Source organism: Mirounga leonina, unplaced genomic scaffold (assembly GCF_011800145.1).
Source record: "Mirounga leonina isolate KUSES-001 unplaced genomic scaffold, KU_Mleo_1.0 Mir_95, whole genome shotgun sequence".
NCBI lineage: Eukaryota > Metazoa > Chordata > Mammalia > Carnivora > Phocidae > Mirounga > Mirounga leonina.
In genome coordinates this window covers 4,768,369-4,838,820 of record NW_023270865.1, presented here as the reverse complement: position 1 = coordinate 4,838,820, position 70,452 = coordinate 4,768,369, and the positions used below count along the sequence as shown (strand labels likewise).

Sequence of the window (70,452 nt, the reverse complement as noted above, 5' to 3'; positions counted from 1 at the left end):
GTCTCTGTTGCTCCCAGTGCTGTCGTTCTGTCTGCCGGTACCAACATAAGCTCAACACACACCTCCGTTCTAGAGAAGAAGGCTGCCAGGACCCTCCTGCAAAGGTCTTCCAGGAGAAGAAGAAGAGACCTACCAGAATACACTCCCTGTGTCACCGGTGGACACAGTTCTTTTTGTGTAGGATACCTGGTACCATTTCAGCCACCTTGAGACCAGAAGAGAGAGGGACCAGTGCCCTGGGAACCAGGACAAATATGGGAAAGATGGCCCCAAGCCCCAGCAATACTATACAATAGCCCCTTATCCAGACCCCCCCCCTCACCCCCCCCGGCATCTGCAGTGATAACCTCTCCCGAATTGCTTCGTGTTCTGGGCAGGTCACTGTCATTTGCTGCAGAAAGCATCCGGTACTGCAACCCATTCAGAAAGTGCTAACATTCCGTGGAGGGCAGCCTGTAAGGCTCTGTGAGTAATGTCTACCTTGTGGGTAATCTCTGGTCACCAGAAGGCAAATAATATGATGGGGTGCAGCAGGTGGTGCCCTACTGGTTCTGTGTTCATTCGTGAAGAAAGTTTTCTTTCGGAGAGGTAGGTTCCTGCCTGCGAGGTGGATGCTGAGCTCTTTGAAAGTTTCAGGCACCAGTGCCACTCGTTAAAAGAAATCTTGAGAGTGAGTTCTTCTGTAAAACTATCTTCCTTTTATCCTTAATTATGGAAAGTTTCAAACTTGACAACATTGGAGAGACTATATCGAACCCCTTCAATAACTATCAACTCAAGGTCAAACTTGTTCACCAGTGTCCTCACCTGCTTTCTCCTTCTCCAATTATTTTGAAGCAAATCCCTGATAATATGTCCTTTCACCCACAAATAATTCAGTATGCATTAGTAAGTTATAAGTATATGTGTTTTGAAACATAACTACAATGTTTCCACATCAAAGTAGTACTAATAATGTCTTACTTAATATCACCAAATATCTGATCCACAATAAATATCTTTGATTATCTTATAAAATTTTTTATTGGTGGTTTTGTAAAAAAAAAAAAAGTCTATATAGTGATTTGTATCTTCTAGTGCTTTTAATCTGTGATTTCTCTGTCATCTTTTTTTTTGGCGGGGGGCGGGGAATCTATTGTTGAAGAACATGGTTCATTTGTCCCACAGTCTGGATTTTGCCAATTATGTCTCCCTGTGGTATCATTTAACACATTCCCTGTCATCTATATTTTTCTGTAAATTAGCCGTTGAATCTAAGATCTTGATGGAATTCGGGTTCATTCAGTCTTTTATTGGCAAGCGCACTGCCGAGGTGCTGCTGTGTCCCTTTCCCAGCATCTGGTGCTCTCTTTGGTGACGTGAGTGTGACCTCCTTTGATGAGCACTGTCTCCAGCCCTGCTCCAGTGTTTCTGTGGGAGGAATTGTCCCCTTCAAACAGCACAGGATCCCAGGACTGCCCCTCTCACAGAAGTTGAGAAGCAGATGCCATGCAAATGGTCAGGTCAGACTCTTCGCTTTCCAGATGAGGATTCTGAGGCTGGCCCACAGCCAAGGCCCAATAGGGATGACCAAGTTTGGGGCTCAGGAAAGCAAATCCTATGAATTAGACCCCATAAAACATTAACTTTGCTGAGGGTTGCTGGAGTGGGGGGTGGGGTGGGAGGGATGGGGTGGCTGGGTGATAGACATTGGGGAGGGTATGTGCTATGGTGAGCGCTGTGAATTGTGCAAGACTGTTGAATCACAGATCTGTACCTCTGAAACAAATAATGCAATATATGTTAAGAAAAAAAAAAAAGAAGGTAGCAGGAGGGAAGAATGAAGGGAGGGAAAATCAGAGGGGGAGACGAACCATGAGAGACGATGGACTCTGAAAAACAAACTGAGGGTTCTAGAGGGGAGGGGGGTGGGAGGATGGGTTAGCCTGGTGGTGGGTATTAAAGAGGGCACGTATTGAAAGGAGCACTGGGTGTTATACGCAAACAATGAATCGTGGAACACTACATCAAAAACTAATGATGCAATGTATGGTGATTAACATAACAATAAAAAATTTTTTAAAAAGAATATTTTCAAAGAGAAAAAAACCCAAAACATTAACTTTGGTATGTCACACAGAATATGACCTAATGGAACATGGCAGAATTGGGGAAATGGTCTGTAGGGAATCTAGACAGAGAGGGGCCCCCAAATTATGCTTGGATTCTTTTTGTCCAAAGAGGTACTCCCTGACCCTGGTAGGCACACATGGTCCTTCACTAGAAGGTGAGCTCTGTGGGAGGGGGCGGATTTCAAAGGGCCCCACCTAAAAAAAAAGGAGGGGGGTAAACTATGTGAGGAGGTGGATATGTTAACTAGCTTCACCATAGTAATCTGGTTGCTGTGTAAAGGTGTATTAAGTCACCATCTGGTATACCTTAAATATATGCAATTTTTATTAATATAAATGAGATGGAATTTTTTAAAAAATTCTTACAGAACTTACAGCACATTTAAAAATATTGGTTTGAGAAAGCAGAAAATAGATATTTCAAAGTGCTTCAAGTTAATATTAATATTAAAGAGGTATAGAGAATATTAGAAGTATGTGAACACAGAAGATGGAAAGCCTCGGTTCTCTGTGATACCAATTTGTGTGGAATGTCGTGTTTCCTCACAGTGTAAGATTAATGAAGTATCATGCATATTCTCCACTTCAAAAGTCTCAATGACACTCTGGTTTCTCTTCAGATTGTATAAATCTTCCACCTTGTAAACATCTCAATGATAAAAAATAAAGAATAAACTAGTGGTAAATATTAGGAGCCAAGTTAAAAAAAAAAAAGGTCCCACCGAGAAATAGAAGAGACAGCCTTCATTTCTCCCCACAGTGACCTTCCAACTGGCTCCCTTACCTTATCCTCAGAGGAGGGCACCTGGAAATAAAAACCCCCAATCTGGGTTCTGAGCTGGCTCTCCGTTCATGTCCTCATGAGTCGGTTCTTCTAAAGGAACAGAAGACTTCCTAAAAGTGGCTATATTTGTTTCCTGGGGCTGCCCATAACGAATGACCACAAACTGGATGCATTAAAACAATAGAAATTGACTCTCTCACGGTTCTGGAGGCCAGAAGCCCAAGATCAAGTTGTCAGCAGGCCAAGCTGCCCTCCAGAGCCCCCAGGGGAGGGTCCCTCCTGCAGCTCCTGGTGGCTCCTGGTGGCTCCTGGCATCCCTGGGCATGTGGACGCGGTGTTCCACTCAGTGCCTCTTGCCCTCACGTGGCCTTCTCCCCAGGACTCTCTCTGTGCCCTCTCTCTTGTAAGGACCCCAGTCATGGGATTGAGGGCCCACCCCAAATCCAGGATCACTTCATCTCAAGATCCCAAATCAATTATATCTGCAAAGACCTTACTTCTAGATAAGGTCATATTCTGAGGTTCTAGGTGGACATGAATGGGGGGGGCACTATTCAACCTACTACAGGAACTCAAACAAAAGCCAAGTGTTCTTTCCGTCTCATAATAAGGAAGTGGCAGGTAGAGGGCCTTGGCTGTGCTCCAGGAGGCCTGAGCTGGCCCACCTGTGACTCTCCACCCCCGCCCCCAGCACTAGCCCTCATGCCTACAGTCAAGGAAGGAGGGAGGTTGAAGGAGGGTGGTGTTTGCTGCTTGTGACCCTTTCTATCAGAAAAGCAAAACTGTCTAAGAAACCCTCACACCAGACTTCCCCTTGTATCTCCTTGACTAGAACTGGTTATAAGGCTACCCTTACCGGCATGAAAGGCTGGGATATTAAGATACGGAATGATCCAGAATGGCTTAGACCAATCTCAAGATATTGCTTGTGTTGGGCATCTTGCCATGTTGAAAAAGCCTGGGTCTGTTAGCAAAGAGGCAGCAGCTGGTGGGTATGCAGTAGGCCCCATGTCTGCCACCCTGAATCTGTTCTGAATTTGGTCCCCACAACTCTGCTTCTGAGAGCCAGTTTGGACAAAATCTGGTTTCGAGTCAACGTTGACTAGGGTGACCTCATCAAGATAATGTGCCCTCTGATCTCTTGTTAGGGTTAGCAGAGGATTCCTCCTCTGACATGACCCTAGAGCAGGGCTTCTCATGTGGGGCCCATTTTGTTTCCTGGGGGACATTTGGCAATGTCCGGAGACATTTTTTATTGTCCTCACTGAGGGGTAGTTGTTGAGGCCCTGCTGTGTGTCAGCGACACAGTCAACCAACAGAGTCCCTGTGCCAAGTGTCCTCCTGCAGAAACACAGTGACCTGCGTGGTGTGCAGGTTCCTGGGGGGACACGGACGGGGTGTTGCCAGACTGATCCCACAAGATGCGGAGGAGTTAAGCCAACAGAGGGAAGTAGAGAGCGGAGAGATGGAAGGAGATTCCAGGAGGAGTGTGGAGAGAGAAACAGCCCAGAGGACAGAAGGGCCCAGAGCTCCTGTGGCCAGGCCCTGTGGGGGTTCACTGGTTGTGAAAAGGGCGTGCGGTTCCCCAGCAGCAAAGAAATGGCAAGTACCGATGTCGAAGAACACAGTCCGGGCGGAGACGCTCTTCTCTGCCCTTGTCCACTCACCGATGTCCTTGAATTGCAGGAGTGTTTTCATTCCAGCCTCACCTCCCGGGAACCGGAGCCCTTGGCCCGCCCCAGCCCCGAGGCCCGCCGGCGGGAGGCGCTCTGCGCCCGTGGGTGACTCACTCAGAGAGCTAACCTGAGGCGGGCGCTGTAGACAAAAGCAGGCCTGGGAAGACCACCTGGCACATTAGAGCCCCTCAAAGGCTGCATTTGGAGGCATCATTGTCAGGTGAGCACCAAGGAGAGACTCGTGCTTTCGGAGGCTCACTCTGCCTTAGCAGCTGGGATTGTGATTGAGAGCCTGGCTGAGGCGGGGCAGCAGTGGGGAGGGCATGGAGAGAGGCAGAAAGGCAGTGACGGGTACAGCCTCAGCTCTGGAAGGCTCACCTAGGAGAAGAGAGATGAGTCAAGTAGCTGTCGTTGCTGTAGGAAGCCACCTCAAACCTCAGTGCGTGGAGGAGTCCGAGTTTATTTCTTATTCACACCCTAGCCCAGTGTGGGTCTGCGAGGGGGCCTGGCTGGGGCAGGGAGGGTCCACGCCATGTAGTCATTCAGGGACCCAGCCTCCCTCCGTCCATTCCCCTGGGGCTGGCTGTCCTCTGCAGAGTGCCGGCCCGAGAGGGGTCAGAGAGGATGGGAGATCCTGCGGGAGGTTGGGGGCCAGGCCTGCGGTGGCCACACGGGGCTCCTGCCCACGTCCCAGCTGTCAGAACTTGGGCCTGTGGTCCCAGCGCATATGAGGGAGTCTCCAAAGTGTAGTTGAGCTGAGCCCAGAGCAGAAAGGAAACGGGTCTGGCCAACAGACAATACTGACTCTGCCACAGAATGTTTCAGAGGTAGAATCATCATCGGGCCCGTAATTGATCCCATATGGAGGAGGGGAGAGCTTCCGGGTTCCCACCAAGGAGCTTGGGGTGGATGCTTTAGTGCGGCCCACAGAGGCCACTGCCTCAGCAAGTGACACAGTGGGTCTATTCTAAAGGCACCTCGGGACACTTCACACGCTGCACGTGTCTCACTGTGGGACCTGCGTTCCATTTATAGGACCAGTGCTTCCTTGTGTATGTATATGTATATACGTACGTATATATAAATGGATATGAAACTGGGGTATAAGAAGACAACCGGAATGTGAAACAGGAATGTTCCCATTTCTGTGTATCATTCCTACCTCCTGCAGGCCCCTCCACTTCCTGATTCGCCTTGCTCCCTGGCTATAACCTTTACAACAAGAAGCACTTCCTGTGTCTGTTATACTCCAGATCCTTGCCTCCTCCATCCCGGACACCTGCAGCTGAGTCGCCCCTCGGCTGCCGTGCCCCCCTCTGGCTGAGGTCAGGGCCAGTCTTGTCCGAAACTTACTGCCATGGCCAGAAGCGGTGGCTCTGTAAGGGGCAGCCATTCTGGGTACATGAGTCCTACAGTCTAGCCTATGGAATTTGCTGAAATTTCCCTGTTTTAGGACTTGAAGCAGGGCGTACAGCCCACTCCCAAACTCAGATCTGTTTCTTTGGTTAGGAACAGGGACTGTGGAGCCAGTTTTCTTTGCAACGGCTTTGCCATTTCCTGACTGTGCGGTCTCCGGCAAGCTGATTAACCTCAGTGGCCTCAATTTGCTCACCTGCAGAATGGGGACGAGAGCTGTAACTTAGGCTTCAGACTGTGTGAAGATTAAAAGGATCAGCACACGTGAAATGCTTGCCAGAGCGACCTGTATGTTGGACCTGCCCGATGTGTGCTCATGATGTCATCCCTCTGAGGTTCTTAGAGAAGCCGGAATTTCCTTTGCAATTTTGTCTCTTGGGGCTCCGTTCTCTAATGAGGGGACGATGCGGCCTAGGGACACTGCTCCCTGCTGTCTGCTCGTAGGCAGGCTCCAACTTCCCTGTTGATGGAAGGCAACCGCTCACTGCCCCCCACTCTAATGACCTCATTAATTTTTCGGTTTCTCTGACCGTTCTCCATTCCCAGCCGAACTTTGGGGTGAGTGTGTTGTGTGAACTTGGGGGTGGGTTGGCTGGAGGCATCTCTCTTTGCAATCGTTGCTAAAGCATCACTGGTGTCAGGAGCTTCTGTACCTGACATTAAGCAACCAGAGATAGGATCCGCCTCAGGACACATGGGTATGTGACTCAACTGTCACAGGCCAGGGGGAGAGGTAGAGACCTGCAGGGCTCCGAGGCGAGCTATCGAAATAGGATGTACGTTCTCTAACAGATCAGTCTGTGTTTATGTGAAGAGGTACCTAGGCTGGGGGGCCAGTCGACGCACTGGTTCCATGGGAAGAGACAGAGTGAGACCAGGCTGGTGGGGGTAGAGGGGACCCAGAGGCAGATTCATCATAGAGTCTGAAAGTAGCATAATCAAGGTCAGTGGGGAGTGAGGCAAAGGGAAGGGCAAAGGGCAGGTCCCAGTTTGGTGGCAGGAGCCATTGACCAAGTCCTCTCCCCAGAGGAGCACCTTGGGGGAAGCAGGAAGCATTCCCTTTTGGAAAGGTCAGGTCTGAGAGGATGTCCAGGAAGCCGTGGGACACACAAGTCCTGCATCTAGTAGAGAAGCTGGTCTGGAAAGGCGTGCCTGGGCACGAACTTGGCACTGCTGAGGAATCAGCGGTGCGCCGGGACAGGAGCAGAGGAGGGGAGCGGGGCCAGCCGGAGAGAGCAGCGCAAAGACGCCTGTCACTTGTCTTCCTGAGTTAGCTGCATGGCATTTTAAACCTCTTCGAATTTCCTAGTGGAGTTAAGATGTGTGTTGTTATTTTACAAGGCCCTATTCAAAAAAATATCTGGGTAATTACTACACTCAGGAAACTGGCTCAAATCCACCAAGACCTAAAAATAGCGAGTTTCGGGACCGGTGGATTCTTTTCTCATGACAGCGAGGCCTCCAGGGCCCAGCCAGGCGGGGGGGCGGGGGGGGGCGCGGGCCCCCTTTACAAGCACAGTGGGAGGGTGGACCCGGAGACCTGTTGGCAGAGAGCTTTCCAGCGAATTCCGTGCCGCCAGAAAAACAGATGGAGGTGATGCCTGGGCTGTCTCCAGCCCACCAATGGGCTGTGTGTTGAGAAAAAGTGCTCATCGGAATGCCTCCTTCCTTCTGAATGTGAGGCACAGCAGGACGGTGGCCAGAGCGCCCCCCCGCCCCCCGCCAAGCCTCCGCAAAGGGGGCGGGGCACAGCAGGCCGAAGGTGGCGGTGCGGTGCGAAGGCCGGGGTGGGCGGGGGCGGAGGCAGGGAATGGCCGCAGTCCGCAAAACCCCGGGCGGCGCCCTGAGGATGTGCCTGTGATCAGGGGCATCCATTTCTTTTCTTTTTTTTTTTTTTTTTTTAAAGATTTTATTTATTTATTTGAGACAGAGAGAATGAGAGAGACAGAGAGCACATGAGACGGGGGAGGGTCGGAGGGAGAAGCAGGCTCCCCGCAGAGCAGGGAGCCCGATGCGGGACTCGATCCCGGGACTCCAGGATCATGACCTGAGCCCAAGGCAGTCGCTTAACCAGCTGAGCCACCCAGGCGCCCCAAGGGCATCCATTTCTTTTCTTTTTTTTTTTTTTTAAGATTTTATTTATTTATTTGAGACAGAGAATGAGAGACAGAGAGCATGAGAGGGAGGAGGGTCAGAGGGAGAAGCAGACCCCCCGCCGAGCAGGGAGCCCGATGTGGGACTCGATCCCAGGACTCCAGGATCATGACCTGAGCCCAAGGCAGTCGCTCAACCAGCTGAGCCACCCAGGCGCCCCAAGGGCATCCATTTCTGAGGCTGCGAATCCGTCAAAGATGCTACAATCCTCCTCCGAAAACTGATCACTGGTTGTGAAAAGGGCGTGCGGTTCCCCAGCAGCGAAGAAATGGCAAGTACCGAGGTCGAAGAACACGGTCCGGCCGGAGACGCTCTCCTCTGCCCTTGTCCACTCACCGATGTCCTTGAATTGCGGGAGTGTTTTCAGTCCAGCCCCACCTCCCGGGAACCGGAGCCCTTGGCCCGCCGGCGGGAGGCGCTCTGCGCCCGTGGGTGACTCACTCAGAGCCGCCCGCACCCTCCGCGCTGGCCTGTGACTCACCGAGGGACAGGGGGCGTCCTGGACCCCCGCTCCGCGCCGGCCCGCGGCGATTGCGCGTCGGTCTTTGAAAAGAACCAGGAAAATCCCGCATTGTGCACTTGCCAGTGCCCCGGACCGAGGGCAGGACGGAGAAGTCTGGGGACAGAACCGCACTGGAACCTGTAAACATTTCAGGAGTCTCCCCTCCACGCCCCGGGGTGCCTGCCGACCTCCGAGCCGGCCACTGTCCGGGAGACCCCAAGTAAGGGGATGAGACACAGGTTTTGACACTGGTCTGGAAGTAGAAGCACTTCCTAAGGCTGAGGCGCGTTGCTGAGTTCCTCAAGTGATATTTAGGAACTCAACACAATTGCTGACCCCTTGGATTATCTGGGTGCTTCGACTTGCAAAGAAAATGCCACTTATGGTAAAAGGAAATATGCAATTTATTTTGTCTTCCTCTCTGGCTCCATCAAATAGTATTTCTAAAATTCGCTTCCACTCTTTTTGTAATGGAAGGTGTGCTTTATTAATTGGAACACTGCATTTTATCATAGAGTTGGAGTCGGCTAAGCTTTTTCCCCAGAGAAGCTGGCTCTTCTTAGGACAATGCACTCAGCCGATTTTAGAGACAGAGAACATAGTTCATGTTCTCCACAAGACACAGCTGTTGGAGAGGGATGGGAGGAACTTTCGTCGTGTTCTTTTACCACTGATTTCTAAGAGTGAGTTAGTGAAATTTGAAGTGTCATAGGAAATAATCGCTGTGATTATGTTGGAGGTTAATAAAGGCTTGATTGGTGATGGACAGATGAATCCATTTCATGTCTAAACAATGAAATGACAAACCAGTTTGGTGACCATTGAGCAAGTCAAGAGTGTTTGCAAATTATTTTGGGAGAGATAGAAAGTGGTGTTCCCAAAGTATCTTATTTGCAGAATGCCCAAAGCAAACAAAACATGCCAGCCAGGCAAAGGCGTTTCCAGAATCCGAGATTTGAAGCTAGCTGTGAACTATTATTGCCAACACCGGTGCATTCTTTACGGTCTACTGGTTAGTTTTTAAAAGGTAGAAAAGTTAAAATTCAAATTGGGACAGCCTAGGACCCAGTCTCCTGATGTCTAAAACGTGACACATAATTTCATGGGAGAAAAAATATTTATGGTAAATTTAAGCTCAGCACTGGAAAATATTTTCTACTTCTGTGAGGTTTGGTTTGGTTTGTTTGTTTTTTTTTATGCGAGAATTATTTGAGAGAAAAACATATATACTATTTTCAACTAGTGGGTCATGAAACATAAAATGACAGTTTGATGGGTTAGTATAATATTTTAAGAATGATGATTGAGGGCATAGGGCTGGCTCAGTCTACGGAGCATGCGACTTTTGATATCAGGGTCATGAGTTCGAGCCCCATGTTGGGTGTAGAAATTCCTTAAAAATAAATAAATAAATATAGAATAAAATATAGCCCAAACTTTAAGAATAATGATCAACCAAAGCAAAGAGAAGAGCTATTTATAGGATGCTTTTTTTGAGAGTCATGCTTAGCATTTCCTCCCCCAGTCAAATACATATATTTCCACCATCTGCCTTTATATCCTACATTTAAAACTTTAGTGCATTTTGAATTGATTTTCCTATAAAATGTGAGATAGGAAATCTACTTTTTTCAGACAATCATTCAGTCCAATTACTATTTCTCTGATTATTGAGATTATGACATACTAAATTCTTACAAACACTTGTGTGTTTCTAAAGGTTTTTTATGCTCTGATCATTAATGGTCTATCCATTCCGTGACCAGAAAAATACCATTTTAATTATTAGATTGTAAATTGATCTGTTTAACATCTGGTAAGGGGGGCTGGTTTCCCTCCTCCAAAAGCAAATGTTATTTTACAAGAAACAAATTATCGTTGTATTCCAGTAAATGTGTTGTTCTAGGTAAATCTTAGAATAATTTTTCAAGGTTAAAAAATAGAATTCTATAGATTCAAATGTATTAACTATTACATTTTTAGATTCTATGAATTAGTTCTACTAAATTATATTAAATATATATAAAAATTAATACGTCTTCCTACCCAGAAGGATATTTGTCAACTTCACTTATTCAGAAATTTGTGTCTCTGAATAAAATGTTATTAGTGACTTTACAGAGACTCCGCATATTCTCTTTAAGTTTATTACTGGAATTTTTTTTTTACTAAAAATATAGAGATGATTTTTTAAACTTTCCTTGTTATTGCTACTATATCAGAAAGATACTGATTTCTGGGGGCACCTGGGTGGCTCAGTTGGTTAAGCAACTGCCTTCGGCTCAGGTCGTGATCCTGGAGTCCCGGGATCGAGTCCCACGTCGGGCTCCCTGCTTAGCGGGAAGTCTTCTTCTCCCTCTGACCTCTCCCCTCTCATGCTCTCTCTCATTCTCTCTCTCTCTCAAATAAAATAAATAAAATCTTTAAAAAAAAAAAAAAGAAAGAAAGAAAGATACTGATTTCTGTATGTTGGATTGTTAACCGGCCACTCCATCTGAGTTTGTTATTAATTAAAGCAGTTTTAAGAAGTTGATTCCCTTGGGCTCTTCAGGTAAACAATCAAATTGTCTGTAAAGACAGATAATGCTGCTTACTACTTTGCAATATGAAGCTTCATGTTTTTCTCATCTTATCTCATTGTCTAAAATTTCAAATCAATGATGAACCATACCAGTGACTGAAGGTTTTTTGTATTCTTGATTTTAAGGGGAGTGCCCATATTTTTAAAATGCTAAATATACTTTAATTGATGGTTTCAAATAGGTTATTAGATTACAAGAAAATTGCATTATATTCCTAGTTCTAGAAGTTTTTTAAAATTCAGAAATGAATATTATCAAATATTTTATGTATTTATATTAAATATATATTATATTTTATATTTATCAAGAATGCTATAGCCTTTTCCCCTTGACCTAGTTATTCATTCAAGAATTATAAAATGACTTCGTTTATGTTAAATTATTTTTACATTCCAGCAATAAGATATACACTTAGACTGGGGGGATTATTACTGGGATAGACTACTAGACAATATGCATTAATATTTTATTAAAGTTTTTGCATCTGTGAGTCTTATGTAGTTTAAATATTGGCATTTGTTCCCTAAAGATTTCATGATAATGATTTGTAAAATTATCTGAACACAGCAACATTACCGAAGACAGATTTTTTATAACTTCTAAAATTTCAAGAGCTCTTTCCTGGTTTCCTATTTATCAAGTCCTCTTGAGTTATTTGCATCTTTCTAGCAAAACATCAGTGTTTTCAAGTTGATATAGCATGAAGCCATGTTTCTAGCAATTTCTTTTTTGTATTTCTGAATAGTTTTGCCTTTTGTTTTTAAATATTGTTGTTTGGTAATTGAAGATTCATTAAAGTTATGTAACCTTTCTGAACTGTACAATCTAACAGTATAAAATGGCCACCTGTCTCTAGTCAATCCTCTTTGTCTTGTACGGAAGTCAGCATTCTATCAGAAAAACAGAGCCGCTGTTAGTACTATGAGAATAGGAGAATAAGGGACTTATCCTAGGAATTAGGGCTTACAGGTGTGGGAGGAGCTCATCGAATGAAGGTCTAGAAAGGGAAGGGGAGGATCAGAGAAGCTATTCACCAGCTCACTGAAGCCCCAGAGCTAGTGGACATAAGGTAGCTTGCAGGTCTAGCCTCCATAGTGGGACCACAAAGGGCAGTGCCCGTGGCAAAATCTAGGAAAACTTCTGCCTCAAGGGAGATATACTGCCTCTGAGTAACTGCCACCTGTCTTATAGGTGCCTGGTGGTGGCCTGGGGACATGGTTGGTTAGCAGGGCCAGCAGTCAGGAGGATGAGTTGGGCCCAGAGCAGGGGAACGTAAAGACAGCTAGGGTCTACCAGTTGTCTTTGCACTTGCCTGTCACTATAGCTGACCATGACAGCCTTCTATGATTAGTGACTTCTGCTGCTAAGGCTGAGCATTCCCACCTTCCAAGTTTTGTGCATTTCTCCTTTCAACTCTAAACAGAACCATACAGAAAAGGGGGTTCTGGGATATGTAGTTTTATTAGTCTTCACCCAGTTTATATAATACAAACCAACATACACTGAGTTATAGTTTATCTGGCATTAATTTATAATTGCTATTTTCATTTTGATATATTTTCTGAATATGCTCTGAAGCATACTTTGATACTTGTTTAAATAGATTTTTTTCCTGATTTTAAAATAAAAAGTTCTCTAGGTAACCACTATAAGAATATTGCAAGAATGTATAACCGATATTAATGTGGGGAAAATAAAATGATGCAAATATTGATTAATTCATAAGAAGTCATGAAAAGAGAAAAAAGGAACATAAAGCAGAGGGATGGAATAAAAGGCAAACAGTGAAATGGTAGATACAAACACAACTCTATCAGTAATTACATTAAGTGTAAACAGCCTAGATATTCCATGAAAAAAGATGAAGACTGTGACTCATAGCTTTTAAAACCCAACTATACACCATTTACAAAAAACAGACTTTAAACATCAAGACACAGGATGGTTGAATGTAAAAGGATGGAAAATGATATGCTAGGTAACCAAACCAAAAGAAGTTGATATACCTACACTGATGGGAGACAAAGTCAACGTTAAGGCAAAAGTGTTACCAGATATAAACATCTGAACATGATAAAGGGGTCAATTCACTAAGAAGATATCACAAATCTTAATCTATGCATCTGATAACAGAGCTTTAAAATATATGTAAAGCAAAATTGACAAGACGTAGAGGATAGATGAATTCACGATTATAATGGTAGATTTTAACACATTTCAAATGTGTTACAAAATGATTAAAAGCAGGGCGCCTGGGTGGCTCAGTCGTTAAGTGTCTGCCTTCGGCTCAGGTCATGATCCCAGGGTCCTGGGATCGAGTCCCACATCGGGCTCCCTGCTTGGTGGGAAGCCTGCCTCTCCCTCTCCCACTCTCCCTGCTTGTGTTCCTGCTCTCGCTGTCTCTCTCTCTGTCAAATAAATAAATAAAATCTTTAAAAAAAAATGATTAAAAGCAAAAAAAGTTGAATAATACAATTAGCAAATGACTTAATTGACATATATAGAGTACTGCCCTCTAAGCCCACAGTATGGACATTGTTTTGAATCATACATGAAGCATTTACCAAAACTGATCATGGCTGGGCAATAAAGCCAGTCTCCAAAAACTTTTCAAAGTTAAAATAATAAAGAGAATATTCTTCCCACAGTGGAAGTAAAGTCGGGGGGGGGGGAATCTAGAAAATCCCCCAACTGTTTGAAAATTAAACTGTACAAATCTAAATAATCCATGGGTAAAAGAAGAAATCAGAAAATACATTAGAGAATATCTGAAAGTAAGGGATAATGAAGATATGACCTATTAAAACCTGTGCTGGAAAGCTAAAGCTGAGTGTGAGAGAAAAATTCAAAGCCTGAAATTATTTACAAAGAAGACATGCTGAAAGTCAGCCTCTCAAGAAACTGGGAAAAGAATAACAAATCTAAAATGTAGAAGAAAGAATGAATAAAAACAAGGGCAGAGATCCACGAAATAGAAAACAAATTTACAATAGAGAAAAAGCAAAAGGCTCTTTCTTTGAAGACCTCAATAAAATTGATCAAGAAAAAGGAAAAAGACTATCCCAAAATTAATAATACAGTATATGTTAACTAACTTGAATTTAAATAAAACCAAAAAATGTTAACTAAAAAAAGGAAAAAGAAAGAAAAAAGAAAGACTATATGTATAACCAATATTATAAATGGAAAAAGGGAAATGACTACATGTCACATAGCCATCCATTTTACACACTCTTTCAAAGAATGAAAAAGAAGAGATGACTTCCCACTCAGATTTGAGGCCAGCATTAACATTATTACCAAAACCCATCAAGGACGTCACAGAAAGGAAAATGGTAGGCCAGTCTTTCTTTCGAATGCAGATGCAAAAATCCTAGATAAAACATAAGTGAAATTTAACAACATATGAAAATAATAATACATCAGGTCAAATTTGGGTTTATTACAATGTAAGATTGATTTAACACTTAAAATTCTATCTAATTTGCCACATTAACATCAAGAGTATAAAAACCATATCATCTAGATAGATGCAGAAAAGTAAAACATTTTATGAAATTTAATGCATTTTAAAAAACACCAAAACACTTGAAAACCTGGAATAGAATGTCCCATCTTTGATCTAATACAAAACATAAACAAATCTTTAAGTAAACCTCTTAATGATGGAATATTGAAGCTTTCCCCATAGATCAGGAATGAGTCGATGATATCACACAATTCACCATTATATTGTATGTGTGTGACAAGCCAAAGGGAAAAAAGGCAGAAGAATTACAAAGAAAGATATAAAACTCATTATTTGCCGAGGACATGATTGTGTACCTGGATAAACCAATGAGATCTAAATAAAGTATTCACATTAGTAAATTTAGAGAGGTTACTGAATATAAAACCAAAACACCAAAAAATCCATTGTATTTCTAAATGCCAGCAATAAACAAGGAGAGCAAGAAATTTCAAAAATGCATCATTTACAATAGTGTAAAAATCAAATACCTAGAAATAGATACATCAAAATATGTGCAAGACCTTTACATGAAAGCTACAAAGCATCTTTGGGAGAAAAAAGCGCTCTGTGAGTGGAGGGCTTTTCATCTCCATAGATTGCCAGCATTGTAAGGATGCCAATTTTCTCAGATTGATCTGTGGGTTGAACCCAATCCTAAGCAAAATTCCAGCATCCTGAAGCTTGGCAAGCTGATTCCAAAAGTGGAAATGCAAAATGCTAAAATAGCCAAGAGAATCTTGAATTAGAACAAAGTTGGCTTCCTTCTGCTCTAAGACACTTCCTTCAACGTCTAACCTAAGCACATCAGCTTTTTGTAGGCACGACTCATAAAGAGCACATGCTTGTATTTTGTTTTAAGGAACTTTCTGAAAGTTTTCTTTCTCACTCTGGGGTATTACATCATTTATATTTTTTTATTCTGGTTGCTACATTTCTGCTTACTTCTCTTATCTTGTTCTTTGGATTTATCTTCCACTTCTTTGTTGTTTCTTAATTTTAGTTTTTTAAATTTAATTTACTTTAACTTAATTTTTTGGCTGGTATGGAGGAGGTGCTTTATAATATTCTCTGGTCTTTGAAAGTTACATATCCTATTTTTTAGTTCTAGCAATGATTACACTGATTATTTTTAATACAAGCTTATGTGCTAGGCTTTTCTAATTCTCAGGATGAAGGTTTGAATGTCACTTTTTTTTTTAAAGATTTTATTTATTTATTTGAGAAAAATAGAGCACAATCAGGGGAGGGGCAGAGAGAGAAGAAACAAACACCCCACTAAGCATGGAGCCCCAACAGCTCGGCTCTATCCCAGGACCCTGAGATCATGACCTGAGCCAAAGTCAGATGCTTAACCGACTGAACCACCCAGGCGCCCCTACATGTTACTTTTTGATTTATCATCTATTGTCGCATCTCACCCAAGCCTCCAAGTACACACACTCACATACACACACCCCACAGTGATTGCAGTACTATCTTCTATCCGCTTTTCCACATTTTAAATATAATCTGGCATCTTATATCCACTCATTTAATTTCACTGTTTTTTACATTCTAAATCCTCTTTTCTTATGAATACATGCATTATTTACATTCTAAGAGTCCTGTGCTCACTATCAGCCATGTGGTAACTTTTCTTTTCAGGCCCAGCTTTTGCCTTACATCTTAGCTGGGAGGAACACATCTTCACCTAATGCACTCCAGGGTTTTGAGCTAGGAAAACTTGAGTCCTTACTATCCTTTGACGAAGTGTATTATGGGTTGTTTTGGCCACTTCCATTGACTAAAAGTTCAAGTGGGATAAAGTAAAAATGACATGAAATAATAGGAAGAAAATGTCTGAAAGCATTAACATTTTTTAAAAGAGAAACATTTTGAAAGAAAAACAATTGGAGGAAACTTGTCCTCCCAGATATCAAACAATAATGTAAGAGTATAGTGTTCACACATATATAGTATATTGAATAGTATAATATATTCCAACAATATAGTATCTTGTGTCTAATAAATTAATAAGCAAAATAGCGAACACCAAAACAGACCCAGGTAGATGTAGAGTCTAGTGAATGAAAAGATGTGGTATTTCAAATGCCTGAGGAAAAGACGAAGCATTGGCTTTTCCTAGGGAAAAAAAAGATAAAAATGTGGCTTTGAAGCAGAGAGTTCTCAGATTTCAGAAACATCAACGCAGGCGGCTGTGTGTTTGGTCCCTGAGAAGCAGGTGCGTTTGAGTCACAGTTGACACTTATCTGAGCCTGTGGTGGTGTGGGCGCATGTGCAAGACTGTGCGTGTGTCTGTGGTGGCGGGAATATGTGTGTGAGGGAACGTGGGGTGTGTGTGCGGTGTGTGAGTATGTGTGTGTGAGCGAATGTGTGTGAGTGTGTGGTGTGTGAGTGAATGTGTGTGTGAGTGAATGTGTGTGAGCAAATGTGTGTGAGCGAATATGTGTGGGTGTGTGAGCGAATGTGTGTGAGTGTGTGAGTGGATGTGTGTGGTGTGTGAGCAAATGTGTGTGTGTGAATGTGTGTGAGCGAATATGTGTGTGTGAGTGTGTGTGTGTGTGGTGCGTGAGCGAATATGTGTGTGAGCGAGTGTGAGTATGTGAATGTGTGTGAGCGAATATGTGTGGGTGTGAGCGAATGTGTGTGTGTGAATGTGTGTGAGCGAATATGTGTTTGTGAGTGAATGTGTGTAAGCGAATGTGTGAGTGAGTGTGTGTGAGTGAGTGAATGTGTGAGTGTGTGAATGTGTGTGAGCGAATGTGTGTGAATGTGTGTGGTGTGTGAGCGAATGTGTGTGTGAGCGAGTGTTTGTGAGTGAGTGAATGTGTGTGAGTGTGTGGTGTGAGTGTGTGAATGTGTGTGAGCGAGTGTGTGTGAATGTGTGTGAGCGAGTGTAAGTGTGTGAATGTGTGTGAGCGAGTGTGAGTGTGTGAGTGAATGTATTTGAATGAATGTGTGGGGTGTGTGTGTGGTGTGTAAGTGTGTGTGTGTGTGTATTGGGGGATGCAGTTGTCTGTGGAGCGTAGGAAACCGCCTTTTGAGAAGCATTTTATTTTTAGAAAGTGGGAACAGAAGTGGCGAAGGGAAATCAGATGCCGCAGGGGCCGATCTGCAAAGGCCTTTACATGCAGCGCCCCTCGTCACCTCTAACTCCATGATGGGAACGTCCCCATTTCACAGGTCAGAAAGTGAGGTTCAGGGTTTAAATATCCTTCCCAAGATTCCAGTCTTGGGCGGTCTGAGCCCAAAGCCTACTCCTTGCCCCCTGTGGCGTGGCCTCCACGTGGGCTGTGTGTTTCCCGCGCCGGGGGCCCCGGCCACCCTGCCCCAGGCGCGGCCCTTGCTCGCTGTGCGCTGTTCAGCTGTGCTGAGTGTGTGGATGAATGCCACAGAGGATGGCACTTAAAAGGGAAGGTCACACTTTCATCCGTTCCCTGCACTTTAGTCGTTAGTCTGTGTGGTCTGGTCTCAAGTGTAGGCACATGTAATAGCAATTCTCTTGAATTTGGTTTTTCTGACCCCGTCCTACTGAATGCTTTGTAGAGTCTGTCATGCAGTTTTATCGGGTGGCCTTTCCCGGTCACAGACCCAGCCTCATTGCCCATGTGTCAGAGCACCTCGCTGGACACTTGAGACAGTTCTGCTTTCAGAATGGCTGTGTGGGAACAGCACGGGACAACTTCCAGCTTATAATTTGAGACTCCCAGGGGGAAAAAAAATGTCTAGTATCCTAGAAGAAATCTGGCCATCTGTTGGTATACAGTGTTGGTTGACCTTGGCCCTTCTCCTTATACACACCAGGGCTTGAGCAGGGCAGCTGGGGACAAGACAGCCCAGGAAGGAGGTTTGCATGTGGTCCTGGCCCTTTATACAAACATCTTAATGTCCATCGGGATTCTAACACATACTTCCTGTCAGGAACCCCTGAGCCCTCATAGCCGCCTTCCCCCCTCCATCAGGACACAGGCGTGATATACCCCCTGGGCTGCCCGCTCAGCGAGAACTGCCAGAAAGACAGAGTGAGGCCTTTGCAAATCGGAAATTTAATTTGGTGGAAATAGTTGGGCCAAGTAGTTGAATGCACTTGTCAGGCTGATCTGGCCTTGGGGGTGATGGAGGAAGGGGCATAGAAGCTGACCCTGAGGACAGAAAGGAATTCCTATCCAAACTAGACCAAGAAAACATTCCAGGTCTCCAGCTCTGACAACTAGCTACCAGGAAGGTAAAGACAACTTGCAGGTTAAAATTATACCAGAGTGTCTCTACATTTCTATCAAGCCCAAGCCCTTCCTGGGTCCTGCAGGTCTAGCCTGGGTCCCTCTCCAGCCCATCCAGCCCCTCTGACTCCACTCTACCCAACTGCAGCCACTTTGGCCTCCTGGCCATGCTTGGAGTGCCTGGCCAGGTCCTGCATCTGGAAGCTCCCCCTCCCCCACCATGGCTGACTCCCCACCTGTCCCGCCTTCACAATATCACCTCCTTGGAGAGATGGTGGTGGATATCCCCCCATTTCCCCACCATCTAAAGAAGTGCTGTGGGATGAATGGTGTCCCTCTAGATTCCTACATTGAACCCTAATCCCAGAACCTCAGAATGTGACTATATTTGGAAGTAGGGCCTTGAAAGAGGGGATTCAGCTAAAATGAGGCCATTGGAGTGGCCCTAGTCCAACAGGACTGGTGTCCTTATAAGAGATTAGGACACACATGGCATGTCGCCACAGAGAAAAGACCATGGGTGGCCACAGTGCAAAGGGGCTCTGTGCAGACCACGGACAGAGGCCTCAGGAGAAACTGAACCTGCCCACATCTTGATCTTGGACTTCAAGTCTCCAGAACTGGGAGATATAAACAAGGAGGAGAACAAAAGCCGGAGAAATGTAACCAAAATGGAACCATCTTACGTGTGGCCCACTGATGCACATCTGAGACATACAGATGTGGCATTGCTAAAGGGTCTCATGACTAATGTTTTACTAGGTAATGAAGGGTAACCTATCTTGACAAGAGCTAACCGTCTCAGGCCCTACAAGCCTCACTTTCAACAGACACAAATTCCTTAGAGACTTCGCTATCCCTGACGCCCACTAACTACAAAGTACAGAATCAGCCACTCCTCTCAATCCCATTGCAGCTCTTCCTACCCACGCTCCAGCCCCTGTGCCTAAATAAAGGCACTTTTTGCACCGAAAATGTCTCCAGAATTCTTTCTTGACCATTCGCTCACTACCCCACATCATATTTTGGCTTCCAATGTTGGGCCTATCTTCTCATCTGGACCCCGAGCCACGGTTTAAACTTGGTCAGTGACTCCCTCTCCTTTACTCTCATTCCAGGGGCTCTTCAAGGAGTGCGGTCTTAGTGGAACACGTTCACGTGGATTGCTCAGGCTGCAGTCCTCTAGCCCGGGCTACTCTACAAGGAGGAACAAGAGCCTACCGTTTGGCTGGAAATTAGTGCCCTGGCCAGAATGGTAATGAGACCCAGAAACTTGATGCCCTCTCTTTATTTCCATCCTTATTACAAAGTTGTCCATCTAAGGGCAAGAGACAGTCACCTAAGTCACCAGGACGGCTGCCAATCTTAAGACTCCCGGATGAGGTTTCCTCCTCATTGGTCTAATGTGATCCCCTTCACATCCCTGGTCTAGCCTCTTCTGGCCATGGGACCTCCGCATGGAGCCAGCCAAAACCAATATCCGATTGAATTAAAACCCAAGCAGGAACCTGCTTCCAAGGGAAGCTGGCTGTGAAAGACCACATGTGTTGGAATATCGCTTAGATCATGATGGATTTCTATCTTTACTGCTTTCCGTCAATGTCCTCTACTAGCTGCTTACAGCATTGGGTAATTTCCCCTTGTAAAACCTTTCTAGTGTTTTCCTGGGTTAAAAACAGTGCGTTCTTCTCAGCACAGCACCTCATTTAGGTCCATTCACTGGCCCCCGTTTGTAGTGTAGGACATAATGGAGAAGTGGAGGGATCCTGGCACAGAAAGGCTGTGTTCATAGCAATTTCGTTGGAGGATGTCTCCAGTTGCTTTGACACTGGGAACCTCTGACGTATCCTGCATGGGACTCCCCCCAGAAGCCGGGAGGGGGGATTTCCTTGGTAATGGACCTTCTCTACTTTTCTAGGAACATGGGTTCTTCTTCAGTCCCCAAGGATTCTCTCTTGGGATGCTTTTTAACCCACCAGAATCAATTCAGATGGCAAGATTTAAGAAAGAAAAGCCTGATCTTCTGTAACACTGCATCACCTTGGTACCCCCTAGGAGATGAGGAAAAATGGCCCATTAATGGGACATTAAACTTGAATATGATCTATCAGTTAGATCTCTTCTGTAGGAAACAGGGCAAGTGGATAGAGGTATCTTCATGGCCCTAAATCAGGATCCCAACCTAAGGGCCTCTTGCAGAATGTGTTTGGCCACTAACCAGGCTAATAAACCCCCTCCTGATATATTGGATGATGATTATCTAAATAGGGCCATTCCTCCTAATAAACCTAGGCTAACAGAGGAATCGCAAGCCTCTCCGCATAAAGAGGATATTGCTGCTGTCACTAGCCCTCCTCCTTACAAGCCTCAAGACCCCTCTGCTCCCAGCCCAGCTGGACATACCAGGAGCGGAACTCCCTGTCTCCTGGGAGCTCCCCCTAAATATCCCCTTAGGGAGGTTGCTAATGGAGAAATAGGCACTATCAGAGTCCATGTCCCGTTCTCCATAAAACAACTCTTAGGTCAATATTCTGAGAACCTTTCTCAATTTATTGAGAGTTTTCAACAAGTAGCCATTGTGTTTGATTTGACCTGACAAGATAATATATACACACACATATATATGTGTATATATATATATACACACACACACATATATATGTATATATGGATGATATTATATATATCATGCTATCTTTGTTGCACCCTGGAGGAATGGAACCATATCTGGACAGGGGCTCCAGAGTTTGCTGTCCAACTGGCCACGAGAGATAGAGAACGTTATCTGGTAGGGGGCACTGCTGTCCCAATGACTGAGCCACACTGAAACTATCAGGAAAATGGAGCAAGAGAGAGACGGGATCCTATGATCACTTGCCTGATAGAAGGAATGAAAAAAGGATCTTTCAAACCTGTAAATTTGAACAAAATTCAGAAAGTCCCTCAAATTGCTGATGACAACCCGGCTCTGTTTCAGGGTGGCTTAATAGAAGCTATTTGTAAATACACAAACCTGGACCTAAGACACAGGAGGGAATAACTATTTTAAACATGCACTTTATAAATCAGTCGGCATCTGACATCTGCTGAAATTTAGTTTTTCTGGTCCTTCCGTCTTGTTCCACTCCATTCCTTGGATGAGACTTAATATATAAACTAGGGAGTAGGTTTGCTCTTACTAAAGAAGAGTATAGGTTGTCCTCTTTAGCACCTGGAGAACCAGACCCTTACCCTGATATCCCTTTTAATATCTGGAAGGTAGTAAACCCACAGGTCTGGGATTGCGATGTCCCAGGATTGACTCTTAAAGCCCAACCAGTTAAAGTGACCTTAAAACACCCAATCACAAAACCTCGTAAGAGACATTATCCCTTAAAACCAGAGGCAAAATAAAAGCTGGGTTACAACCACTTATAGACAAGTCTCTCAAACATGGTATTTTAGGGCCTTGTCAATTTCCTTATAACACTTCAATTTTACCAGTAAAGAGGCCAAATGGGAAATATCAAAAGGCATAAGATTTAAGAGCTATAAATGAGGCAGTGGTCCCTATTCATCCCAAGGTACCAAATCCATATAGTTTTCTCACCCAGGTTCCTGGGGATGACAAGTGGTTTAGAGTACGTGATTTATTTTTTTTATTTAAATCCAATTAGCCAACATACATCATTAGCTTTTGATGTAGTGTTCAGTGATTCATTAGTTGAGTATAACACTACTTGATTTAAAAGACGCCTTCCTTTGCATCCCTCTGAGTGAGGAAACACAGCCACTGTTTGCTTTTAAATGGGCCTCACCTTCAAGCCCACAGGCTGCCAAATAACTTGGACAGTCTTGCCATAGGGTTTTAGAGACCATCCTCACTTATTTGGGGCTGACCTTAGTAAAGACCTCCATGAGGGATTCTTGCCTCAAGGGACTATAATTCAATATGTGGATGATATTTTAATGCGTAGTCCCACAGAGGAAATGTCTGATAGCAATTCTGTAACCTCACTTAATTTCTCGGCAGACAGAGGTTATCACATCTCCCCTAAAAAGGCACAAATATCTAAACAGAAAGTATAATATTTGGGGTACGAACTAACATCCGGTCATGGAACTCTATCTACTGTTAGAAAAAAGATTTTATTCGATCTTGAGCCCCCAACTGCAAAAAACTCCACACTTTCCTAGGCATGGCAGGCTTTTGCCGCCTGTGGATTCTTGGACTTGGGCTCTTAGCCAAGCGATTGTATGATTCAATTAAAGGCAAGAGCCTTTACTCTGGACTAAAGCCCAGCAGACACCTTCAAAGCATTAGAAGCTAAGCCTTTATCAGCCCCAGCTTTGGCTCAACCTAACTTAGAAAAAACTCTTTTGCTTTACGTATGGCAAAAAAACAGGGTCAAGTTTTGGGAGTTCTGACCCAAAAATGAGGAAATGAAATGAGACTGCTGGGCTATTTTTCAAAGTCACTTGACAATGTAGCACAAGGGTGGCCGGCTTGTCTTCGAGTGGTGGCTGGGATTGCCCTCCTGGGAAAGTCTCCTGTGATGACATAACATCAGGTCCACGTGTTTTAGAAACTAAAGGCCACCGATGGATGATGGGGGTGCCGACTTACTAAGTACCAGGCCAGGCTTTTAGACATACCTGAAGAGGTCCTTGAGACCTGCCAGACTTCAAACCCAGCTGCCCTTATGCCCGGACGTGACCATCGTACTCCTATAGAACATAATTGTTCAGAAGTTATTGATCTTGCTTATTCTAGCAGATCAGACTCAGAAGATTCTCCTATTGGTAATGCAGATGGTGAAGGGTGCGCTATGGCCCATCTAACGCAGACTATCGAGGTCAGAGCCCTCCCAGCAAATACATCTGCCCAGAAAGCGGAGCTAATAGTGCTCCTTTGTGCTTTACAATTGGCAACAGGTCTCAGGATAAATATCTATACTGACTCTAAATATGCTTTCCTAGTCCTACACGCACGGGGCAATTTGGAAAGAGAGAGGGTTATTAACAAGTCATAACTCTCCCATTAAATATGGACCTGAAATAACAGCCCTTTTAGAGGTTGCACACAAGCCTAAGATGGAGGCTGTAATTCACCGCAGGGGACGTCAGAAGGACACGTCTAGGGACACTAATGAGAATGACCTGGCGGAGCGTGCTGCCAAGCAAGCTGCGCAGAGCCTGCAGGTCCTGTACGTGTTGACACCAGTAACAAACAGAGCCCCGGTCTACTCAGACCAAGACATCCAGGTAGCCCCAGAATGGGGGTTTTCCAAAAATGCACAAGACTGGTTTATAAATGATAGAGGAAAAGTCTTTATACCCAAAGGCAACCAATGAAACTAACGCAGGGTATACATCAGGCTACTCATTTGGGTAAAAAGGCCCTGGAACAGATGATTATGAACACTTTTGATGGGATTAACTTAACCATTACCAATCTTGTGCTGTTTGCACCCAAGTAAATGCAGAGGGCACAATTATCGCCCCCTTTAAAACCAGTCCAAAGTGGGGGGACATATCCTGGGGAGGACTGGCAACTCCATAAGATGGATTTTACAAATGTCATCTTATAAAGGATATAAATACTTACTGGTCTATGTAGACACCTTTCCTGGATGGATAAAAGCCTTCCCTTGTGAAACAGAAAAGGTCACTGAAGTGACAAAAAGTTTATTAAGGGAAATTACCCCTAGAACTGGATTCCCTCGGTCCACACAAAGTGACATTGGACCATCTTTTATTGTACAAATAACTGAGCAAATAGCTCTGGACTTAAAAATTAACTACTATTTGCATTCGGCCTGGCATCCACAATGTTCCAGGAAGGTGGAAAAGGCCAACCACACCTTAAAACGACATCTTGCCAAAAGTAAGCATTGCCACTCAAGAAAACTGGGTTACTCATTTAGCAGTAGGACTTCTCAGAATGAGAATTGCCCCAGAGCAACGAATAGGGGTAAGCCCCTTTGAATTACTATCTGGATGCTTGTTCTCACTGTAGACCTGTCAAGAGATGGAGACTATAATGCTTTGTTGAATTATTCACTTGAGGCTGGGTTAATCCATAAATCTCTACACCAATATGCAGACCATATCCTCCCTAAACCTGATCTGACATTTACTAATAACCCACCTCATATAGACCCAGGAGATGTGGTTTATGTAAAGGATTGCAAGTCTAATACAGCCGGGGATTGACTCCAAAACGGAAGGGCCCTTACAGGTCATATCATGTATCACCGCCACAATTAGAAGGCCATTCCTCGTGGATTCATATATTAAGAATTCAAACTGTATCTTCCTCACAGGACCCCAGGGTGCCAGCTTACATGCTTTCTTACTTCCGTGATCATGTAGAAAACCTTAGGCTTCCTTCAAATGACAGCGAACATTGTACCTCTCTTTCTCATTCTCTTTTTTCCAATTTATACTGATAATTCCTTCTTAACATGGGCACAGCATTATGCTGAACTTCAAAATCAAACAGCGTGCTGGATACATGGGATTCTGCCTGTATTCGGCACATCTGGTCTGCCTTGGTGGATCTCCCTATCATGGGGCATTCCTCATGTATTTATGTCTCAGATATGACCTGGGACCCAAGTACTACTATATTACATGATAGCTCTATCGCAGAGCAAATATGGCCTCTGGCCTATGATCAGTGCCACCTGGAATCATCCAGGCCATAATCAGATCCCAAACCAGTAAAGTTCTAACTGAATCTACTCGTCCACAAATAAATACACACCAGAGAATGCCTAAACGATAAACCCCACCTTATCGGTATACACAGGATGGAATATATCAGATCTGGGACGGATATGTATGGCTCACCCCCACAATAGGATGGCTGAGTCAGAAAACAATTCTATGCTGGGAACAGAGAAACCATACTTATGATACATGGGCAACGTCACAGGGCAGTTAAGATGCCTGTCATCAGCAACAGGTTCACAAATCATTGTTCTTCAGGCCACCGAGTAGTCTGCTACTGATTAGACAGGGAGGCCCAGAACTAGGCAGCCGGCTCCTAATGGGACCCAGTGGCTACTCGGCTCTAACCTACGGCCATGGCTTCCCCCAGGCTGGCTAGGTCAGCTAGCCACTGTACTCTGGGTTTTGCCTGGATGCACCAACGCGCTATGAAAACATTACTAACGTGGCCAACCTTCCAAATTCAAAACAACCGTGGACATGTCCCATGTTTCATTGGTATGACCACCTAAGGTCCACCTTTGTTCCCTCTTTAGGACTGGAGGATGTCACTTGGCACATGGAAGCCCTTAATAAGTACACGGTCAAAACCCTAAATGACTCCCCAAATAGCATTGCCCTGTTAGATACTGAAGTGACACAGACGCATAAAGCCGTCCTACAAAATAGAATGGCATTCGATGTTTTGACAGTGGCAAAGGGGGTACCTGGGCCATTATCAAAATGGAACGTTGTGTATATATTCCGGATTGTCACAAAAATGTAACAGGGTTGCTAAAAGATATGAATACTCAAATTGGCGTTTCAAAGGATCCCTCCCACTCCTTTCATAATTACACTCCTGGACTGGAGGGGGATTCTGGTCATCAAAGGACTCTTATTGGGACTTCTTTTGCATGATAATTGTAATCATGTTTTGCTGTTTTTTCGGACATCCCTCCACCTGGTGCCTAGACTCCTTCATTGCCATAACTTCAAGTGGATGGATGATCCTTTCTACTCAAGGAGATTCATATATGCTGTCTACCTTGGATTCAGCTGCCTCTTTCTTTCAAAATTCCTACATATAAATTCCCAACTGACCAACACTGACCCATAAGAAAGGATGTCTCTACCCTCCTCATTCAGCAAGAAGAGGTTAGAGAAGATGAAACCTTGCACCCTCAGCAACTCTAAAGGTTTAAGGGTCAAAATTGTTCAGGGGGAAATGAGAACAAAGGCAAGAGAAACGTAACCAAAAAAAGAAAAAGAAAAAATGTTACATGTGGGTCACTGATGCACATCTAAGACATACAGATGTGGCATTGCTAAAGGGTCTCATGGCTAAAGTTTTACTACGAAGGGTAACCTACCTTGACAAGAGTTAGCCCTCTCAGGTCCTACAAGCCTCACTTTCAACAGACACAAATTCCTTAGAGACTTCGCTATCCCTGACGCCTACTAACTACAAAGTACAGAATCAGCCACTCCTCTCAATCCCATTGCAGCTCTTCCTACCCACGCTCCAGCCCCCAGGCTAGAATAAAGGCAGTTTTTTGCACCAAAACTGTCTCAAGCAGTCTTTCTTGACCGTTTGCTCACCAGCCCCGCATCCATAAGTGCCCGTGAGTCCCGCCTGGGGCACACTGTTCCTGGGGCCAAGCTCACAGGCAGTCACCCTTGCTCTTCCTGCCCCTGAGCCCCTGACTTTCATTAACGTATAAATCAGACTTCTAAGCACACATTTGGTTCTGTGCTCACTTTCCCCTCCAAAAACTCCACTGAATAGGGGCCACTGCTGCGAAGAAGTCCCTCAATAAATCCCTGTTGCGTATTAACGAGTCATTAATTCTCCAGCAAGCAGAAAGGCTCAAACCGTAAAGGGACACTCAGATGTCCCCATGGGTTTGTTAGTTCTCTGGTTCCTGAACTGTCCAGATTGATTTTTCAAAGGCACTCAGATCATTTAGGTGCCCCCAAACCGGCGTTACGCCTATAATGGATCGTCAACCTTTTTGGAAACGTTCAAGGCCATTGTTGCTTGTTTGGTTTTCGGTCACTTTCCCCCACTTTGCTCTGGTTTAAGCTGCCTTATACACTGCATATAAATGAGCTTAAGCTGTTTTGAAGAGATTTGTATGAAATTCCCGGGGATAACTTCTGATAAGCCCAATTCAGACATACAGGAATGGGAGAAGAGTACGCAGTGGGAATACGGAATTTGTGACACTCGGCTTGGACCATTTATATAATTCATATCATAGAGAAAGTTGTAAGTCTCTCTCAAGACATTGCCCTTTCATTTTGATCCTAACAAACGGGCTCAGGTTGTTTGGGTTTCAATCTTTACAAAATTGCTACAGGATTTTCAAGACCGCTCAGGGTCACCTCTTCCAAGAATCCTTCCCTGACTTTCTCAAGATGTAGAAACGTCCCTCCTACCTCCCCCCAACCTCGAGGTCCCATGACAGCCCCACGGTGAACCTATCCCCTCCACAGTCAGCCTGGCAGCCTCCCCCTTCTGACTGGGTTGTGGCTTCCTGGTCCTGCAGGACCAGCGGGCCCTCGATCACTATGGAGGTTGGAACAATTCCCCTGTGAAAGGCAGGGCAACACTGGCAGGGGTTTTGAGGGCAAGAGCCTGCCATCCTGGCTCCCCTGGGATCTGACCCCAAGCACATGGCAGTAGGTGGGAGCCCAGGAAAGCCTGTATGCTTGACGGCAGCCTGGGGGCTCTGGGGTGAACACAGCAGAGCAGGCCTGCGCCTTCTACACTTTCCTCTGCGTGAGGAACTGTGCCTGCCTCCCCAGGCAGCCTCCAACAGCCCGAGGCCTTAACCTGCCCCAGAGTGTTATCAGCTCTTCTAGTGGATCCCTCTTGAGTAAAACTTAGTAATTTTTTTTTTTCTTTTGCATGCATGGTGATATTTTCAAGGGTGGAATTTCCTGAAAAGAGTTGACCACTTGCCTGTAAAGGGTACAGGGATGGTTGGCTTTATGGATTAACCTGGCTAAGCCATGGTGCCCAGAGGTTTGGGCAAACACTAATGCTGGTGTTCCTGTGAAAATATTTTGTATATATCACGAACGTTTATCGTCAATTGACTTTAAGTCAAAGAGAGGACGCTTGATAATGTGGGTGGGCCTCATCTAATCAGATGAAGGCTTTCAGAGCAAACACTAATGTTTCCTAGAGAACAAGGAATTCTGCCTCAAGGTGGCAGGATCAACTCCTGCCTAAGTCTCCAGACTTCTAGCTGATTGTGTCAAGGGGTCTGGCCTACAGATTGTAGACTTGCCAGCCTCACAACCATGTGTGCTAATTACTTAAAATATATCTTTTTATATCTATCGTTGATCCATCCATCCATCTATGCATCCTATTGGTCCTATTTCTCTGGAAAACTCTGACCGACAAGGTACATATTTAAAACGTGATGCTGGTATCAAAACAAGCTGTACCTGTATAAGGACAGGTGTTGTTGTGTTAATGCAGGCAAGTTGACCCGAGCTCCTGTTCACTGAAGAAGGCGGAATGAATGCAGGACGCAGACCTTGAGCCGGGCCAAGAGCAAGCCTTGCCTGGGGGCCCCATCTTGGGGGCTTGAACACGGTCTCATTTAATCAGAGCAACACCTCTGCAAGGGAACAATTGTTCCCACCTTGCAGGTAAGGAAACTGAGGCTTGGAGCAGTAAGGGACAGGAGGAGTCACACAGCCGGTGAGGGGTGGTTGGGAGTCCGTCCAGAGCTCTAGCTCTTTCTGCAGCATAACAAAGACCCCCAGGGGAGGGCAGGGGAATGAGCCGGGGTTATGACCGGGCCTGGAGCACAGATGCTCTAACTAGTGGCCGCCCCTCCCCAGGAGAGGGGTCTGTGGCCCACCGCATGGCCTGCAGCAGCACCCAGGGCCAGATCCAGGACGGGGAGTGGCCTGTGGCCCTTTGGTGCGTGGCCCCACACACGGAGGGGGAGGAAGAGTGAACCCACACGCAGACGTGCACACAAGCACACACAACTCCAGGGCCAAGCACGCCCAGTTCCACTGGTTGGTCCTCTCCTTTCACTATTTTAAAACAAATTAGCTATAATATCTCATCAGGTTAACAATGTTCCCCCACCACTTATCACCTTCATTGGAAATTCCAGTTTCTAGATCCAACACAGTAAATTCAACAAGGGATATAAATATTTAAAAGAAATTCAAAAGCAATTTCTTTTGGAAAGCACAGAATTACCTATTCCTTGAGAACAATCACTGTTTAATTTACTGTGAGCATCCTGCATACTAATTTACCTTATAATAAAATATATCTTCCGTGTCTTTTAAAGTCCTTTTAGAAATGAAAAGTAAATTGAAGTTTTCCTTTTAAGTGCAGGTATGAAATAATTCATAGCAAATAAATGCCTCAGGCAGATTATTAAATCCCAAAGGGGTTTTCAATATTCTCTGAGCGGTTATGGAGGGTCTGTGATGGCCAGTGAGTCAACTTATTCATCATTAATTTCACAGTCTGTCTACCACAGATTGGGGGTCAAAAACTTTGGCCCTTGTCAGTTCTAGCCCTCTCTCTTTATAAATAAAGTTTTATTGGGACACGTCCATGTCTATTTGGTCCATACTGTTTGTGGCTGCTTTTGTGCTATCACGTCAGAGGTGGGTCATCGTGACTGAGACCCTATGGCCCACAAAGCGGGAAATATCTACTCTCCTGCTAGAAAAAGCTTGCCAAACCCTGCCGTGGGTGGTCAGATGGAGTTTTCCTCTTTTCCCTCCATTTCATCTTCTTTCATCATAATTACTCCAAACCTCTCTTTATATTTAATTTTCAGGGAAAGCTCTCACTATTATCATGAATTACTCATCCTAAGATAGTCTTAATATTATGCATAGTATTTTAATATTTAATTATCACGTCTAAAAGGCAGTGTTCTCAGTTACATAAATATTGCTGAGGTTTGAAGAAAAAGAAGAGAAGAAAGTTTATTTAAGGCTCAGTTCTGGTGGGTTTCTAGGTTTGAAATACAGAGGCACACTGTTCAAGACTGAGCTCATGCAGACCTCCAAGCATAGTGCATACACCAGATAGTGTATAAAACACAGGACAAACAGGAGGGCAAAAACCTAGAACCCTGCTTCTTTCTGGTGACTTCTTGATTGTGCTTAAACAAGAAACATTGTAGTTAAAATGGACTGGTTGTTTGGTCAGTGATATTCTTACATTCACTGAATAGGCAACATATTTGCAGGAATCTGCATTTTACTCCTGGGGGACTTAAACTGTTTTTCACTCTCAATAGAAACATGTATTGCATGAACCTTTGTACTTTTTCTGAATTACTCTTCCTGGGCGGGGGCGTGGTGAGGTTGTTTTTCACTGCTTTCTATTCATTGAAGACGTTGATTTGTTCTTTTCAAAAAGTGGAAACAAAATAACAAAAAACTTCATTATTTACTTTTATGCTTAAAAGTGTTTGTCTTTAGTGATCATTGACAAATGAAACACCATCTGACCTTCAAAACTAAATCCTTACTTTCACAGGTCCTGCGCTGAGCGGTAGGAACCCACCTGGAGTGTTGGTGAAGGTAGCTGCAGAGCTGAGCCAGGGCGGCCAGCGTGGTAGCCCTGCTCTGAGCCAACTGGAAACCACCTCCAGTTGGCTCTTCCATGTTGCGCAAGACCATCCATAAAGCACACATGAGGGCTTTTCTCCCCCAGTCAACGAGACACGAAGAACTCCCTACAAGGAAAAACACGTGCTGTCCTGGCTCCTCAGCACCTGTCACCCATCTCCTGTCTGCCAGCAGTTTTCCCCTGGGATGTTCTACACACCACATGGAGCCCCTGGGATTGTCATAAGATGGAAGCTTCCGAGATTTGTGGTCCCTGACTTCAGTGACACCTTGTGCCCTCCCAGCCCTGTCTGTGGACACCGCTGGGGTAATGGGTGTGCTGGAGCTGGCGTGGAGGGTAGATGTCTGTCGCCCCACTCTTGCTACCTGTCTGTGCTGCCCTCCTGACCCCCCTACCATCTCACACGCAGGGAATTTTCACATATGTGGACATACACATACAGAGTCGATCCTCCTTACTCAGGGACTCCATATTCCTGATTCACCTGCTTGCTAAAATTTATATCTCTCTCCGCCCCCCCCCTCCCCCAATCAGCACTTGTAACACTGCCATGGTCAATCAAGGGCACGTGTAGAGTGAGGGAAAGAATGTCACCCAATGTGCTCATTTCCAGCTGAGAGAGAACAAAGCCAGACTCTGCCTTCTTGTTTCAACACCCCCTACGCAAACAAGTGTCCTTTATGCAAGTCTACATAGTACCATGTTTTCCTCACTTGGGGGCCTTTTGTCGATTTCCCGATTTCAAGTGGCTCAAACAGTGCCCACGTGCTGTCTAGTGATCCTGAGGGCAAGAAGGCTATGATGTCCCCTACAGAGAAGGTGCGGGTTCAGGCATACGCTGTAGTGCTATTGACAGTGAATCCAATGTTAACTGATCAATTATATACATTAAATAAGGTGTCTTCAATAATTCATTAACAATAAAACAGAATTATATATCGATTGGTTGATGAAAATGTTATGACGAGAGACTCAGAGGAAACTAACCCTGCATCTTCTTTAGGAGCCATGGTTCAGGATTCGCTAATTTGGTGCGTGGTGCAGCTTTGTAGACATAATGTGAATAGTGAGTTCGGGCTGCATCTGACGTCACAGAAATCCGACATGTATCGTGTCCTCGATATAGTCGGGCGTGGTGGCCCTGTTCCAGTGATCATGAAGGACATTGCACAGCATCCTCTGCTCACCTGAATTCCCAACCTCAATCTCTGGAGCCCAAAATGAAGAGACTTACACATTTCTCCTTTCATCTCTGATTTTTTGTTTGTCCCGATTTGTTGGGAAGTGCAGGAACATGGCAGGTCTCTAACACTTGTTTTGTTCAATTTTGTTTTTATAATTTACAAGTGTCCCAAGGCTGACGTTAAGCCCAAGGACATGCACTGTTTGGGCTGTGCAGTGTTTATGAGACTTCTAAATTGGTTACATTTGGAAATCCAAAGATTTCACATAAAATGCTGAGAGGACCGTGCATGTACCTCTCCCTCCCACCTCCTTGTTACCGATCTCCCAGTCCAGCACCTTGTAAGTCGCTGAGCAACCGCAAAAATCAGTAGCTGCCCCCCATCACTGAGTGTAGATCTGTCCTCGTCATTCTCAGTCCCGACAGAGTGGAAGAGCTAATGAACTGCTTGGCCCTCTGGCTTTGGGGGAGTTCTCCCTCCAGTATGGTCTTCCTGGAACTTTCCTGATGGGGTTGATATGCTGCAGTAAACCACCCCCAGTTGGCTCTTCTGTGTTGTGCAAGACCATCCATAAAGCACACAAGGGTTTTCTCCCCCAGTCAACGAGACACGAAGAACTCCCCACAAGGAAAAAGAGGCAACATAGCCAGCACACGTGTCAGCCTCTGAACCATGTGCTTGTGCAACTCGCTTGTGCGTTCTGTACCTGCTGGGGGCCAGAGATACAGAAGCAACCCCACCTGATGATGAAGCAGATACACTCATCCCAACTTGCTGGGTCAGGTAGCACCATGTCCATAATGGAAAGTTTGGGTTCTAGGCATTAGAATACTGAATCTTGAGCGTCTCTCAACTGGAAATAGCCTCTTTTTTTTTTTTTTTTTTTTTTTGGCTGGAGATAACCTCTTTTCCCTACTTGTTTCGCTGTTCTCCACCTCCAGGCATACCCATGCCTCAGCTCCAAGGATGAATCTTGGCTGAACAGAAAAAGATGGATGAAGCGACAGCTCAATCTCTGAGACTGAGTATCAAGTCACCCTTGACATCCATTTGAGTCAGGACCCATCCACGTTCATGTGCATCTGGTATCCGAGTCTGAGCCGTTGACAGAATGTCTGTGTGGATGGCTGGGGGTTCCATTTGCCTCCTCTGCCTGCCTTACTTATCTTACCAGCTGTCCCACCCCCACCACCTCTTGCCAGAGGCCCTTTTGACAGAACTCCTGAATTCCTGCTTAGCTGTTCAATCTGATGCCATGTCCTGCAATGTATTTTTTAATTCTTTGTCATAGGTTTAGATGATCATAGAAAAGTTGCAAAATTGTGAAGAGTTCCCATATGCCCTTCATGCAATTGTCAAACCAGGAAATCAACACTAAACTATAGATCTTGTGAAATTATACCAGTTTTTCCTCAAACGTCCTTTTACAGTCCAGGATCCCATATTGTGTTTAATTTGTTGTGTCCTTCGTCTCCTCCAGCTTATGACAGATCCTCAGTCTTGTCTTTCATGACCTCCAACCCAGGCCCCCTCCGGTGAACACGCTTCAGCCTCTGTCCTCACTATAGCTGAATACCCTGTTTCCTTCCCCTTATCTACCATGTGAACTCCTAATCAGTACTCCAGATAATATTATTTAGGCACGTAATGCTAAGCCTCAGTGCCTCAACATAATAGCAATTTACTCTCACTTACTCGAGTCCTGTGTGGATGTTCCCGGTTGGGTGGCTCTCCTGAGCTCTCCTCCACGTGGTAGGGACATCTTAGGACACTGCTGTCCCCACCTCGTGGCCTCTAAGATCAGCACAGAAAAGAAGAAAGAGGAGAAGTATGTGTGGAAGCTTCCGTTGTTTCTTTAAATAGCACAAGCCACACAGGCTCGCATCATTGCTGCCCATGTTACATTGGTCAGAGCGAATCCAGATGCAGGAGAGAGGGAAATGCCGTTTCCTGTATCCCAGGAGGGAAATGAGGCAGGGTATTCAAGTTAGACGATTGTCTCCGCTGCTGGCCACCCTTTTGGTCATCAAACAGCCTTCTTTTTCTTCCCACATGCTACAGCTTGCTCACACTCTTCCCGAGAGAGAACGTGCACACCCGTTCAGTAACAGTAGCCAACTCCAGGCCCAGGATCTCTGAATGGATCTGGCCTCTCCATGAAGAACAGGGGCAGCGCTTTTGGTCTGGTCTCCTGTGACCTGAGGGATACTTGATTTGTCATTGGTTTCCCTGATATCCAATCAATAGTGGTGGATCGGGGCCGGGGAACTGCATGGACCCCTCCCTCTTGGAAAAAGGAAGTAGGGAAGTCTCATACCCATCACTAGCCCATAGATGTACTTTAGTCCTGCAGGACGGGTGTGGTGATTTTCTCTGCTCTGGATGCTGAGACCCCACAGTGACAGACCTCACCTTCTGGGGGCTCCTCCTTGCTCCTTATTTTGCAAGGCCACGTAAGAATGGGCTTCGGGGAGTGCATTCTCCTGTTGGCAACACAACTTTGGGAGCTCACTTCCTGTTTAGCAAAGACTGGGGCCTCAAAGTTTATTAAGTCCCAAACAACTGAAGGATTTTTTGGGTCCCGACTCATGGTATTCTTGGCAGTGCAGTCGTCTCAAAAACATAGTGACTTCTGATCTATTTGTACCAGTAACCATACCCCTTTCTTGGATGTCATTCTGGAACCTACTTCATTTCCCTGCCTCCTCACTGCTGTGAATCTGTCTCTCAACTTAACAGCAGCTGTCTGAGGCCACCGGGGTGAGTGGGAGGTCCGTGCGCTTACTCACACGTTGGCCCTGGGTCACTTTATGGACTTAGAAAGTTCACCAGCACTTAACGAGTTCAAATTATTTTTTATTCCCATACTTACTGGTTGGGGACTAGAAGGTTACCTTTTGCAACCCTACAAGGCCCTGAATTTCTGGACCCTATTACCTTTCATTTTCTGCTCAAAACAGCCAATTACTTCCTGAGCTCATCTCTTTCTTATATTGCCTTTCCAAACAGATCCACTTCCAATTAAAACACCTTTCTAATATTCCATTTTCCAAGGACTCCTCCTATGAGCCTGCAGTGATGGGGTCTGCCTTCCAAGTCCCCGCAGACAGCCATCTTGCCATGTTTTGTCAATACATAGCATCGATGTTCGGCCACCAGCGAGCCATGTGTCTTCCTCGCCTCCTGCCCAACTGCTAAGAAAATGGCCACATAGTTGTTATAGTAGCAACTTCCTGCAAGATACCACTTTCCATAGCATTCAATAAATCATGCTAGTTGTTGCAAACAACCCCCAATTCCAGTGGCTCCACAAAATAAATTCATTTCCCACCTTCCCCATACCCACTGAGGATTTTCCAGGTAGGGCACCCACCTTCAGACAATGACTCAGTGATCCAGAGCCTTCCGTCTTGGGATGCTGCTGTTTCCAGTATGGGGCTCCAACTTCTCACAGGAGAAGAGAGGAAAGGATCAGGTGTCCAAGATATTTTATGGGCCAGCCTGGATGTGTCATACATCACATCTGCCGGCGTTCCGTCAGTTGGAATTAGTTTTATGGCCTCAGGTACAAAGGGATGGTTAAGGTCATCCACCTGGGTGTCCAGGAAGATAATTAAATGGTTGAAAATAATTAGAATTATTTCTGGCACAAAGACTGGTCCGAAATGTCACCTGATATCTCTGCAGAATCAGGCATTTCCCTTCCACTGACACTGTGTCTTGTACATAATTTGCACCTGCCACTTTGATTAAAAATTATTTTATTGTCTGTAGACCCGCCAGGTAAGGAGTGCCTTGAGGTTAAGAACTGTCCCGTAGTGCTCGCTTCGGCAGCGCATGTACTAAAACAGGAATGACACAGAGAAGATGAGCGAGGCCCCATGCAAGGATGACATGCAAATTCATGAAGCGTTCCGTGTTAAAAAGAAAGAAAGAAAGAAAGAAAGAAAGGAAGGAAGGAAGGAAAGAAATGTCCTGTATACATCTCCGTAGCACCTGAGCCTGGCACACGAAGGTGTTGAGTGCTTGTCAAGAGAACGAGGTGACCAGAGGGAGGCCAGGCTAGGAGAAAATGTTGAGAGGCTGTTCCTCCTTGTAGAGCAGGATGGGGTTTCTCTAGTAGAAAGGGAAAAATTGGAGGCTATCATAAGACATATTTTCTAATAAAAATGAATGTAATGGGAAAAATTGGAGGCTATTATAAGACATATTTTCTAATAAAAATGAATGTAATATCATGTTCTTTTTTATTTATTTAAGTGGGCAACTTGTTTCCCCTTCTCTTTCTTGGCATTCACTTGGTAATTTTGCATTTCCCAACGGATTAGTCTCAACACAATGAAAGCTCCCAGTAGAGGCTATTATTTATATTTCTTTGAATAGTATCTCTTGTCCTGAACTAAATTGTTACTTATAATATGGAAAAAAAAAAAAAAGCCCATAAGATAGCTACTGGACGTTCTCAGGATTCAAGTTGCCACTCAGTATTGGAGGGGAGTCTGTCCCCTGGAGATTTAGGACTGTGCCCCAAGACTTCTCTATTTAAGGAGCTCAAGGTAGAAAACCTTCCTAGTCAGGCAGAACGGAGTCCAATTAACTGATTGAAATACACAGAAATACGGAAGAATAGCCCATTTGTTTGCTTTAATCTAAGAAACAAAGGGCCCCTGATGAGGCTGCACAAAGGGATTCTGACCATCATCTCAAATGTCTCTTGCTCCTAAGCTGGGGTGTGTGAATGAGGAGAAGGAAACTTCTCAGGGTCCTGGTCTGTCATCCAGGGAGCCCATCACCAGGAAGAATGTGCCAGGAGCTGATGGGTGGTGGCTGTGTTGGGGCATCACATTTAGGGGACGCCCTCAGAGGTGTGAAGAGTACAGTCTAGTATTTCTCTAAACAGTCTTCTAGCAGGTGCAAGTGTCTTGTTCTGAAACAATCAGCACGTTGTGACAATTTTCTGACAGGTAGATGTGAAGTGTCTTGAAGACGGGCCCCTTTTTCTAACTTGCCCCAAAGTGCCACCTGAGCTAGCTGCGGCCACGTGGGACGTCCCACCTCCCCTTAACTCTCCCTCCACAGTGTCTGGTTTGCAGAAGGGACTAGCTGTGCAAATGGGTGGCACACTTGTCCTGGAATCGACTCCTGGGAAGCTGGCCCCTGGTTGGAGTTCACACACCTGCCTTTGAGAAGTCTGTCCAGCACGAGGGCTCTCTGAAGAGCTCACGGAGTCACCTGGCTGCTTTCCTGGCCGCCTTTAACAGAAGGGCACTGGAACACAGCCCCATGAAAATCAGAGCATCAGAAATTGAGTGGACAGTAGGGTTCCCATCTACTTTTCTCTCCCCGGACATGGTTTCCCTAATATTAACATCTTCCGTTAGCATGCTGCATTTGTAATAATTGGAGATTTTAATAATACAGTAATAATTCAAATAGAGTGAAATGTAAATAGCATTTAAATTGAATAAAATAGATTAATATTTAAATGACAAAAAGAAATGATTATAATGAAATAATATTATAATAATACATTATTCTTTTTTTTTTTTAAGATTTTATTTATTTATTTGACAGAGAGAGAGACACAGCGAGAGAAGGAACACAAGCAGGGGGAGTGGGAGTGAGAGAAGCAGGCTTCCTGCGGAGCAGGTAGCCCAATGCGGGGCTCGATCCCAGGACCCTGGGATCATGACCTGAGCCGAAGGAAGATGCTTAACCACTGAGCCACCCAGGTGCCCCAATAATATATTATTCTTAACTGAAGTCCATGGTTTACATTAGTGGTCACTCTTGGTGTTGTACCCTGTATGGGTTTGACAAATGCATAATGATGTATCCATCATTCTAGTACCATACAGAGTAGTTTCCCTGTCCTAAAAATCCTTTGTGCTCCACCTGTTCATCCCTTCCCCTGACCCCCTTGGCAACCTCTGATCTTTTTACTGTCTTCATAGTTCTGCCGCATCCAGAATGTCATGTAGTTGGAATCATATAGCATGTGGCCTTTTCGGATTGGCTCCTTTCACTGAGCGATATGCCTTCAAGTTTCTTCCTGGTCTGTTTGCGGCTTCATAGCTCATTTCTTTTTAGCTCGGAATAATACCACACTGTCTGGATGGGCCACGGTTTCTTTATCCGCTCGCCTATTGGAAGACATCTTGGTTGCGTCTAAGTTTTGGCAATTGTAAGTAAAGCTGCTATGGACATTCGTGTGCAGGCTTTCGTGTGGACATAAATAAATGTTCAACTCATTTCAATCAGGTGAGTGCACATGTTGGATCGTTTGGTTAAAAGTGAGTTTAATTCTGTAAGAAACTGTCACGCTGCCTCCCAAAGTGATCACGTTGCCTTCCCCCCAGCGATGGACGAGGGCTCCTTCTGCTCCACATCCTTGCCAGCATTTGGAGTCGTCAGTGTTCTGGACTTGACTACTCTAATAGGGGTGTAGTGGCATCTCGTGGTGGTTTTAATTGGCGATTCCCTGATGACATATGATACGGAGCATTTTTTCATATGCCTGTTACCAGGTGTTTTTTCCTTCATGGGCCTAATGCAGACATTTCTTCCTCCAAGCAGAAAGAACTGGTTTATTGTTATGAGGGAAATACGTTTCTAGACTGGCTGGGCTAAACATTCCCTTAACACATCTTTCGAAAGTGATGGAGAAGGATACTAGTACCAAGTATCATTTCCTTTTTTAGATGCTTTCAAATTGGACAATCAGCGCTAAAATAGGGAATAATTGGGGCCCTCCTTAGGGGGTCCTGGTTGGGGATGGAGCTTTCTCAGCCACATGGATCCTTGGGGAACAGATTTTGCTGCTTTGCAATGGAAGGAAAGTAACCAATCCAGACTATTGAATACTTGGCAAAGAGTAAGATACTAATAGATTTGAGATGTTTCTACATTCCTGCCTCCCACATACGTAATTTAGGCCAGGCCAGCTGGATTTTAAGAGAGAAAGAAAAGCATTATCTCTCTGACAGAACCAGCTTGCTTTTAATTCTATCAAACAGAAGAAGTTTAGTGTCTGAGCTTGCTCCCGCATATTCTCCATAGGCCGCTACTTCCTAGGACAGCAACACTGAAGACCACCCTATCAGCTACAGTGAGGGACGCACAGAGGGGTGGCCCTGTCCCCACCGTCATGGGGGATGGTAATAACATGCAGACATCAGCAGGGATGGCGAACGTCTACAGATAAGAACGTGACAGCCGGGAGTATTGGTGTCCAGCTTGACTATGACACTTGGCTGGTGCAATCTCTAGTTGGACATTGGTCGTTGACACTGTGTGCTCTCAGGTGCACCCCCCGACGTGGGACAGCCTGACAGCTGAGTGGCTGTTGGTCCACCATCCTTAATGGGATCCCACAACAGTCCGTGTGCAGGCAGCAATGGTCCTAGAGACTTCGATTATTTTCCTCCTCAAGCACTGGGAATTAATGAACCCTTAGCTTTCTGAAATTTCTCTTTAACTCATTATGCCCAGGAATCCAGGCCCGACTCTTCCTAGTGCACTTGGACTTGTGCAGCTTGAACCATGAGCTTCTTGCTCCTCAGCCCCATCCTGGCCGAGCTCTGATGAGCATCGCTCTGAGAAGCAAGATGGGGAAGTGACACGTCTTTTCACGTCGTCTGGGGTTCATGTCTGACCCAAGGACCCTTCACTGATGGTGCTTTTCAATCAGCTCTGAGCATCACACAAAGTTTTCCCAAATATTCTCTTCAGAGCATAGAGTTTCAACAATCTCAGCCATTCTTTCTTCACCAGCTCTTTTGTAGATACTGAAGAAGCCATTCTTCCAGTGTGATCCATAAAGCAACCTGGTTTCCAGCATCCTCCTAAACGAAATGTCAAGTTAGAGAGGTACTCTGGCAAAGGGTTGACCAACGGCAGGACTCTTCTCCTACTGGGAGGTCTGCATCAGGCTTTGGAGGATGTGGGTTCCACCTTCCCCTTCTGCCACTCGGGGCAGAAACAATGCTCATCACAGGACTAGTGCATGGATGGTGTGGACGTCTGGTCTCCCTGAGACCCTTCCTCAAGCATCTATGCTCCAGGCCAGGTGGGCAGTCTCGTCTCCTCCCTCGTGGGAGAAGGAGGCCCACCATCCTTCCAGAATGCAGGTGAAAGGTGTCTAAGCCTTCATGCTCTGCCCCACAGACGGATACCTGTCTTTTTGCCCGCAGATGTCTAGACACACCCCTGCGGAGGGATTTTGTACTGCTCCATTAGGTATCTGTTCATTTTATAGAAAAACTGACTGCTTTAGCAGAACCAGGCATTGAAGAAATAATATAATATTTTGTTTATATATTTGACTGTGTTGAGGCTTTTATAAATGAAAGGTGAACACTGAAATAGTATCCTTGAATTCCTTTAGTCAGCAGGGATAAAAATATGACTTTCCAGCCCCATTTTCTTCAAGGAAAAGGGGAGAATGTCATTAAAAAAAAAAAAAAGCCCCAGGAAAGCGGTCTACTTCCAGCAATGTCTCTGCTGGAGCAGTTGACTGACGGTGTTCATTAGATCCTAGCACCCCGTGGTGAGGCCCCGGGAGTCCAGGGAAGCGGTTCTGCTGACTTAGCATTCTGTTTTATCTTCTTCTGACACACTGGGTGTTGAAATGACCCAAAACAAAGGGGCGCCTGGGTGGCTCAATCGGTTAAGCATCTGCCTTTTCAGCTCAGGTCATGATTCCGGGGTCCTGGGATCGAGCCCCACGTTGGGCTCCCTGCTCAGCCGGAAGCCTGCTTCTCCCTCTCCTGCTTCCCCTGCTTGTGTTCTCTCTCTCGCTGTGTCTCTCTCTGTCAAATAAATAAATTAAATCTTAAAAAAAAAAAAAAGAGATGACCCAGGACAGCTAGAGCAGGGTGACCAGGGCATTCTACCCTCGGTGGGGTTAGGACAGAGAGACAGACCAAAGGGCATCTTCTGATAGGAAAGGTCTGGTTCCTTGCCAGGTAAAACTGACATCCCGACACACGTATTTGTCTTAGCCATTTTGAGTTTCCCGTCCCCGGTCAATTGTGGTTTCTGAAAAAAGCGAACCGTCATATGCTTTACAATCGCATTAGGTGTCTGTTGCTGCCTCGTGGTGGGACCACAAACGCAGAGGTGGAAAAACCATGCACGTTTGTGACCTCAGGGCTTCTGGGGCCCAGGAGTCTGGGCACAGCTGAGCAGGGGCCCCTGCACGGGTCTCTCCAGGCTGCAGACAAGGTGTCAGTGGGGCTGGGGTCCCATCGGAGGTTCCACTGGGAAGGATCTGCTTCTAAGCTCATGTTGTTGGCAGCGTTCAGTACTGGTGGGCGTGGGACTGGGGGTTTCCATTCGTGGCTTGGAAGAAGCCAGCTGGGAAGCACCAGCTGGGTGAGTGTTGCAATCCTGCATATCAGAAAAGCAAAAACAATCACAACCTTCCTGCAACCTTTGCCTGGAGATGTCATGGTTAATTCCCTGTGGTAACTGGACTAGGATATGGAGTACCCAGATATCTGGTTAAACATGATTCTGGGCATGTCTATGAGGGTGTGTCTGGGTGAGACAGTATTTGAACGAAGGACGGAGCAAAGCAGACTGTCCTCCCCAGTGCAGGTGGGCCTCATCCAATCAGGCAGAGGTCAGAGCAGAACAAAAGGCAGAGTAAGGAAGTCTTTCTCTCTGCCGTTTTCAAGCTGGGACGTGGGTCTTCTCCTGCCCTTGGACAGGCTCTCCTGCTATTGGCTTGCCTGGCTCTCAGGCCTTTGGACTCAAACTCTTTGGAACTACACCTCTGACTTTCTGAGTCCCAGTTTGGCAGAGGCTGGTCGTGGGACTTCTCAGCCTTCATAACTGCATAAGCCAATTCCATGTAATAAATTATATACCTATGATCCTATGAGACTGTGAACCCCAGGAAGGAGGGACCACGGGGACCCCTGTAGATGCATTCTGCCACAATAATACATCTTCTGAAGTTATTAAATATTGTACTTCTGTATAGAAAATTGTCACTTTCAGAGCACAAGACAAGGGGGTGACGGTGCTCATGGATTTAAGGAATGTAGTTAAGACCATGGGGCAGCAGAGCATCTTTCTCATAAATGGGTGATTTCAATAGGATTTGGGTGCAGAGCTGAAGGCACCATATTGATACCTTCCAATAAAGCCAACATTATTTTTTAATATTTTTAAATACATCCATGTGCCCGACAGTGTCTGAGAGCTTTCCAAATGTTATTTCACTTCATGCTCACACTTGCGTTGGGTGCCCAATGCTATTATCATCCTTGTTTTGCAAATGAGGAAGTGGAGGCACAAAATTTGGGTGACTTGTTCAAGGTCACAGGGGTAGGAAACTGTGGAGCCAGGAATCAGCCCAGTGATTTCTACCGCTCTGTGTGTCCTCCACTAAGTTGGAGCTGGGGCCTGGCCTGGGGAGAGGTGTCCTCTAGTGATCAGCTCATTCATGCCCCCTGAGATTCATGCTCACCCGGCAGGTCAGACCATGGTGGAAGTCGAGGCAGGGATCCGGGGGAAGGGGAGGGCTGACATCAGGGCAGGGAGAGAGGCAGCTGAGCCCAAGTGAGGAACGGCAGAAAGAGGTACGACCCGTGTTAGAAGCTCTTATGAATTCTCCATCTCTTTGCATCATATTGCATGTCTTTTTTCCCTCCAATTGTTCTAAAATATAATTGGAATTCAAACCATGGATTTGAATCTGAATTGTATAAAAATGTGACTCAATTGAGTCTTTTAGAGCTAAAAGTGCTTTTCCCGACTTCTGGCAGTGACTGCAAGTCTGAGCACAGGTTGCAAGTGTGCCCGGGAGGTGGGCTCCATCCACTGGGCTGCGTCCCCTCCAGGCTCCCAGGGGAGGGTGAGGCTTCCCTATAGGAGCTGAGCCCCTCCTGCATTTCTCTTCTCTGTGCTGTCATGTAGGGTCCTGATTCCCAGATGGAATCAGTGTGGCAGAGTCATCCAAACTGCAGTGCCTTGGAACCCAGAGCAGAAAACGTCCCTGGAGCCAGTAGAGATGGAAGGTGCTGGGGGGTTTTAAAAAGGACTGCACCGGGACGAAGCTTGTGCTCGCTGTGGCAGGACACAGGGAAGGGTGTCCCCAGGAGGGCAACAGCGGGAGGGGGCTGGAGCACGCTGATCGGGGTTTGGCCACGGCGATGGCCCGGGATGGAGGCTCAGCCACCCCGAGGGTCCTAATCCCTTCACATGGCCTTGTGTGTATTTTTGTCACTGTTATTTTAGTTACTTACCTGTTTCCTGCCTTTCTTGGCACCTGGGCGGGGACTGGTTCAGCTGCAGCTGAAGCGCCTCTGACCGTGCTTGGCGCCGTCTGTGCTCGTTTAACAGTGTGGAAGGCACGCCTGACCCTGCGAAACGTCCTTTGAGGAGGGTACGAGAAGGTCTCTGCCTCGGTGCATTTCCGATTTGAGCAAGATGGCCAGGGGGTATATAGTCTTCCCACAGGTGGCGGCCACCGAGCATTCCCAGCTCGTGTGTGATGCAGGCTGTGCCTGGCGGCCTTGCTGAGGGAGAAGCTGGGACACAGATGGTTTAGGAAAAAAGCAGGTAAAAGGTGGGAGGGAAGTCCCTGCCAGGAAGAGTGCCAGACGCCACGAAGTCAAGTGCGGAGAAGCTTCAGAAGTGAGCCCTAGGGATGTCGGAGGGGATTCTGAGTCAGTGGAGGAGAGGCTACAGGGCCAGATGGGAAAACTGGGCAAAAGCCCAGCTGGAAGAGGCAGGCTCCCGTGGTGGTTGTTTAGACAGCGGAATGCCCCCTGACTTCAACCCCTTCCTGCCAGGCCAGCCCCTCCCTCTGCCCTGCAGCCTGGGTGTCATCCAAATCCCAAGGCTGAGGTCGGAGACAGGCCGGGCTGCAGGGGACAAACATGGGAGCCCGCCTCTTCCAACGCTGGGGACACTGAAGTGGCGAAGGAGGGGCTCTCAAACCCTGGCTCCGAGTGGGGCGAGGGGCACACGAGCCAGGAGAGCACTGTAGGAAAGGGCTTTGCCTCTGCCCCCAGCCCAGGGGCAGCCACAACTGGGCAATTTGGGCCGAGGGAGGCCGTGGTGGGGATGCAGGAGCTCACAAGGGCCTCCAGACTCGAAGGGGTGGCTCTGAAGGGAGCAGAGCAGTGAGCAGGGTGCCTGGATGTGCCTGTTTCCCCGAGGATCCCCAACAACAAGAGAGGGCTGCGGCCGGGCGGAGAGGGCCAGGGGTCACCACCCTGACCATTTAAGGCTGGAACACAGGTTCCCCGAAGAGAAGCCGCGGCCCCAGCAGCAGAGCTGTTTCCCTGCAGAGCAGCCTCCTGCCCGGCGGGCACTGGTGGACAGGGCCGGGGTCCCACACTGAATCCTAGCTAAGAGCTGCTCACAGTGGAGTGGGGGACGCATGTTCACACACGGGAAAAAACAAAGGCAGTGGGCCCTCCCCATGGGCGTAGAAAGAGGCTGGAGGGACCAGCAACCACTGACTCATACTTAACTACAGGTTCTAAAGTCACGATTTGTTTGGCAATCTTGGACTCCATGATAGCCTGAGGATTCCCCAAATCTCAGCCTCACTGAAGCTAGTCAGGGTTGAGCCAGAGCTTTGAGAATGGGGTCAAGTAACAGCCCAGAGGCAGATGTAGGGGCTCACACTGGCCTAGGGAGGGGCTGTAGCTTCTGGGAGTTGCTTCTGCCCCGAGACGGCCACTGCCCACAGGTACCACTAACTTGCTACCAAGGAGACAGGGTTCCAAGACTGTGACGCGTTTGAAAACACACCGGCTAGTGGTGTTGGCAGCAGACTGGAGGGCCTCTAGCCAGAGGTGCTCCAGACCCTCCTCCTGAAAGCCACCACCCCCTGCACGACGTTTCCTTCGGGATCCAGACCCTCGGGCTTTGGGGCCCTGTCCCGGCTTCCACCGAAGCACGGGCCTGTTCTACCTTGGCCTTCTCCCTCCACTGAGAAGCAAAGTGGAAGTCGTTTTCTGTATTTAACAAGTGTTTCATGCGCCCTGCCCATTATTCCAGGCTCCCTGCTAAGTCTTCAGGTGGCCTGCGGTGGACAGTGGGATGAAGTGTGAACCACCAAGGTCATGTGGCGCTCAGCTCGGATCCTTGGCGCCCAGCTCCTGGGCGCTGACCAACCCTCTTGAACGGAACCCTCTGGGGCGTCTGCCATTCAGGACAGCCGCTAGCAATAGCTCGGGGAAATGGCGATGTTTTAGATAAATAATTAGCAGAGAACCATTCAACATCTGAACAACTGAACATGTTAACAATCAACCGCCTGCTTGTGTTGAGTATGCGTCTGATAGTCTCGCACGGTGTCGTCCCTGTAACGTGTCCCAAGACGTGGTGCTGGTGTGTCAGAGTGATGGTGTGAGGAATCCTGAGGCAGGCCGTAGGAAATAAAAGAGGAAGTCACGTCTCTCACTGTGGTCGAGCAAAGGTGCATCTTTATAGGATGAGGCCACTTTTGCACTAGTTTTTTTTTTTTTAATGAAAAAAATTGGGTTAAAATTTTGTGAATAAAAATGGTATTTTTAGTTAATAATATTCGCTTTTTTTTGGTCCAACCAGTTCGCACTGTACCTGGAGAACCTCCACTTTGAGCAAACCTGTAGTTCTTAAATGTTGGATGTAAATGTGACAATATTTAATGAAGTACTGTAACTTAGAATCACATGAATAACTACAGTATATATACATAGTATAGAAGTACAACTTAGAGTATACAGAGTATGTATATGCCATATACATAGTATAGTAATACAATTTCATGAATTTTGAGCATTACTGGGCAATGTTCATATTTTGGTGACTACCGTATTTTGAATGAAATTTTATAGGTTTCAACTTTTCACATCAAAGATCTTTGTGCAAAGCTGGCTGATGTAGGAGCCTGTGATCTCTTGGGTTATGAATCATTAAATGTCTTCATGGCTTGACATCTCTAGAAAGAGCCAAGTGGGACAACAGTGTAGGAATTGTTCTCATGTGTGCATTCTGTTCTTTGCAGGGCCAAGCCTTTGAAAATGAAATCATTATTTCATGAATGAAGTTATTATGTTTTCATAAATGAAATTTATGAATGAAAATATTCATATTTTCAATACATTTCAAAAATATTTTCAAATATATCTCAAAAATATTACTCATAAATATAATATTTGTAAAATATTATATTATGAATGAAAATACTTATTCATTAATGAAATTATTATTATTTATTCAAATTGAATTTTACTTTCTTTTTAAATACAGAACTCTTAAGCCTGAATTATGTTTTGCCTGCCAACTTGAACTGGAATTTCTTACGGTATTACAGTCTATACTTAGTGTGTGATAAACTGTCTCCAAATCCTCCAATAACACACTTGTAATTCAGTCCATGGGATAAATACTTCTGAGTTTTGACAATAAAGCAAAGCTTTCAGTAATTTTAAGTCCAGGGATGATGAGTATCTGAAATGTAATTCCTAAAATTTGCAATGGTGCACTTACTAAATTCACATTGAATGTTCTTCAAAGAACATGCAAAAAAATTTTTTTAAATGCAATGATTGTTTTTGGCTAAAACTTCCTAAGTTTCAAGAGAAATTCAGCTAAACTTTGAAGCTCACAATTAAAAGATTAAGAAAATGTTATGTTCTTGGGTGTAGGTAGATGACCCTTTGGAGACCAACAGCGTTTGCGGTTCATGATCAAGTGATGGTAAAACTGTAAGACCATGAATTACTGGGGCTTTGATTAGGATTAAATACCTGACAATGAAAAAAAAAAAGTGAAAGGGAGGGAGAGAGAAAGAATGAGAGAAGGAAAGGAAGGGAAAGAGAAAAAGAGAGAGAGAAGAAAAAAGAAGGAAGTTGGAATTTGGAGATTTCCCCAAGTGGCCTCACTGCTTCACCCCCCCCCCAAACCCCCACCCCAGCAAAGCAGGGTGACAGTTCCTGGTGCTGGATGTCCTTGCCTGCACTTAGTACAGTCAGGCCTTTTAATTTCAGCCATTCTATCACCTGTGTGGTGTATGTTACGGTTTTAATTTTCATTTCCCTTGTCACTAAAAATGTTAAACATTTTTCCAAGTGCTTATCTTCACAGGCGTATCTTCTTTAGTGACGGGTCTGTTCAAATCTTAGGCTTGTTGAAAAATACAGCCTTCCACTTTCACTCCCAAATGCGGTTCATATTCACCTCCTCCAATACTTCATTAGTTCTGGTCCTTATTTCCTCTTCTCTGGACTCACTGCCTGTCTCGCAGCTGCCCTCCGCCGCCCCCCGCATTACTTCTCCACATTGCTACCCCAGAGTGACGGGGTCTTTCTGTCATCCTTCAGCTGCCACGTGGGCACCTTCTTGCTCTGCTCCTCACCTGTCTGTTTCATCCTGGTCTCACCCCCACCACGCCCCCTTCTCACTTTATTTTCACCAACATGGGACTAAATGTTGAGCCTCCTTGCTCTTCCACACTTCTGGCCCCTACAGGTATGACTTGTGCCCAGAGTGTTTCTCCCCGAATCATACAGAAATACTCTCTCCTCCCTGAGCAGACGTGGGAGCGCTCTGTCCTTTTAATTTTCCATAATGCAAACATCAGGTTGTATTTTCATGGTACATCTGTCTCCACACCGGCCCACAGATCTCCTGAGGACCAAACTGTATTTTGCCTTTGATCCACTGTGTCTCCTGGAGAGACTGAGCACAGTGGGCCACAGGCTGTTCTGGAGACGCACTGACAGAGTGACCTGCCCCTGCAGTTCTCCGTTGGGCCCCAGGTCTCAGGGGCTGTATATTTATCCCGTGAAACTCGCCCCAACCCACCCCTCGCCAGGCTGCAGAGGGGTTCAAGAACTCCTTGTGCTGCCTTGGGCCCCGAATCACAACAACTAAGACAACAGAGACATGTTGAAGACTCTCTGTCCTAGGAATACAGGGGCAGGCCACAGGTGCGTGTGGGGGGCTCTCCAGGGTCCCGCCTGCCTTGTTGCCTCATGTCTCCCTTCCGAGTTACATATTCTGGCTTCACTCTCCTCCGTCTAGGCTCCATAGTCCCTCTCTACATTCTTTCTTTTTTTAAGTTAAGAAATAAACAATACATAAAACTGCAAAGTAGAACATAACCGTCTAGTGTAGTCATATCTGAAAAAACAGATTTGATATATTTGCTTCAGATTTCTCAAACCAGCAGGAAGAAATGCCCATCACAGAACACTGACATCACCTAGACTCCCTCCTCCGTCCCCCTTGTCTTCAAAGATAGCCACAGTCTTGGGCTTAATGTGTCTCCAGTCCACATTTTCATTCTTTTACTACACATGTGCTCTCCACAGATAGTAAATATTGTTTTGTGCTTCCTCTCAAATTGCAAACACTGTATTATTTTCCCGTGAATCACTCTGCCCCTTGCCGCCTTCCTTCACCGGAAAGGTAACCAGGTCTGGCGGTTCTAGTGAGCCCACTTTGTCTCACGGGTCACCGTGAAGCAAACCCCTGATCAGCTTTTGTGGAGAAAGTGTCCAAAATCATCCCCATCACACACGTATGGAGAATGGTTTTCTGTAACACCCACAGGTCAGACGTTGGACCTCTTAATTGATCTTGTGTCTCTTGGCTCTTGGCCTTTTGTTATATTTTCTAGGATCAACTTCATTTTACCCTCTACCTTTTCTACCACATTTTTGTTTTCTAATTTCCTAGACTCACTGTTCTCAGATCATTTTGTTTTCATTGCGCCCTGTTGTTGTATGGGTATAATAAACTTATGTCTTCAAAACATTGAGGCGTAACAGACATTCAATGAACTGCATATATTTACAGTATAATTTGATGCATACAGATGGGAAACCATCACACAAACAAGATAATGAGCATCAACCCCAAATGTTTCCTCTTGCCTTTCTGTAAGCCTCCCTGCCCACCCCGCTCCCATCCACAGGCAAATACTTACCTTACACAATACAGTCTGTGCTCTTTTTTTGTCTCGCTTCTTTCAGTCAGCATGGTGATTCTGAGATACCATCATTTTGTTGTTGCTGTTGAGTGTATTCCTCTCTTATGGTGCAGTAGTATTCCACTGTATGGACATAACCACCAGATGGTCAGTCATTCACCTGCTGATGGACAACTGGATTGTTTCCAGTTTTTGGCTGTTGCAAATAAAGCTGCTTCATACATTCATGTAAAAGTCTTTGATTAGATATATGCTTTCACTTCTCTTGGGTAATTACCTAGGAGAGAAATATTTGCATCATATAGCAAGTGCATGTTTAACTTTTCAAGAAACTGCCAGAATGCTTTACCATTGCATGTTCCCACTAGCAATGTGTGTGAGTTTCAGAACCTCTGCCTCCTTGCCAAGCCTCTGTTGGTCATTTTCTTCAATTCTAGTTATTCTGAGAGATAGGTAGTGGTGTCTCATTGTGGTTTGATTGGCGTTTCCCTCATGACCAAAGATGGTAAACATCTTTGCATGTGTTTACTTGCCATTTGCATGTATTCTGTGGTGAAGGGTCTGTTCACATCTTTTGCCCATTAAAAAGATTGTTTTAAAATTTTTACTGTTGGAATTTGAGAGTTCTTTATGTATTTGGATGCAGAATTCTTATCGGGTAAGCAATTTATCAATCACACCAGTGGTCCATTCCTGGACATTGCTGGGTCATATTGTGGGCCCCATGACCCTCTGTCCACGCACCTGCTGATGCCTAATCTCCCCGATGTTATATTTTTTTTTCTAAAACATTTCCCTTTTGCTTCTGGAGTGATGTTTCTCCAGAGGCGTTTGCTTTTCTTTCATGATGTAGACTTCACTAAGTATCTGGTGATCCTTGGTCATCAGTGAATATTGCTGCAAAGGCTCCAGAAAAGCTGAGTGGGAGCCTGTACCTGAGGAGACCACACCTGCCTGGGCTCTCGTGGGACACAAGGCAGAACCTGACCAGCTACTACACTGGTGGATCCCTAAGAACCAAAATGTGGGCAATGTTTTTCTCTGGGATGTCAACAGCTAGTTACTCTGCTTCTCCCCAAATAGCTAATTTTTATTTATGAAAGGACCCCCCCTCCCTTGCTCCTTCCCTGACCCCACTCCCACTGTGTTTTTCCCAGAAATGGGTCTATATATAGCTTCTGGGTTTTATTGCTGTTTGTGAGGTGCAGGAAGGGAGGGGTTACTATTGTCTGCTCTGAGTATAAAGTTCAGTTGGCTTTCATTTCGAGGTGCGGGTTTCACCTCTCCCTTCTGTCAGCCGTGGCATTACGACCTGCTATTTCCCCAGGGCACACTGTGGGCTCTCCATTGCCATAGCCCCCTGCCCTGCCTTATCAGTCCAGCCCTGTGCCCTTCAGTTCCCTTGCAGTGATTATAGCAGGTCAGGATCCGGAGGGGGAGTAAAAGCATGTGTTCAGTACATCATATTGAATTGGGAACTTTTAAGTGTACTTCTAAAAAACATAAAAACCATTCCTCATGTTGCCTTTTTTTTTTAATTAAAGACCTTTCTAAATCACTATAGAAAATGTAAAAAAAAGGAAGTTGCAAACAATAAAAACAGAAAACATGATAAAAAGCATCTTAGTATAGCAGTTAGTGGGAGAATTTGAGCCAACATATTCAATGGCAAAGTCTGCTCATCATGTTGTTAGAGATAACCAAACAAATGACATTTGAAGGCTTGGAAAGGCCAGGAAATGCTGGATGAATTTGCCAATAAAAGCAGCAGAATGATAATTCTTTCATGAAAGCCAGATCCCAGGGGAGCAGCTCCAGCAGGAAGATCACCTTAACAGGGATAGACAGAAAGTTTAGCAGAATGCCAGCATCAAAACACAAAGCACTGGGTGTTAGATGCAACCGATGAGTTATTGAACAATGCACCTGAAACTAATGATGTACTGTATGTTGGCTAACTGAATTTATATTAAAAAAAAAACACAAAGCAAAACCTCTTAGAAGTACAAGGAAAATTTGACACGGAAGAAAAATACGGTTGCAAAGAATTTTAACAATATGATCAATATCCCTGAATTAACAAGCTACAGAGCAAATAGCATCAACTATAGAGAATGGCCTTGTTATTGTTATAAAAGGCTCGAGGCTGCAAAAGAAAAAGTCAAAATCCGCAAAGGAGAGACTGTTTCACAGCAAACAATCCACACGTGTGAAAAAGAACAAAAGCCTTTCCGCGAAAGCTCCCAAATCGTTGAAAAGAAAAAAGCATCATGTCCAATAAAAATTAATTTCCTAGAAATACTGAGATCAAAGCAAACCTAAGAAGTACAGCTGGAGACCATTTAGGATCATAATTCTAGGAAAATGTCAACAGTGTCACTTTGCAGAAACACACAGGCTTAAAAGCTGAAAATACACCTGCTGAGAAAGCAGCTGAATGAGGCACTCCTCCTAAGCAGTCCTGAACACAAGGAAAAGATCTTCCCTCAATTACAACAGTGAAAATAAGATAAAAGCAGATATGAAGTTAGGAGTTACAGGGGAAATCACCATAACAAAAGTTAGTTTAGAGTAAAACAAGATAAACTGAGAATATCTGATGAAGAAAGCAACCTACCAGATCAGAGCGTCCGCGTGGGCGTGTTCTCAGGTCCTGCCCCCTCGCACCTGCTGGCTAATCCTCCTCCTCACTTCTGATCTGTACAGAGTATCTGTGAAAATCTCAAGAGAAATACCACAGATTTTTTTTTTTTAAAAGCAAAGAAATGATCCCATTGGCTAAAGCAGAAAACAGACCAATAAGTGTGCAAGAAAATAAAATAATGCTCCAAACAGCAATCTCAAAGAAAGGCATTCCCGTTAAAATCACACAAGAGTCCTGACAATCACCTCTTCTATTCAGGATTGTCTTCACATTTCTTGCTACTCTAAGAAGCAAACAACAACAAAAGTAAACAGCTTCAAATACCGCCACACAAGAATGCGACACGTTTGCAAGTGACACGACTGCGAAGCGAGGGGACTGGAGAATAAACAGAGAAAATCCTAGGAATTCATAAAATCCTCCCAGCAGTACGGCAATCATCAACAGCTTTGATTTATCCCAGTGATAGAGGGTATTGGGAATGCATTCTCAGCCACAGTGAACAAAGCATCAAATACCCAGGAATGAGATTCACACGGAGAGTGTCTGTTGCACGGCTCGGCCGAGACCCGAGAGTGTGTGACACCGTGAAATTGTTAACATTGGTGGGAAGCAGGTTTCAGGGGTCCAGATGCTGTCTGAACTTGGAGAGTGAAGACGCGTGGGTAGAATGGAGTCACACTGAAGACAAAACGCCTGGACTTTATGTAATTTTATTAATCTCCTTATTGTAATTAACACAGCAATTGATGACTGTTTACTAAGTTACAGTTTTTAGGAAATGGGAGGGCAGGGAGCCAAGACAGAACAGGGATTTTTCCTATTAATCGTGCACCCGGTGCGGGCCAGCGAATCCAGTAAGGGCGCATCAAAGCCTGGGTGAACGCAAAGGTCCGGTGGCCCGGGCCGCTCACATGAAGAAGGAACATTCACAGAAGCTTCCCAGCTCTCAGACCAGCATCCTGCTCCCCTCTGGTGCACCCTGCAGAACACGGCGGCCTCAATCTCTCCTGACATACTTGGCATTTTGAGTGTTCCTGAGGCGATCCAGAATACTTATTGCTTCATGTTTTCACATAATTGGAAAATGGCCAGGAAAAGGAACAATGTTCATTCAATAACAAGATTTCTGTTAAAAAAACGTGCTGTTTCCAGTTAAAATGAAGCATAGCTGCACTGGACAAGTTTTTGGTGAGTTCTGAAACCACAAGAGACTCTAAAAATCACTAACCCTGAGAACACAGTTTCTACGAAAAACCTTGTGAGGGACACTGACCCTGGTTGGGAAGGCCAGCCAGGAGAGGGTGCAGGGGGCCGGCTGGGTGCTCTGGACGCCCTGCACCACCTACAGAGCAGTGTCAGCGGGCCGGAGTGAACAGAGTCTGCTCCTTCCTTCCCCCGCTCCTGTGGTTTCTCACTCTGTGGAGGTGGTGGCCATGCAGGGAGTGCCGTCCCAAGCCAGGAGGGGACCTCCACCATGTATCCATCAGAGCTTCACAGAGTGGCCCAGAGATTGAACAGCCTTCTAGTTGGAGATGGCTTTTAAATATCTGGCAATAGGCAGTAAATTTTACTACTGCCATTTATCTCCGTGGACCTCTCAAGAGCATCCAGAGTAAGAAATTCTGTTTCAAGATACTGTTTTGCAATACTGAAGGTACTTTAAAAAAGTACCTTCCGACACCCTAGTTCTACCTAGAAGGAAGAAAAAATCATCTTGAACCAGAGACTACCAATTCCTCTGGCAATCAGCATAAGGAGGCTCCCCGTTGCCTTGGGGGCTCTAAGTCCTTTTAGTGGGAGACAGAGCGGTTTACCCTGCCCTGCAGTTGGAGTCACCTGGGGAGCCAGGCTGTAGAAAGTGCCAGATGCCTTTTGTCCGGGCCTCAGCTGACTCCTGTGTCTCCTTTCTGTGCCTCAAGTTCTCTGCCCCACAGCACCCACAGTAAGAGCCCAGGCATTTCCCCGGGGCTGTGACCATACCATGGGTGCCCCTGGCCTCTGACCCAGCAGGACCAGAGGAACCAGAGAGGCGGACCTGCCTTTATCAGGGGAGGGAGCAACATGGCCTTGGCCTTGGACTGATGGCTGGAATGCGTTGTATGAGGGCAGGGATGGTTCAGCCCACAGAGGCCACCAGAGATGGCTTGTCATTCTGGTCTTTGCACACTTAGTTGTACACAGTCAAAACAGGAGACGCCAAAAGCAGATACGGTCAGCTGGAATGACCCAGAGTTGCAGATTCGTGACCCGGTATGCAGCCCAATCCGTCAACCTGCATTTCAGTCTGATTAGTTTGTTATTAGGTAGCTTACAAATTCATAGGAAAAAATTCCTACAGCAAATCTTGAAAAGGATGAAGTAGCAGGAAAATGGCAGAGACAAAATTCATTTATATAATCATGAAATGCTTCAAGTCCAAGATTATTCCATTGACAGTGGGCTTAAAACAAAAATGGGATTATAATTTTTCTGAATTTTGGATAATCTTCAAATTTTTCAAGGTACCACCTAAAATAAGACAAAAAAGGAACAGTAAGAAAAGGATATAATTTTGTCACTTATACATTTAATGGATGCTGGCAAAAGGGACACTTTTCATTGTGCAGGAATATGGAGATTTTTAGGAGTAATACTAAAAACTCTGGTGTTTCAGAGATGTAGTTTGATTTTGTCTCTGTGTGGAATGATTAAATATATTTGATTCTAAAGCATGATTCGTAAGAAGTAGCCCATGTAAGTCACTCAGGAGGAGTGTCTCCAACGTTGTCTCTGGTGACTCCCGACGGCTGTCCTCAGTCCCCAGGAGAGAGCTAAGGTCCAGCCCCGGGGTCTGTGGAACAGGCACCCAGCTGCGGGCCAGGGGGCTCTCAGAAAATCTGGGAAGGTGCAGGGGGGCCGGCACACGGAACAAACACGCATTTTCGGGGTTGCTATACGTGACACCAAGGCAGCCCCGCTCATTTTGGGGTGGTGGCTCGTTGGGGAGAGCGGCAGCTAAGGGGACGGGGTGAACACTTAAAATAACCTGCAAGATGGAGAAATAGCCAGAAAACAAGGAGGTTCTGTCGGCACAACAGATAAACAGACAAAACATCATGATGGGAAGCAACTATGAGCTCATATGGCAGAAATGCAGACAGCAGCAACCTGACAGGAGTCGGCGAAATCTGCTGGTTTCCGCCACGTTTCACACCGTGGTCGGCGGACGGATGGAACTGCAGCCCATCAGACGGCCACGGGTGCTTGAACGCGCTGTCCTGCGCCCCCGGGAAGCCACGCGCTGTCCTGCGCCCCCAGGGAAGCCATGCGCTGTCCTGCGCCCCCAGGGAAGGCACGTGCTTGGAAGCTGGTCCGCGGGCCTCTGGATCCAGAGTCTCTTCTGACGCGACGCCTCTCTCTTCCGCACTGCAATGCGCCCGGAGACCGGGGTGCTCACCTCCGAGGTGGCTGCCGCGCCGTCAGCGTGGAGGAGATCAGCAAGCATGCCATACACAGCTCCTCTCTGCTCGCAGAAAGTTCTTGAAGGCTGGTGCTACTTTCCACCTGGGTAAGCCCCCAGATGTCTATGCTAAAAACCTAATGCCTGAGGTGGCGGTGTGAGGAGGCGGGGCCTCTGGGAGGTGCTTAGGTCATGGGGGGGTGGAGCCTTCAGGAATGGGATCTTGTCCTGGTACGAGAGTCCCCCAGAGTGAGATCCAGGCCCTTCGTCGCTGAGGGCAGTGCAGGCGGGGACCGGACTGTCTGCGCCCACCGCGGGCCTTCACCGGAGCTCCCCCACGCTGGCCCCTGACCTCAGACTTCTGGCCCCTCGATCTGTGACGAATAAAAGTCCACTGCTCCTCAGCCCCCAGTCTATGGTGTTTCTGTTACAGCCACCGGAACGCACTCAGGGGCAGGGACCGAGGACCTGGACCGCGAGCAGGTTTCTCAGAGCACCAGGCGCTGTGCACGGAAGGCAAGGACAGCTTCACACCAGCGAAACCGGGACGGCGATGCCCACGCACGCCTCGGGGATCCTCAGAAGCAGCCCTGGGCAGCACAGCGGGCTCCTCATGTCAGAGAGAGCCTGTACTAGATCGGAATGTTCTCACCCAGTACAGACAGGTTGGTCAAATACGCTAAAGTCATTCACAGAAACCATTCTACAGGAACAAAATTTACTTGGTTAAAATGATTGAACTTTTCTCATTCATGTACATCATGAGATTTATGGATCCACCGCAAGAAATCACATCTTAAAATTTATAAATATGTGTGTGTATTTTATACACACACACACATATTTTTCAAAGGGCAAGCAGCGTATTTTTCTCACGTGTTGTCCTATCCCTGGAATCAAAGCTGTGATTTATGTGATACTGACCAGAGCTGGATACAGATTTTTTGTCTTGATTTTATTATTGTGGAGCCCGAACTAAGGTTGAAACGAAGATAACCCCTCACCGAGGGATGTCCATGTCATCACATTTGGCTTATGCTAAATCGGAGAGAGGTCTTCGAATTCTTCTTTAAAGCATCAGTGGACTTTCTGGCTCACAAGCAGCTTCAGTGCCCCCATGTTGGTCTCCTGGAAGTCCTGCTCCTTCCGAGCACTCACAGACCCTGCGCTCTGCGGTGAGAACAAGGAAGTCCTTCACAAACTTCTGGTGGGTCCTTATCTGTTTAGGTCATGACGCCATCTGTCATTGTGTCTTGAAAACACATGGACTTCATTTTTCTAAGTGACATTACACATGATCTTTTATTTCAACAGAGCCCCTTCTCCAAGCTGCCCTCGATGGCTGGCCTCCACCTGCAGGATTTTGGTGTGGACAAGCATGCACCTGCGCTCCAACCACCGCTTGGCCTGGTGCTGCAGGAGCGTGTCCAAGCCAGGGCGGCTCCCTTATGTGAGTGCGCTGCTCAAGGCTGGCAGGGAGGAGAACAGTCCGAAAACATTCCTCCTTCCCCTTCCTCTTTCCCAATTCCCATTTTGACCTCAAACCACAGTATCTGTTAGCAACTGGGCACAGCTGACCCAATGTTTCCGACCTAGAGCTTAATTACCAGTATAATTCTCTATGAATTTAAATATTTCACATCCAATTATAGAAATAAACTCAGTGTAATAAAATATTGCTTTGAGAACATCATAATAAGTAAAATACAGAGCTAGGAATAGCCCCATGGATTGTTTTCTTTTAGAGTAATTGGCTGGGTTCGCTGGATTATTTAAAAAAAAAAAAAAAGGAGAGCTTTTATTTTGTCCTCCGCTTGTAAATCCAACATTTCTGAGCATACTTCCACTAAACTGAATTCATTAATTTTCAGCAGTTAAAACTGGTTTTGCACGGACATCAGTATAAATAGCAAATGAATGAAAAAGAATCCTTTCAACTCGTGAACTTTCTGCAAAGAATACCTGTGGGTTTCTTTCATTTGGGAAATGAAATTATTTATTTCTATTTCCTATTCAAATTATAGAATTTGAATATTTCCCACTCAAATGTTGAGAGAGATTTTCCCATTTTCATTTGAGAAAACGTCATTACCACCGACTTGGCATGCTCTTGTTCAATCTTCCTCTGATCCAATTTCTTAAAATATCAGTATCATCTCATTTTTTCTATAATTAGAAACCAGCCAATATTCGCTTTCTATTCTCTAGTGTAACTAATGAACCAGAATAGCATGTTCCTCCAGAGACGATGCCAGGGATGAGAAGGTGGTCTTGGGAGGCGGGCGGGGGGGGCCTGGGGAGGAGGAGAGAGGGGAGGATGGAGGGGAGGAAGAAGACTGGGTCGGGGTGGGGGGAGGAAAGGAGGAGGGGAGGAATGGGAAAAGGAGGGGAGGACAGAGGGAAGGAGGGAAGGAAGGAAGGAGGGGTCCCCAGGAACACAGGACGGTCGGGCTGGACCAAGATTCACTGGTATTGCTGTCACTGTTATTTTTCTCCGAAATGCTTTGTTCACACCCGGGAAGATGCATTCTGCAACAGCATGAGCTCTGGGGACAGGCCGGTGTGGTGTCATCTGGTAGGAGGAAACGGAGGCCTCCAGAACTCACACACCTTGCCTTTCTCTTTCCTTACGGCCCAGTGGAGTTTGGATGGCTCAAAGGCGGGTGTCTTGGTTTCCTGGGGCTTCTGCAACAAAGGACCACACGCTAGGGGGCTTCTAACAGCAGGAATTTATTCTCTACCAGTTCTGGAGCCAGAGGTCTGACCGTGCTGCCTCCCAGGCTCTCAGGGAGGATCCTTCTCTGCCTCTCTCAGCTTTTGGCAGCCTCAGGAGTGCGTCTCCGTGTACTCTGCATCCACGCTTCACACGGCTGTCTTCGTGCGTGTCTTCGCGTGGCCTTCTCGTCCCTGTGTGCACGTCTGCAATTTCCCTCCTAATAAAGGCACCAGGGTCCGGCTTACTCCAGCACGACCTCACCCTAACTGACTACATCTGTGATGACCCCTATTGCCAAATAAGGTCACATTCGCGGGGTTAGTTAGGACTGCAACGTATTTTGGGGGGCGTGGGGGAGGACACAATTCAGCCCATCATAGCAAATCGTTTCGTTTTCTGTCACCTTTGACGCTGTAACTGCTTTCCCGAGCCTTCCCTGGTGTGAGCTTTTCCTACCTCTGTCCTCTGCCACAGCTCTGGCATAGAGACAGGTCCTGGCTCTCAGATCCCCCTCTGTCTGGAGTGTAGTGGGGCACCTCAAAACATGGAGGGCTGGAGAGTGTTTCTCCTCTGATCTCAATAATCTCAGGCTTTTGGAGTAATGTCTACAAATATTAGCTGAAGAGACCTGCCTGACCTTTCACTTGACCACCAGCTCCAGCAGCAAACATTCAAAGGGGCTCAGAGTCGGGTGCAGCCAGTGATGATGCTGACGTGTACCTGATTCCCTAGAGCAGGTTCTCTGGACGTCTGCGTGGTTTTTCACTTGGCTAGCTAACGCCAGGTACACCCTGGGATTCGGCAGTTCAAACAAATGTGAACATTTCGAGCATCGATCCTGCCAATTGTTATAATATGGCCAGAGCACAAATTCAACATGCTGAAAGTGTTTGCGAACTTACTGGTGATGCTGCTGGGCCCGGGTGCATAAAATGCAGAAAGTGAAGAGCGCGAAGGCCCCGCCTTGGAGGGACCAGCTGGCCAGGCTGTAGCCACACCACTCAACCACCTCCCCGAAGTAGTTGGCTGCCGTCACGTATTCGAAGAAGCCTCCTGTAAGGAAACACAGGCAAGGGGGGCGCTTCCTACAAAACGGTGCCCAGTAAGACCCTGACCGACCAGACAGCCGTGGACACTTAACATGAATTCAACCCGGGGGGGCACAACTGCTCCAGAATGGTAATCCATGAAACACACCCAATGTTACTAGTTCTACCACCTCACATCACGATTTCTGGTAGTAACTACGTACCTAGATCAATACCTACACCGTTCATCTGAATGTAAAATGCAACAGGTTTCACGTACTTTAAAATGTCACTTGACTAGTCAATGAATCACATGGATAAAACCTAAGTAAGGATGGAGACCACAGAATAACACTTGCGGAACTAGTTTGATCAGACAGACCTACACAGAGGCCTGGACCTAAAACAGGAGAAAATAATAATTTCCAAGGGCAGATTCATCCATTCAGTCGTCCATTTTCACAGATCCCTCAAGTCCACAGGCCAGGCCAGGCCCTGCTCTAGGCATTGGGGAGTGCACCGTGGACAAGACCACCCCCCCTTCCAGAACACTAATCTCCAGTGTAGCCCATGAGGAAAGCACGGAGCCCAGCACATGGTGGGGAGTGCTGTAGAGCAGGAGAGGGGCCCAGAAGTCAGGCTGGGGGCGCAGGGAGGTCTGGTCGTGGCCGGTGGCTGGGAAGGGGCCTTGCTGGCAGGTGAGGTTTGGGGCCACAGTGGTTGGGGCTGGGACGCTCTGCACACTCTGGGCAGCAAAGGCTCGGAGGCCGGAGAGCAGAGTGGCACGCTCCAAGGACCACCTTAGGGCCATAGTTTAAACGACCTGAGATTTGTAGGGTTTTTCCCGTCATTTGTGGTCTGCCGGGCTCTCTGAGGCCTGAGTTGAAGACAGGTCTCTTTGGGGATCTGGGTTTGTGCAGGCCGATGCGTGAAGGCACCCCCTCCCTCAGAGCACACGGATCCTAACTCACGGCTTGAGGTTTTCGGACTGTCCACAGTTGGCGCACATTTGGGCTACAAAGCTGCATGAGAACAGCTACTGGTTACGGACTCCCACGAGTTGGGTCCTAGACTCGAGTATTTACCCGGCTTTTGCCCTCTGATGATCATGACTTCCTCTCTTGACACCACATGGATGCATTTTAAAAGATTAAAAAACAAAAACAAAAAACATTTCCCCAACATTTTTAACTATTTTCAGACAAGGAACAGTTGTCTATTCCTGCTATTACCAGGAATGAGGTATTGGGCACCCCTGGTAAACCATAAATTCTTCCTCATATTCTCTTTCCAAAGAGATACAACTGGTTTCCTTTTTGTTTAATAGCCACTCAGTGAACCAGAATGGGCTCTTCTATCATTCTAAGAAAACAATAATCATAGTGATTGCGATTGGTCATCGTTAGTTATCGGATCCGACAAAACTGAAACAGCAAGGCATCCTGCAGAGCAATCTGGGATCAAGTCTCCCGTTTTCAGTACGTACCCCTTGGTATCTTATATCCAGTCTCCCCTGGTTTCCGGAGATTCCTCAGGATATGGTCTGAATGGATGTTTATCAGCATGCCTATTAACCACAAGCAGAAACCTGCAGAAAAGAAAATACAGAAGAGTATTATGGTCAGTAAACTAGGAAACTCCCAAGCCCGAGCCTGAATGAACGGTCTGACTGTAATCCGTCCTATTATCACTATAAGCAAGCCATATTAGCCACAGTTGATGGTGAAAATCATTATAATAAATACGGTTCACTTAGAAAGGTAAGTGCTGCACTCAGGTCTGCGAAAGTGGGCGGCACCACCATCTGGGGTCGGCCCCTCAGGAAAACTGTGTGCGGGTGGCCGGGCCCTCCCCAGGGCACACACAAGCCTGGCTAGCCGCGCAGGGGCCTCTGCAGCCGTGGGTCCTCGTAGCTCAGCCCTGGTGCTCTGCTCTTCTTTCGTTAGAGCCTCATTCGCACAGGTTCCCACCCATCCACGGCTTCGCCCCGAGTCCCTTCCTGCTCATGGCCAGTCGCGCGCCTGGGTCTGCTCCTTTGCCTCAGCTCCGGACAGAGTCCCCAGCCGCTGGCTACAAGCCTCCCCCTACACATCCTGTAGCATCCCAGATGTTCCCTCTCCCGCTCCTAAAAGTCTTTGGAGGTTTTTCATCACTTAAAGGGAGACTTATTAGTATCACGTAAATTAATCCCAACAAGAAGATGGAAAATATCCAGTGTTTTATAAAAGGAATGCCTTGATTTGATAAAAAGAGTTAATTTGATCATCCTGTGGTATTAGAAAACTGGGAGGGTCCGACAGTGCTGATTGGTGGCACTCGATTCAGGATCAAGGAAATGTCCAAGTGGAGTAACACTATCATCCCTGTCTCCTCAGTCCCCAGCGGCATGGACTCTCCTCTTCCAGCTACGACAGGGACAGGGGATGATGAATTCTGGCCCGCAGCAAGGGTTTCAAGGCTTCTTCCTTCTGATTTCACCACTGTAGGCAGTTTTCTTTCTAAATAGTTCCTGCCAAAGCTTGTAATATTTTATAAGTCACTTATTAGATCCATAAATGTATAGTTGATTTGAGACCTTTTTGTGCATTGTGGTATGTCGCCTCTAGGTGATTTGGCTCCCAATGTGAGGTTCCAGAAAGAATCATGTTCTCAAAATGCCATTTTTTCCTTATTTCTCTTCTAGGAGACAAGCTCCTTCATTGTCCCGATTGGTAAGAAAACTAGTATTTGTGCTCATCTCAGCTAATCACTTAATCTTGTTTGGGGGATCTTAAAGTTAAAATCTTTTAGATTAACCACTTTTACTGCTCTGGAAAACTTTTTGTTAGGATATTATTATTACTACTTGCTTAGCTCTTCCTGGTAAGTAGCATAAATGCAATTAATTATTCATGTTATATCATGTTTATTTCCATACAAAAACTATAAACTCTATGTAATAAGCATAACAGAAAAGTAACCTAGTTTGTTTCCCTGTTGGCATTTTTTTTTTTCATTTTTGATTCCTCCTGCTCACTTGTAGAGAAGTTGAGAGGTCAGTATACAATTTAGTGATGTCTTTAACGTTAGACCAGCTTCAAAGACATGTGCAGGTGAAGTGGTTTATCAGCAGACCTACTTCTAATCCCATTTAAATTCACTTTCACATTAAATTCACAAAGGACTCTGTTGTTGTTCATCAAACGAGTCCAAACAACTCATCATAGAAGTGATTTGTGGTGGGAACTGAAATGAACGTGCAAAGCCTACATCCTTGAGTTAACAATCCCCTTCCACTTGCCCCTGGCCACCTGCTCTCGGGGCACCGCACTGCGGTTCTGCTATTTCCTCAGTGCAAACCTTGGGCCAGGTGTTTAGCCATCGGTCTCCCTTGCTCCTGTGAAAGGTCCCTAATTTCTGTCCTCTCGGGAACTTGGGGGGGCAGAAAGCTCATGCGGGGCTCCTGGCAGAGAACGAGGCCCTCTCTGCAGGGCCCCCGCAGCCTGCTCTCTCCTCCTGCTGGTTGGGGTGGAAGAAGATCAGGTAGTCAAAAAGCGGGTAAGTCAAGAAGGCATTTGTAGGCACTGCCCCAACAAAGTCACTTGGGTCTGGCGTCTGGTGGAGGCGTGGGCTTGGGGAGCTGCCAAGGCCCTTGGGGACCCTCTCACCCATCCCCCACCTGGTGGCTGTGGGCGCACGTACCCCACTGTCACGGCGTCCTGCTATGACACGTGAGGACACGGCCCTGGGAACAGAATTTTAATACACGGAAACAGATGACCGAGAAACGTGAACATGCCTCGTCAACAACAGAGTACTCCTCCAGCATTAGGCTCTCGTGGTCACACACCCGCACACAGAGAGATGCCAGGCCAAACGGGAGGCCATGTCAGGGCACTAAAGCCAAGAGCTGCGGGACCCTCCGAAACTTACAAGAAAACTTCCTCATCAAGAGCCTCAAGGTGATGCATTTTTTAACACTCTGGCATGTATTTTTGACTGCTGATGTTTTATTTTCATTTTTACTCAGAACTTATAAGGCTTTAATTAGAACTCAAAAATGATAAAGATTTTAAAAAATCAGAAACTTCACACACCTAAAAGCTTATTCAAGTTAGCATAATCAGGAAACCCTGACTGCCTTGTTGGAAGGTGACCCAGTCGGACTTTTTCTCATATTCTGGAAGGAACTGTGGGAGGCTTAATGACCATCTTAGATTACATGGCCAGTTAGTGACGGAGCTCCTCAGTCTTCATCTTCTGCTCACTCTGCTGGAGCCTGTTGCTATTTTTAGGTCTGCATTAGGAACAGGTATTTATGCTTTCTGTGTCAAGCTGGCCATGGTGCTGGGCACCTGCATCATCTCCTGCTGCTGGGGCCACCCGCCTCTCCCTCCGTACTCAGCCTCCCCACCACCAGGTCATGGACCATCACAGACCTCTCTCTCTCTCTCTCTCTCTCTCTCTCTCTCTCTCTCTCGAGGAGCATGGGTTTTCTAACCAGGAACTGCGGGATCATGAAAACCCAAGTTCTGATGAGAACAACGGAGTGCATCCCTGGGGGGACACTTACCTACTAGAAATCGGGGATCCGTGACCCAGTCGTCGGCATACACAGCATACTGGCTCAAGTATCTGCTTTGCAAGTAGCCATTATAGATACAGAACACGAAGGCCAATACAAATGTATACAAGGGCATGGGCTTTCCTCCTCGGATCAGAAATGGGAAAATCAAGGACCTTAGGAAACATGAAACAGAAACACATTTAAATAAAACAGACCGATGATAAGGAATCTCATTTCTGCAATTCTATTTCAAGTCTTGGGTTTTTAATCTTGCTTCCTTGTGTAGAAGTCATTCTCAGTAATGCTCGGACTGATATACTCTGTTCAAAGCAGAATTTCTAAAGAATTAACCATGTTTCAATAATGTTCACCATAGTGCACAAACTCAGGATTCTAATCATATTGAACGTGAGACAGACACATGGAGAGAAAACTAAAGGCTTCAAGAGGCTCTCAACATTTGCATTATCCTCCGTCGCTCTCGTCTGAGCAACACGATGTGGAGGACACCATCACGCCATCCATCAGCACGGCGGTACCTGGAGACGCCCACACAGGAAACACCATGACACACGCAGGACAGAGCACGAGATGGACTCAGAGTGGGTATGCCATCAACTCACGGTCACAGAGCTAGCGAGTGGTTAAGCTTCGGTATACACCCAGGTAGCTCAAGGGTCACATTTTTCTATTCCACCACACTAGTGAAAGTTTAGGGAGAGAAAACAGACGGACAAGAAAGTGGACCTCATGAAGGAAAAAGGACACAATATTGTACTCTGAACTTCCTCTGTAAAATCAGTATGTAATACGCTGAGAGAGGACTATCACTACATAGGCTAGGGACCTTAAGGGGATAGTAAGGAACAACCATCTACAACTTCACGCCAATAAATGTGACCATCTGGACAACACAAACAAAATCCTTCAATGACACAGGTGACCAAAACTGACCCCAGAAGAAATCGACAACTCGAATAGTCCTCTATGAATGAAAGAAATTGAAGTGACTTGTGAAGTTCTAGAAAAGGCGCAACTAGGGTCGGGGGAGGGGACTAGTTAGCTGTACAGAGGCCCAGGGACATTTCAGGGGATGCAACCGCTCTGCATCTTATTGTGCTGATGATTATGTGCTGTATGCGATCATCAAAACTGACCAAACCACAGACTTAAAATGAGTGAATTTCATCCTATGTAAGTTATATCTTAAAACGGGGAAAACATTAAACCTGATTATTTGTTTCTATTCTGACCATCCACTCCAGGGCGAAAACAGAACAGATTCTTAGCAGCAGTAGTAACAGCCTGATAGCATGACGCTGGCTACGTGTCCTCAAGGCATTCTCTTGTGACATGCTCACTCAGGTCCTGCGAAGGACTTTCTTGCCATCAAAGGCAGCCTTTGAGGTTCTCATCTTGCTCAGGCCAGCTCCCCCGAAGCAGACTTCATATGGGTTTAGGGCAAAGCACTAGTTGGATGGAAACATGAGTCTGGCCATGATGTCATCAGTGAGGTTAGTTGTTTGCCTGGAAACCAGTGTCAAGAAGCACCTCAAAAAAGAACAGGGGATCTCAGCCATTTCTCTCTGCATTGTGGAAGCACGGTTCACACCTTAGCAGAGTTGGGACAGTGAGCTGGCGTCTGGGATGCAGGCCCACTGCAAACGTCTGTACTGAAAGAGGTGGATTCTCACATGAATTTGCAATGGATATGATTTCTAAGCCCCAGACAGAGTTCCACCAGTGGTTTTTGAAGATTTCAAAACCTATTTAACTGTAATTGAGGAACTGCCACCTGCCAACCAGAAGACATTCATCTACATTGTAGTGACATACTAAAGGACAAATATCAACAGAAGAATGGAATAGAATTCCATAAATGTATTCCAAGCAATGAACATGTTAAATTACAATTAGAAACTTGTGGACTGAAATCAAAATTTGGCAGTACCAGTGCATGTGAAAAGACATTTTCAAAGAGAAAATCTCGAGGTTCCTGGGTGGCTCAGGCTTCAGCTCAGGTCATGCGGAATCAGCCCCACATCGGGCTCCCTGCTCAGTGGGAGAGTCTGCTTCTCCTCCCTCTGCCCCTCCCTCCCCCTTGCTTGTGTTCTCTCTCTCGAATAAATAAAATCTTATAAAAATTTTTTAAAAAAGAGAAAATCTCATTGCCCATCAATCAGCATTAAGGGGTGAACACTTGCCATGGATGTTGATCATGGGGAATGCTAACTCTGAAGCCCAATTAAGTGAAGGTTAAACCCACCAAATAAAGAATTCTGCCCTTCTTGTTATATATTTCTATTGAGAATTTTCTCAATATCTCTTTCACAACATGCCTAATTTTGTCCCTTGGTCCACAAAGCTTAAAAAATGCACTATCTGGCCCTTTCCAAAATGTTTTGACCCTTAACCTAGATTAAAACAGGAGTTACACTCTAGAAACCTCACTGTGACTTTCTTAGTGAATGCTCTTGCTCAAGGCCCCAGTACCTAGATTGCAGGCAGCATCTTTGGTTTGGGGTCCACCTGGTCTGCAAGATGGGGTCTGTGCATCTCAGTCCTCAGTTACGCAATAGGACAGAGAGTCACAGTGATCTGCTCCGGGGTGTGCCCTGGGGGAGCCTGGAAAAGACATGCCTAGAGGACCTGGGACAAGATTCACTTCTCTCTGGTCTCATATGAACGTCAGAAGCACAGCAAGGACTGGAAACAGGGCTTTAGAAAGGTTGATGCAGATCTCGTCTGTTCCTCTCTTATCTCTACCCTTGAAGGGACAGCAATGCCCCTGACGTCCATAGGCCTGGCCATAAAATCAGAGGTCGGGAGAACGAGCTGGCTCAGGCAATGCCACCTATGCCTTCAGACCTTGAGGGGGGAGCTAACATCTCCTCGCCCAGCCTCCCCTTCCCCACAGGCTCAGTGCACCGACATGAACCAAGCACTCCTGGCTCTGGGGTCTTCAGCACGCTAGATGGCCGGATGCAACGCACCTCCCAGAGGGGAGCACTCTGCTCCCTCTTGCTATTTCGGGGACTGTCTTTCTCCTTTTAGGTTATACCCTTCGGCTTTACTTCTTTTCCCTGGAAGTCCATGCAACAGTTGTTGGAAAGGGTTTCCTTTGAATTGGGCCAATTAGGAACCAAAATGGGGCAGGGGGGCTTCTGGGCATGACTTTTATCTGAGCCTTCATCTCGACGCTAGAGGGACAAGGGCAACCCGAGGATTGCAGTGGACCCCAGGCTGCTTATCATGGTGAAGGATTTACTTCAAGACGTGACGCCAGGCTCCGTGAGGAAGGTAGACGTGGCTGCTGGACCCACACAGCACTTGCCCCGCCCCGGTGATCGGGGGCCCAGGCCATCTCAGTTCAAAAGCCTTTCTCAAGTAGTGTCTCATCTGCACTGACAAGCACCCTTCCACATAGGAACTGTCGGAAACTGGTATTACCCCTCTTTGAGAAAACGTATGAAGTCGGAAGTTGAAAATCCCTTAATGTGGAAATCATCTGTAAGATAAACCGTGAAGAGCTTGCACTTAAAAGTATCTTATTTAGGTAATGTGTTATATAAATCTATGCTCTGTTCTGATAATTAGCTAAAGGACATAAAACTGTCAGATCCCAGGGCGCTACAAAGAGCTACAAAGAGATTCTGTTTTCTACCTCATCAGATGGAGTGTGGGATTGAATTTGACACTTTGTTTTCTATCATGTTACAATATACCATTTTCCCCCCTTCTGCTCCATGTAAAGAAACAGTACTTACTTTTTCATCAAGTTGTTATTACCCATGGAAACTTGCACATCTCTGTGGTTGTGAGTCAACCAGGACAGCAGGACACATTTGATGAGGGGTTGAACTGGGAGCTTTCAGAACCTGAATCTCTGTGGACCTTCAGTGGCCGGGCAGCATGCTGTCTGTCTCCTGCGTGGGTGAGTTTACAAGCTTGGGGAGAGTGGAAGTGTTTCTCACAGTTCCTGATGCAAAGTGTCTAGTAATTCCTAGTCCTACACAAAATGCCTTTTTTTTTTTAAACACTTCACAACTGTTACTATTAACCTATGTAACAAATCAGGACCTGGAGGCTCAGAGGAGCCTGGTGGTAGAGACTCATAAGTGGCAGTTCCAAGGCCATGTCCCCTTCCCACATGTTCTCCCAACAAACTGGAATAATAACATGCAGTTATTTTGCAATGAGAAACTATGTATTCATTCAACAAATGATTTGACTCTCAAAAGCAATCAGACATTGTGTCCCAGGTACAATGAAACATCCAATTTGGTGATTTGCCAGCAAAGCTAACAGATTTAATCATTTTTAAATGTTTAAAACTGAAAGTGGTTGTTATAATTTTAATAACTATATTACTTTTTCTCAACAATTTGACATCTTTGAAATCTACAGATCAGTTCCTGTTACTTCTTTTTCCCTTCTGAACTGCTCTTTTGCAACAAAAGCACAGATTCCTATAAAGCCACACACTTAGATAAGCTGTGTGTGCTTTTAAGGCAAGGTTACGAATGCAATGAATATTTCACTACCTGTCATTCTACTTTTGAATAAAAGTTTGTTTGTTTTTTTCAAATTATTTGAATCCACAGGCAAGGGCCAAGGGTTCAGTGTATCCTTCAGCTTCTCCATTCCCTGACGTGTTTTAATATTAAACATGCCATATGGCACGTTTAAAAGTGAGGCAAGGGCCAGGTTCTCCCCACAGGGCCACCAGGAGAAAAGATGAATCCAGGCAGGTATGATTCTTTAAGGATCACCATCGGGGTAACAACAGAATCGAGATCCTGCAAGCTCAGGGAACTGGCTGAGCACCAACCTTGGGGAGGGTGTTAGGAAGAGGAGACCTTGTGGGCATGTGAAAGTCTGCATTCAGCACTCTCCCTCTGCTTCATGGTAAAGGTAGTCCCTGGGGCCTTGGTGGTAATTGGCGCCATGTGCTCAAGTGGGACTTCATAACAATTGTTAAATGGACAAGCGAACAAATAAGCCCAGTGACTCATTCGCTAACTCACCGAGTGGCAAGAGAAAATTCATGAGCAAAGGCAGCCTGAGCTCAGTGAATACTGAAAAAAATCTGCTTGGCAGGAGAGGAAGCAGCAGAACAGGAGGTCCGACTGCAGTTTAGGGGCCCATCAGGAGGGCCTGTGACACATGCAGAGCCGCTCCGCACTGATGTGGGGGACCACAGGAAGCCACTGCCCACGGCTAGTGTGCACTCATCTGCTGGGGGGCAGACGCTGCTCAATGCACAGCAAAACCAAGGATGGCATGAGAAGACACCCCCTGAGCCCTCCAGAACTCAGAAGCCCTGTGATCAGCATGAGACACCTCAGTGCAGACAGGATTCAGGCAAACACTGTAACCATCAAGGGCTGTGGGAAGACTTTGTTGTTTGTCATGGCTTGCAAACGTCCCTACAAATGTCCTTCGCCACCCAAGGGGGAGCCGCCCAGGGCCCTGGGATATTCTTTCCCATAGCTATCCCCTCTTCCTGGCCAGGACGGCCTTCCCTTCTTTCTCCAACTCTTCTTCCGAAAAGATCCTATAGATTTTTCTGTCTTGCATTCCTGCACTCCTTAAGGGAGTATCTTTTTTTATTTTTTAAAGATTTTTATTTATTTACTTCAGAGAGACAGAACGCAGCGGGGAGGGGCAGAGGGAGAGAGAGAAACTCAAGCGGACTCTGAGCTGAGTACAGAGCCTGATGCAGGGCTCAGCCCCACAACCCTGAGGATCACGACCTGAGCTGAAACCAAAAGTTAGATGCTTAACTGACTGTGCCACCCAGGCTCACTGTGAGTGTCTTGTCCCTATATCCCCAGTAATGAGTACAGGACCAGTTATGTAAATTAATCTTCAGAAATGTGTGCAGAATGAACACATAAAGACACAGCTTCTCCCTCTTCTGTAAGCAAACACCACCTTCCCATTGACTGTGGGAAGACCCCCCCCCCCCCCGACCTGACTTTGGTCCTCACCACTACTTCAGGCAGCTAGAACTCTCCTAGGGCAGGGCCCTGCCTCACTCCCAGGTAACCTGGAAGCTCAGCAAAGAGCCCCTGCAGACATGTCCTGGTTCTACAAGGCACCACGTCAGCATCTCCCTAGCATGTCCCCTGGTGTGAGTCTGTCCCGCCACCAACCTGACTCAGGCTCGTACTAACATAGTCCCCCATCTCCCTCAGTCCTGTGTCATCTGCAGGGCCCTCGATAAATGGTAGGGCTGCATAAATATTCACTGGGTTGGCTGGATGGTTTACAGCAAGTGCTACATGCTGTTTGAGCTTCTGTTCCCTTACAAGTGCTCAATGACTGTTTAATAAATTAGCTATTTGGGTAGGATGGAAAATGTTTATCTTTTCTATTTGGAAAACGTAAATGTCCCCAAACCACACAGGCAATATGTGCTGTCACATGTACAACTTGAAACAGAATAGCCCAGCAGGTTGAAAAGCTACACCTGACCTAGCAAATCCCCTGGAGTACGTTTCTAAAGCCACTGCTCTTGGAATCAGGGGTAAGTCCCAACCACCCCTTGTCCAATAACCTCACGTAAAACCTGAATTGTGTCTCAGTGGCCTCCCCAAAATGAAGGGTCAAGTTCTGGCACTCCACAGGTGACTCTGGCCCGGCGGGATACAATGAAAC

At 46.0% G+C, this 70,452-nt stretch overlaps 2 protein-coding genes, 1 long non-coding RNA gene and 1 other non-coding gene across 9 annotated transcripts in view; 2 read left to right on the top strand and 2 right to left on the bottom strand.

The window, feature by feature from the left end:
* The window catches only part of LOC118006165, a 31,987-nt gene extending 2,673 nt beyond the window's left edge, over positions 1-29,314 (top strand). For both annotated transcript variants that reach the window (XR_004677980.1, XR_004677979.1), the window contains 2 exons: positions 20,075-20,211; positions 29,146-29,314. This is a non-coding gene — a long non-coding RNA (uncharacterized LOC118006165). The remainder of the gene's footprint in view (positions 1-20,074; positions 20,212-29,145) is intronic.
* A 6,972-nt stretch (positions 29,315-36,286) lies between these two features.
* On the top strand, positions 36,287-36,392 carry LOC118006316. The gene has a single exon (XR_004678042.1). It is a non-coding gene; the product is annotated as a U6 spliceosomal RNA (small nuclear RNA).
* Positions 36,393-41,262: 4,870 nt separating this feature from the next.
* On the bottom strand, positions 41,263-49,496 carry LOC118006291. 2 transcript variants are annotated; one of them, XR_004678034.1, is made up of 3 exons: positions 43,724-46,556; positions 42,946-43,136; positions 41,263-41,858 (listed from the first exon to the last, which is right to left on the bottom strand). XR_004678034.1 is itself a non-coding variant. In XM_034998911.1 (3 exons), the coding sequence occupies exons 1-3, from the start codon at positions 49,461-49,463 to the stop codon at positions 41,534-41,536; spliced, it is 663 nt and encodes a 220-aa protein (XP_034854802.1). In that variant the 5' UTR covers positions 49,464-49,496; the 3' UTR covers positions 41,263-41,533. The 2 variants fall into 2 exon arrangements, 1 of the variants encoding a protein (XP_034854802.1); XM_034998911.1 differs by lacking the exon at positions 42,946-43,136 and adding an exon at positions 49,411-49,496 and having other exon boundaries at positions 43,724-44,008.
* On the bottom strand, positions 48,547-68,432 carry SRD5A1 (steroid 5 alpha-reductase 1). 4 transcript variants are annotated; one of them, XR_004678035.1, is made up of 6 exons: positions 67,557-68,372; positions 63,796-63,962; positions 60,730-60,831; positions 59,118-59,268; positions 52,031-52,134; positions 48,547-49,536 (listed from the first exon to the last, which is right to left on the bottom strand). XR_004678035.1 is itself a non-coding variant. In XM_034998913.1 (5 exons), the coding sequence occupies exons 1-5, from the start codon at positions 67,580-67,582 to the stop codon at positions 54,502-54,504; spliced, it is 513 nt and encodes a 170-aa protein (XP_034854804.1). In that variant the 5' UTR covers positions 67,583-68,370; the 3' UTR covers positions 52,755-54,501. The 4 variants fall into 4 exon arrangements, 2 of the variants coding, with proteins under 2 accessions (XP_034854804.1, XP_034854803.1); XR_004678036.1 differs by lacking the exon at positions 48,547-49,536 and adding an exon at positions 49,558-49,690; XM_034998913.1 differs by lacking the exons at positions 48,547-49,536; positions 52,031-52,134 and adding an exon at positions 52,755-54,568 and having other exon boundaries at positions 67,557-68,370.
* Positions 68,433-70,452: the final 2,020 nt, after the last annotated feature.

What these genes read in the sequence shown, in the direction of transcription:
- LOC118006291 (XM_034998911.1), bottom strand. Translation starts at nt 49,463, where the DNA reads ATGCTGACTGAAAGAAGCGAGACAAAAAAAGAGCACAGACTGTATTGT. An exon ending in CACAGACTGTATTGTGTAAG is followed by an intron (nt 44,009 to 49,410) that starts GTAAGTATTTGC and finishes TCTGTGTCCCAG; the next exon opens with CTTCTCCCTCAGCAAGGCCG. An exon ending in CCAAGAAAGGCAGGAAACAG is followed by an intron (nt 41,859 to 43,723) that starts GTAAGTAACTAA and finishes TCTGATATGCAG; the next exon opens with GATTGCAACACTCACCCAGC.
- SRD5A1 (XM_034998912.1), bottom strand. Translation starts at nt 67,582, where the DNA reads ATGGGTAATAACAACTTGATGAAAAA. An exon ending in AATAACAACTTGATGAAAAA is followed by an intron (nt 63,963 to 67,556) that starts GTAAGTACTGTT and finishes ATGTTTCCTAAG; the next exon opens with GTCCTTGATTTTCCCATTTC. An exon ending in TGGATATAAGATACCAAGGG is followed by an intron (nt 59,269 to 60,729) that starts GTACGTACTGAA and finishes GTTTCCTTACAG; the next exon opens with GAGGCTTCTTCGAATACGTG.